General features: G+C 41.4%; 2 protein-coding genes across 2 annotated transcripts; both read right to left on the bottom strand.

Moving 5' to 3' along the window:
• Positions 1-46,021: 46,021 nt before the first annotated feature.
• LOC107790716 (uncharacterized) lies at positions 46,022-46,345 on the bottom strand. The gene has a single exon (XM_016612675.1). The coding sequence runs from the start codon at positions 46,343-46,345 to the stop codon at positions 46,022-46,024; it is 324 nt and encodes a 107-aa protein (XP_016468161.1).
• A 31-nt stretch (positions 46,346-46,376) lies between these two features.
• Positions 46,377-48,240, bottom strand: LOC107790717 (uncharacterized). Its single transcript, XM_016612676.2, has 6 exons — positions 48,053-48,240; positions 47,563-47,904; positions 47,355-47,437; positions 46,711-47,174; positions 46,564-46,668; positions 46,377-46,445 (listed from the first exon to the last, which is right to left on the bottom strand). Exons 1-6 carry the CDS (start codon positions 48,238-48,240, stop codon positions 46,377-46,379), a joined length of 1,251 nt encoding a protein of 416 aa, XP_016468162.2.
• Between the last annotated feature and the right edge of the window lie 23,849 nt (positions 48,241-72,089).

Consider the following 72,089-nt stretch of genomic DNA (forward strand, 5'->3'; position numbering starts at 1 on the left):
CGCGTGCTCCTCCTGACTACGTGAATACACCAGAATATCGTCAATGAAGACTATGACAAACGGATCGAGATAAGGTCAGAACACATTGTTCATCAAATGCATGAACGCTGCTGGGGCATTGGTCAGCCCAAAAAATATCACCAAGAACTCATAATGACCATATCGGGTCCTGAAAGCTGTTTTAAGAATATTCGAGTCCCTGATCTTTAACTGGTGATAACCCGAATGGAGATCAATCTTGTAGAACACTCTCGCTCCCTGAAGCTGGTCGAATAAATCATCAATGCGAGGCAAAGGATACTTGTTCTTAATTGTTACTTTGTGCAGTTGCCTATAATCAATGCACATCCTCATAGTGCCATCCTTCTTCTTCACAAATAGAACCGGCGCACCCTAAGGTGACACACTAGGCCAAATGAACCCCTTATCGAGGAGTTCCTGAAGCTGCTCTTTTAATTCCTTCAACTCCGCTGGTACCACACGATACGACAGAATAGAAATGGGCTGTATGCCTGGTACCAGGTCAATAACAAAATCAATATTCCTGTCTAGTGACATGCCTGGCAGGTCTGCAAGAAACACATCGGGAAAGTCCCTCACAAATGGAACAGAATCAATACTGGGAGTCTCAACACCGACATCCCTCACGAAGGCTAAATACAAAAGACATCCCTTCCCAACCATACGCTGGGCCTTCAAGAATGAGATCACTCTACTAGGAATATAATCAGTCAAACCTCGCCACTCAATTCGTGGCACACCCAGTATAGCCAATGTGACTGTCTTGGCATGACAATCCAGAATAGCACGACACAAAAATAGCCAGTCCATGCCCAAAATGATATCAAAATCCACCATACACAATAATAAAAGATCCACTCGGGTCTCTAGACCCCCAATAGTCACCACACACGATGCGTACACATGATTTACAACAATAGTATCGCCCACTGGAGTAGATACATGAACATGTAAAATAAGAGACTCACAGAGCGTATCCAGATAACGGGAAAAGTACGATGACACATAAGAAAAGGTGGAACCGAGATCAAATAATACAGAGGCATCTCTATGGCAGACTGAAACAATACTTAAAATCACGGCATCTGAAGCAGCAGTATCTGGTCTACCTAGAAGAGCATAGAAATGGACCTGACCACCACCTGATCGACCTCCCTATCTAGGGCGACCCCTGGCTGACTGACCTATACCCCTAACTGGGTGGGCGGGTGGAGCAGTAACTGGAGCAGAAGTCGAGGGCTAACCCCTCTGCTGAGACTGACCATCATGAAGACAAGGACACTGCCTCCTCATATGCCCAAACTCTCCACACTCATAACAACTCCCCGGTGCTGGAGATGGGGACTGAAGGGAACCCCTGGCACCGGAATGACCAGTAGAAGGACCTGGCATGGAAGAATCGTGCACTGATGGAGCACAGGATGAACTTTGAGCTGGAAGGGTACTGAGTGATGACTGGCCCTGATGAGAATTGTGAGAACCATGACCTGATGATGCCCTACGGTAACCTGGGCGAGCTGAATGAGCCTATTTAAATGGGTGACCGCTGCCTTGATGGAACTGGCCCCTCGAAGGAGCACCACTAAAGCTACCATATCCCCGAGGCCTCTTGGCCTCCCTCTCCTCTCGCTCCTGGCGGTGAACCAACTCAATCTCACCAGCGATGTCAACAACCTCCTCAAAGGTAGCACCTATTACCCTCTCCCTAGTCATGAGAATCCGAAGCTAATATGTGAGGCCATTAACAAACCTCCTGATCCTCTTTCGATCTATGGGAACCAACCAAACCGCATGACGGGCTAACTCGGAGAACCGCATCTCATACTGTGTCACAGTTATCTCTCACTGACGCAACTACTCAAACTGCCTGCGCAGCTCCTCTCGGCGGGACTGTGGCACATACTTCTCTAGAAAGAGAACAGAGAACTGCTGCCAAGTAAGGGGCGCTGCACCAACAGGCCTACACCTCCTACCAAGTGAAGGCAGCCCTAGAAAACTGAAAGGTGGTAAAAGTCACACCACTGGTCTCTAGAATACCTGCTGTACGAAGCATCCTCTGGCACTTATCCAAGAACCCCTGGGCATCCCCACCCTCTACACCGCTAAAAGTCGGAGGCTTGAGTCTACCGAACCTCTCTAGGCAACACTGCTCGTCGTCCGGCATAACTGGTACCACATACTCCTGAGCTGGTGCAACCGGCTGGGCTGGAGGTGCCTACGGTGTCTGGAGTCCCTGCACAACCTGCTTAGGTGTGCAAGCAACGGGAGTCTGGGTGCCTCCCCCGGCCTGAGAAGTAGTTGCAGCCGTAGTAACCAAGACCGCTTGAGCCAAACCGGTACACACTGATAAGATCTGACCTAGAGCCTCCTGAAGGCATGGAATCACAATAGGCACAGCCGGTGCCTGAGCTGGTGCTGCTGTAGCATCCACAACTGGGACCTAATCCTTAACTGGGGCATCTGGTGGATCTGCAGCTGCTGCCCCAGCTGCTCTGCCCCTACCATGACCTCAACCGTGTCCTTGTCCTCTGGTGGCCCCAGCTGGTGGTACTGGTGGTCGTCCATCTTGACCGGTAGCACGTGTCCTCACCATCTGTGAGAGAATGGAATAACAGAAGTTTAGTACTCGGATCAACAGATTCGCACGATAAGAATTTCAAGAATATGAAGTTTTTCCTAAAGGTTCCGCAATCTCTCAAGGATAAATACAGACATCTCCATACTGATCTGTAAGACTCTACTAAACCGACTCATGACTCGTGAGACCTATGTAACCTAGGCTCTGATACCAACTTGTCACGACCCCAAATACCTGGTCGTAATGGTACCTATAACATTACTAGGCAAGCCAACCCAAACCATTAACTACAACAAATTCCTTCTATAAAACCATTTTTCTAACACAGGTTTAAATACAAAATTTCCATAATAAGTGTTTAAAAACAACAAAATATAAGTGGAAGTCAAATAAACATGAACTACACAACCCCAAATATCTGGTGTCATGAGTCTAGAGCCTCTACTATATAACTGACTATCTGATACAACATAAGTCTAGAAAATGCGGAAAAGAACAAGATAAGAAGGAGAAAACAGTGCTACGGACGCCATGCAGCTACTTTGAAATCTCCGGCAACCTCTGGATCAGCTGAGGACCCTCACTCTACCACTCGGGCACCTGGATCTGCCACAAGGTGCAGGGAGCAATGTGAGTATGCCAACTCAGTAAGTAACTAAAGTAAATAAGGTCTGAAAGCAGTGACGAGTAGTTAAAAATCATATAACTGAATAAACAACAGAATAACAGGTCAACTTTACAGTTTAAAACCAGTTTCGTCGTAAAATCATCAATTTCAATTTAAACACTTGAAATCATATACTTAGCAATTTTTCCAACAAAGGCTTGTTTTTAAAAGAAGAGTGAAATTAGTAAAAATATCATAATTGGGCCCTTCGGGCAAGGTATCACTCAGAATATGGCCTCTCGGGCAGCCTCTCAGTCACTCGTGACTCACTCTCGTCACTCAGTACTCACTCTCAGCACTCAGGCTCATTAATATCTTATAATAATAGAAATAATAGTAACCGCTGCGGCGTACATCCCGATCCATAATTTATAGTCGACTACGCTCACTGGGGGTGTACAAACTTCGGAGGGGTTCTTACAGCCCAAGCGTCATATCATTGCGGCGCGCAGCCCGATCCAATATATATATCGCTGCAATGTGCAGCCCGATCCAATATATATATCGCTGCAGCATGCAGCCCTATCCATATAAGTATCGATGTGGAATGCAGCCCGATCCATAATATATACATATAATATCCTCACTATTAGGTTCTCAACCTCTCTCAGTCATTAACCTCACAGCCTCTCGGGCATAACAATAGAACTTAGGGAACTCTGCTCAAACAGTCCTTACAATTAGAATTGTAGTGATAAAACCACTTTTAAACATTTAAACATGTAAAACATGACTGGGGATATTCTTTCAACAAATAAAGTGAGGAAAAACAGTAACAATGCCCCCAAAGGTATCAACAGGTTGGCACAAGGCCCCAAACATGGCATACAACCCATAATATAGTATAAATGACTAAAGTATAGAATAATATGAGATTCCAAATCAAATACTCGACTTAATAGTTGCTACGGGATGGACCAAGTCACAGTCCCTATCGGTACACGCCCACATGCTCGTCACCCAGCATGTGCGTCACCGCATTTATCAAAACAAGTCAAATACCAGGGTTTGTACCCTTAGTTCCAAATTTACAATGGTTACTTACCTCAAATTGGTGAACGTACTACTCCGCGATGCCTTTGCCCCTCGAATTGGCTTCCACTCTATCGTATCTATTCAAAATTAGAATCACGGCGTCAAAATATGCTAAGGGAACGAAGCCCAAGTGAAAACAATCAAATAATACCAAAAATCTCGAAATTGGCCAAACCCGACCCCCGGGCCCACATCTCAAAACTAGATAAAAATCATATCAGCGGAATACGTATCTTCCCACGAGTCCATACATACCAAGAACACTAAAATCGGAGTCCAAATGACCCCTCAAATTCTCATTTTAAAGTATCTTAATCTCAAGCCCTAATTCCTCAATTTTAGGCTTAGATTCTATGATTTATTAGGTAGATTTTACAATAGAATCGAGTTTTAAGTTCAAAATTCTTACCTCCAAGTGATTCCCCTTGAATCCCTCATCAATCTCATTTAAATAGCCCCAAAAACGACCAATAATGGAAGAAATAAACCCCACATTCACGGACAATATGACCTTTTAAACCTTCTGCCCAGGCCTGAATTCCTTCTTCGCGAACGCGGTCAAAGCCTCGCATTCGCTAAGCACAAATTAACTTTGACTAATTTTCCTTTTTCGCGATAACGACATCCCTATTGTGAACATTCTGCTTTGCTCAGACCAATCTTCGCGATCGCGTTCCGCCTCTCACGAACGCAATGAATAAAATCCACAGAAGCTCAGCTGCCCTTTTTGCTCTATGCAAACGCGACACCTTCCCCCGCGAATGCGATGCACAAACCCTTAGCCCTTCGCGAACGCGTAGCCTTTCTCGCGAATGCGAAGGCTTAAATTCCACCTTCCTCAACTGACTCTTCGCGAACGCGAGGGTCCACTCGCGAACGTGAAGAGTAAAATACCTACAACAGCTGAAACTAAAATCTGCAATTTTCTTCAACTTAAAATGATCCGTTCAACCCTCCGAAACTCACCCGAGGCCCCCGGGACCTCAACCAAAGGCACCAATATATCCCAAAATGTTATTCAACTTGTACCAATCTTCAAAACACCTCAAACAACATCAAATCGACCAAAACACATTGGATTCAAGCTTAAGTTTCCAAAAACTTCTAAATTCCGCTTTTGATCAAAAACCCGACCAAACTACGTCCGAATGACCTGAAATTTTGCACACACGTCCCAAATGACATAATGGAACTACTTCAGCTCTCAGAATTCCATTCCGACCCCTATATCAAAATCTCACCTATCAACCGGAAATCGCCAAAAATTCGATTTCGCCAATTCAAGCCTAAATCTACTCCGAACTTCCAAAACTCATTCTGATCACACTCTTAAGTCCCAAATCACCTACCGAAGCTAACCGAACCATCAAAAATCACATCTGAGCCCTCTAACACACAAGTCAATATTCGGTTGACTTTTCCAACTTAAACTCACTCTAAAGAGACTAAGTGTCTCAAACCTTATCAAATCCTTTCCGAACTCGATCCGACCGATCCGATACCACATAACACGGATAAACAAAGTATAAAGAAGCAGAAATGGGGGAAACGAAGCGATAATTCATGAGACGACTGGTCGGATCGTCACAAAAACAGAGAAGCAGCGGCCAAAAAAATCCTAAGACGTAAGACCATTCCAGCTGCATAACCCCAAAATTTCCCCATTTTTATTTCACTTAAGACAAAAGAGAAATCAGCCGCACAAAGCAAAAGACGGATTCTCCTCTTCTTTAATTCCATTTTCTCTTCTCTACCATAATTTGAATATAGAAACACATGTAAACTTTGCCACAAACTCAGTAAAAATGCAGCCATGAAAGGCCAATATCAAACTCCTCCCTCATGCCATTTTCACTACCAAAACAGCCCCAAAATCACCTAAATTAGTAGCCAAAAAACTCTGCTCAACTCCAGCCTTAATTTATCTCAAAATCCAGCCCGAAAACACCCCTAAACACCCATATAAAACAACTAAAATCACTCCTTAAACCCAGCCCAAAAAGGCTACAAAACAACCCTCAAATAGAGCCAATAACAAGCCGAAAAACAGCCCAAAAGGAGCCTCAAAAATAGCCTCAAAAATATGCACAAAAACAGTCCATTAACGAGTCCTGAATCAATTCCAAAATGTAGCAGTGAGAGCTGCTCGAAGCCATCCCTAAACCTACTGAAATACCACCACTTTTTAGCCCAAAACCTACATTGAAGCAGTCCTAAAAATGCAGCAACTTACCTGTGACAAAACTATCGCTGTCACTCCCATTTTTGTGAACGAACAAAGCCTTGTTTCAATCGGGTGATACCACAGGAGTTTAGTCGAATTTTGAGTCGAGTTTGAGGTTTTCGGTGCAGGTTTCGGTATGTAGTCCATTTGGTGCGAGAGTTCAGGAATTTCTTTGCTCATGTATTAAAGAATTTCCCATCTATGCAAAGGTCCTTTTCTCTTTATGTTATAGTTTAAGTTGATACTCTACTTTTGATTTGGTCTTGTTAAAGGTTTTTAATTGTCTTTCTTGTTTACATCTCCTGGTATGTGTGTTCATATGTTCGCCAAAACTTGAGAGGAAGAGATATCATCTTCACCTTAATTAATCTTCAAGCTTGATATTCTATTTTTTGTGTGAATTTTAAATCTTAAGTGAATGAAGTTTTTGTGTTTTCTTATATTTTACTTAATCCTTAATTTGTATACTTATGTCATAATAGCCTGAGTTTAGTATGTTAAAGAAATGTCAAATATGATGTGAGTGGCTGTGAATGGGATTGGAACAAGGGTGCACTAGGTTAATTCAAATGGGCCATTTGTCCAATTGAAACTTGAATAAAGTTTTTTGGATGAGATTCTTCTAACAAATTAGTTTAATTTAGAAGACTTTAGGCCCAATAACTTTGGTATTTATTCAAAAGTAAGTCTTTTTAAATTAATAGTCACCCATAGTCCTTCTAGCTTAGTAAGATAATTAAAGTTGCTAAAATTCAGTAGCTAATCATTACATCCTTCTCCACAAATACATTCCATTATGCCTCACAATAATATCAAAGATTTAAAAACATAATTCAAATACGTTAGTTGCTTTAGGCACAATTAATAATAAATTATTGTAACTATGGGTACGGTTCCCGTGGCATGGTCACGATACGTAAATCCCAATTCGGGTGTGCATTTCATGTGACCCGACCACAACTTCGAACAATAATTAAAATAAACATGTTGTAAATCGCGGGTGCATTTTATGTGACACGATTCACAATATGTACAAAAACATTGAGTGCACGACATCGTGACTCGATCAAATAAATTCCATAAATCGAAAAAGCGGTTAAATAATTAAAAGTAGTTATAAAGTTAAAAAGCACAATAGGTTTAAAACATGTAATAAATCAGATAGTTTGACCAATTAATAATAATTGAGCGACCGTGCTAAAATTACGAAACTCGAAAATGCCTAATACTTTCTCCCGGGTTAACAGAATTCCTTACCCGATCTTCTGTGTTCGCGGACCAAAAATAAAGTCAATTTTCCTCAATTTGGGATTTAAAATAAACCGTTGACTTGGGACACCAATAATTATTTCAAGTGGCGACTTTGAAGAAATTAAATAAATAATCCCATTTTGATTATTGTCACTTTAATTGGAAAAACTCCCTTATACACTTTTTCGGGTAAAAAAGAGGTGTGACAGCTCTAGTGACTCTGCTGGGGATAAGAACACAGAATCTCTGGTTCAGAGTTCAGAATTCGAGCTTAGAATAACTGTGATACTTGGCTTTTATCTATTATCTGATTTCGCGTGTTTGAGCCTAATGTGCTAAATGCCGCTTTTTACCGCTTTGATATTGATTGAACTGTATATAAACTGCTACGAAACCCTTTTCTTTATAAGTCTTCTAAATCATCTGGGAAGCGTGCGCTTCGCGTGGCTTCTTTTCTGTTAGAGTCATATCTCAATTTTAGAACGAGGTTCAGACAAGTTGCAAAGCCGGTGAAGCTTCTATATTCCCGGTATGCTGCCCCTCGGCTCGAGCTGCCCGCTCGGGTAAGCAAGGTTTAGAACAATATACCCAGGTTTTTAAACCTAGAATAACATAGCCTCATGCCGGATCCCTAGTAGGAACGCTTGTTTTCATCATGTGCATTTGATTTTGGGGACTCAACGCAGGGGTTGGGTCCGTCTAGGACAGGTGTACCCACATTAAAAGACCATCCTGATGCATCTTACGTGCTACTTGTACATCTGTTTGTTTCGGCTTGCATGTTGACTGACTTCTAGAATAGGGAAAGAAAAAATCAAAAAACAAAACCAAGAGTGAGGTAGGTATTTGAAAATCCTGAAACTCTGCCGAAATTTTGGAAAAAAAAAAGAAACATCATTTCAAAATGAGCCCAAATCTCAAGTGCCATGTTTTCATGTTCCGTCAAAACTAACCGAACTACGCGGGTCTGATTCTCACCGGATGTGAGATACGTAAGCAAATCTCATCAGTTCCGGTCCCCAATTTTTAAAAATCGAAAAATATTTTCCTTTAATTCCTTCTTTAGAAGCATTTCCTTGGAAAATTCAAAAAAAAAAAGATTTTTGAACTCAAAAAATAGTTTCATTATTTCTGAAATCTTTCATATGGGAAAAAATAAAAAATAAAAATAAAAATCCAAAATACTGGTTTCCTTTACTTTGAAGTATTTTTCCCAAAAATTCCAAAAAAAAAAATCATCATAAAAAATATATTCGTTTCCTTCTTTAAAAGTCTTTCTTTCGTAAATGTAAAAAAAATTGAAAAATTGAAGTCCAAAAATATTTTCGTTTTTCTTTAGAAATACTTTTGTAAATTTAAAAACAAAAAAACTCAAAAATCCAAAATATTTTCTTAAAAGTCCGTCTTTCACAAATTAAGAGGCAACATCCAAAATCCAATAATATTTTCTTTCTTTTAGAAGTCTTTCATTCGAAAAGAAAATCAAATCAAAATCCAAAAAAATATTTTCTACCTTTTGTAGAAGTCTTTTTCCCAAAAAATGCAAAAAAATTAAAAAAAATTAACAATTCAAAAACTATTTGCTTTCTTCTTTAGAAGTCTTTCTTCCAAAAATTTCAAAAAAAATAATCAAATAACCAAAACCAAAAATCCAAAAATATTTTCTTTCCTCTTTAAAAGCCTTTCGTTCGAAATTTTAACAAAAGAAAAAAAATTGCAAAAAGTATATATTCTTTTTCTAAACGCTTTCTGTAATGACCTGGCCGGTCGTTTTAACAATTAACGCCCTGATCCCCTATTAACTTCTTTTCCGTGTTTGTTTTTGCTATTTTGATTTGCCGGGATGATTTGTTTTGAATTTCGGAGTGTTTTGGGACACTTAGTCCCTAAAAGAGAGCTTAAGCTTTAGAATTTAGACCATAGTCGGAGCAATGTGAAGACGACCTCGGAATAGAATTTCGCCAGTTTCGTTAGCTCTGTTGGTTGATTTCGGGCTTAGGGGCGTGTTCAGATTGTGTTTTGGAGGTCTGTAGCTTATGTAGGCTTGAAATGCTAAAAGTTGAATTTTTGAAGTTTCCGGTTCGATAGTGAGATTTTGATCTAGGGTTCTGAATGGAATTTCGAGAGTTGGAGTAGCTCTGTAGTGTTGAATATGACGTGTGTGCAAAATTTCAGGTCATTCGGATGAGGTTTGATAGACTCTTTGATCAAAAGCGGAATTTGGAAGTTTTGGAAATCCTTAGGCTTGGATTGGAGAGTGATTTGTGGTTTTAGCGTTGTTTGATGTGATTCGAGGATTGGAATAAGTTTGTATGATGCTTTAGGATTGGTTGGTATATTTGGTTGAGGTCCTAGGAGCCTCGGGTGAGTTTTGGGTGCTTAACGGAAGTTGAATTGGACTTAGAAGAAATATGAAGTTGGCTAAACCTGTCATAACCGCACATGCGTGTGTGGGACCGCAGGTGCGGTGCCGCTGAAGCAGCTTGGTGACCCGCAGAGGCGGAATTTGGCCCAGGCTCCAGAAGCCGCAAGTGCGAGAAGTCAGATGCACCTGTGAGACCACAGGTGCAGTAAGGGAGTTGTAGGTGTGGAATTTGTGGTTTAATGAAAAGTTGCAGGTGCGACATGGCCTCCGCAGAAGCAGGACCGCAGGTGCGATCCCAGAGCCGCAGATGCGATTCCACTTGTCAGAAAAAGGGCAGAAACGAGGGTTTAGTCTCAAAACCTTAGATAATGATTTGGGAGCTTGGGATTGGCAATTTTAGAAGAGATTATCACCTGGATGTTTTGGGCAAGTAATTCTTACTCGATTTTGATTAATTTCCACGAATCTATGCTTAAATTCATCCTTTAAATTCGAATTTGGGGTGAAAATTTGGAGACAAATTGGAAAAGTTCTTCGGCTTAACTTTGGAGTTTTGATCAAGATTTTGATGTCGGATTGGAGTAATTTCTGTATATATGAACTCGTGAGAGTGTGAGGATTTCGAGTTTATAAATTTTACCCGATTCCGAGACGTGAGCCCGGGGGGACTTTTTGGGATATTTTCTTCATTTCGCGTGTTAGCTTCGAATTAATTAGTGAAATTAGTTACATGAAGTTATATTTACATTATGCAATTGATTTGAATAGATTTGGGTCATTTGGAGTCGAGTACTCGCGGCAAGAGCGTGGTTTCCGGTTGATTTTTGAGCCGGTTCGAGGTAAGTGGCTTATCTAACCTTGTGTGGGGGAACTCCCCTTAGGATTTGGTATTGTTGATATATGAGATGCCTTGTGCGTGAGGTGACGAGCGCGTACATGTGATAATTGTTGAAAATCATGTATTCATTAAGTAACTATAACTGTGGTTTTCTTCCTTGTTGTACATTACTTGCAATTTAAACCTACTGTTAGTTTAGGGAAGCATGTCTAAGTGACTTAATTGCTTTATTTGTTCAAACTGCTTTATTTAAATTCTGTGCAGCACGCTAGGTTAGAAATACCTGTTTTACCTTGGTACAAAATTGGATTGAACTGAATATTCTTCGTGTTGCTGCTGCGTGTTTACTTTGGGACTACGGATCGGTATTCCGGAAGATCCCCCTACACATTTATATTCTGGACTACGGAACAACACCCGATAGATCCCCTGTACTGGATATTTACTTTAGGACTACGGATTGGTATTTCGGGAGATTCCCCTACATCTTTATGATTCGGACTATGGGACGGTATCCCGGGAGATCCTCCGGACATTTACGTTTGGGACTACGAGACGGTATCCCGGGAGATCCCCTGTTGCTATTTGTATGTACTGAGTTAGATTCCTTCCGTGTTTTTATTTGTTATAGACTGTTAGCACTTAAATTATATTGTTGTATTCATACTGTTTACTTTGTTTATTTTATCTATATTCAGTAGGCCCCTGACTTTCCTCGTCACTACCCGACCGAGGTTAGACTTGGCACTTACTGTGTACCGCTGTGGTGTACTCATGACCTTTCTGCTCATGTTTTTCATGTGCAAATCCAGGTTCTTCAGCTCAACCGTAGCATCCTTGAGACGAGGCGATCCTTCAGGGACTTCGAGGTATATCTGCCACGTCCGCAGATCAAGGAGTCTCTCTCCATTCTCTCTTGTAGTTACAGCCCTTCTGTACTTACTTTGATTTAGACATTTTGGAGTTAGAGCACTATGTAATATCCTTAGCTTGTGATTCCGTGAGAGCACTATGTAGTATCCTTAGCTTGTGATTCCGTGAGATTTTGGGTTTTGCCAGATCTTTTCAGTTGAGAGTGTGTATCTGTATATGCCGAGCGGCATCTTAAACGTTTTCATCACAAGTCGGTTTATTAGAGTCTCGTGGATCGGTACAGAGACGTTTGTACTTATCTATGAGAGGCTATGTAACTGTTAGGAAAACATCACTTCATTTGATATCCTTGTCGTGCGAGATTTTGATATCACAATTCTAAACTTTTGTCTTCTATTCTCTCATAGATGGTGAGAACACGTGCTACCGGAGATGAGCAGGCACCCGCGCCCCTACTAGAGCCGTCAGAGGTCGAGGCCAGGGTAGAGGTCGAGGACATGCTCGTGGTGCATCCAGAGCACCCGCGCGAGCTGCCACGGAGGAGCCACCAGCAGTTCCAGCCGGAGTCCAAGCACCTGATACGCCTACTGCTACTATAATTCTAGATCTTCAGGAGACTCTTGCATAGTTCGTGATCATGTACACCACTCTAGCTGAGGCAGGGTTGATTCCCCTTGTTGCAGCCACATCCCAGGCCGGGGGAGGAGCATAGACTCTCGCCGCCCGCACTCCTGAGCAGCGAGTCTAGGTTGATCAAATCCCAAAGGTTATACCGGTACTACCTGCAGTTCTAGATCAGCCCGAGGATAGGGCATCAGATTCAGAGGATGATCAGCGAAGGCTTGAGAGGTTCAAGAAGTATAAGCCTCATGTATTCAGTGGTTTAGCATCAGATGATGCCTTTGGATTTCTGGAGGAGTGTCACCATATCCTCCGCACTATGGGTATATCAGGATCGAGTGGGGTTTCTTTCACTGCCTTCCAGCTTCGAGGAGCCGCCTACCAGTGGTGGCATACTTTTGAGTTGGACATTCCAGCTAAGGCAACATCCCTTACTTGGACTCAGTTTTCAGATATGTTCCAGATAGAGATTGTTCTTCAGAGCCTCAGGGATGCATGGCGTGTAGAGTTTGAGCATTTGCTCCAAGGCACTATGACTGTTTCAGAGTATGCTGTCTGTTTCACTGACTTGGCTAGGCATGCACCAGCTTGGTGGCTACAGTTCATGAGAGGGTTCGACAGTTTATTGAGGGGCTTATTCCCAACATCGGGTCTAGCATGGATCATGAGATGGAGATAGATATTTTTTATCAGTAGGTGGTGAGCATTGCTAGGATTGTGGAGGGTATGCATTCTTGGGATAGAGAGGAGAGGGGGGCCAAGAGATCTCGAGAGTCGGGACATTATTCTGGTGCCCATGCTCCAACTGCAGTTCGTCATGGTAGGGATTATATAAGTCGCCCTGTTCATTCAGCTCTTCCAGCAGCCAGTGGTATTCCAGCTCCTCCCAGATCTCAAGAGCCTTATTATGCACCTCCGGTATCTAGTGCGCCTCCTGCGCGGGGTGTTTTTAGTGGTCAGTCCAGCAGACCTGGCACGAGCCAGTCACAGCCACCACGTCCTCCTAGAGCTTCTTTTAAGTGTGGTGACACATGCCATATGGTAAGGGATTTCCCCAGACTTAGGAGGGGTGCACTTCCACAGACTCCTCAGCCACAGCGTGCCCCGCAGAGTTCCTAGGCTATGGTTCAAGCACCAGTTGCTACCCCACCTACCCAGCCAGCTAGAGGTGGAGGTCGGGGAGGTAGAGGTCGCCCTGGGGGGATGACAAACTAGATATTATGCCCTTCCTGCCCGTACCAAGGCTGTCACCTCCGATTCTGTCATCACATGTATTATCCTGGTTTGTCATAGGGATGCATCGGTTTTATTCTATCCTGGCTCCACTTATTCTTATGTGTCTTCTTATTTTTCCCTGCATTTATGCGTATCTCAGGATTCTTTGAGTTCCCCTATTTATGTTTCTACTCTTGTGGGAGATTCTCTTGTTGCGGACCATGTTTATCGGTCGTGTTTGGTTGCTCTTAGTGGTTTTGATATCAGAGTCGATTTATTATTGCTTAGCATGGTAGATTTTGATGTTATCTTGGGCATGGACTGGTTGTCACCCCATTATGCTATTCTTGATTGTCACGCCAAAACCGTGACGCTGGCTATGCCAGGTGTGCCACGAGTAGAGTGGAGGGGTACTTTAGATCACATTCCCAGTAGAGTTATTTCTTTCCTTAAATCTCGACGAATGGTTGAGAAGGGGGATGACGCGTATCTAGCCTATGTGAGAGATGTTAATGTTACTACCCTTACAGTTGATTCAGTCCTAGTAGTACGGGACTTCTCTAATGTGTTCCCAGTTGATCTTCTGGGTATGCCACCCAACAGAGATATTGATTTTGGCATTGATCTGTTGCTGGACACCCAACCCATTTCTATTCCTTCGTAATGTATGGCCCCTCCTGAGTTGAAGGAGTTGAAGGACCAGTTACATGAATTGCTTGATAAGGGTTTTATTCGGCCCAATGTATCACCTTGGGGTGCTCCTGTCTTGTTTGTAAAGACAAAGGTTGGTTCTATGCTTATGTGCATTGATTATCGCTAGTTAAACAAAGTTACAATGAAGAACTGTTATCCTTTGCCTCATATTGATGATCTGTTTGACTAGTTATAGGGTGCACGGGTGTTTTCTAAGATTGACTTGTGTTCAGGTTACCATCAGTTGAAGATTCGGGAGCCAGATATCCAGAAGACTGCTTTCAAGACTCGGTATGGTCATTACGAGTTCCTTGTTATGTCATTTGGGCTGACCAATGCCCCAGCAACCTTCATGCATTTGATGCATAATGTGTTCCATCCATATCTTGACTCGTTCGTCATTGTCTTTATTGATGATATTCTGGTATGCTCCCAGAGTCGGGAAGATCATGAGCAGTACCTGAGGACAGTGCTTCAGACTTTGAGGGAAAAGAAGTTTTATGCAAAGTTCTCGAAATGTGAGTTTTGGTTGGATTCCATGGCTTTCTTGGGTTATGTTGTATCGAGTGAGGGTATACAGGTGGATTCGAAGAAAGTGGAAGCAGTGCAGAGTTGGCCCAGACCATCCTTAGCTACAGATATTCGTAGTTTTCTTGGCTTGGCGGGTTATTATCGTCGATTTGTTGAGGGATTTTCATCTATTGCAGCACCTATGACCAGGCTGACCCAGAAGGGTGCTCCGTTTCAGTGGATAGAAGAGTGTGAGATGTGCTTCCAGAAGCTCAAGGTAGCTTTGACTACAACCCCAATTTTGATATTGCCTATAGGTTCTGGGTCTTATACTGTCTATTGTGATGCCTCGAGGATTGGCCTTGGAGTGGTATTGATGTAGGACAGTAGAGTGATTGCCTATGCATCTAGACAGTTGAAGGTACATGAGAAGAATTATCATATTCATGATCTCGAGTTAGCTGCTATTGTTCACACCTTGAAAATCTTGCGTAATTATTTGTACGGTGTTCCTTGTGAGATCTATATTAATCACTGGAGTTTGCAGTATTTGTTCAAGTAGATGATATCACTATCTTGTATCACCTAGGCAAGGCCAATGTGGTGGCCAATGCTTTGAGTCGCAAGGCAGAGAGTTTAGGAGTTTGGCTTATTTACCAGCAGCGAAGAGCCCTATGGCAATGCATGTTTAGGCCTTAGCCAGCCAGTTTGTGAGATTGGATCTTTCAGAGCCTAGTCGGGTTCTAGCTTGCGTGGTCTCTCAGTCTTCCTTATTTGATCGTATCAGGGAGCGTCAGTATGATGACCCTCATTTGCTCATCCTCAAAGACAAGGTTTTGCACAGTGATGCCAGAGATATGACTATTGGTAATAACGGGATATTAAGGATGCAGGGTGGGTTTTGTGTACCCAATGTTGATGGGCTTCAGAAGTTGATTCTAGAGGAGGCCCATAGTTCGCGGTATTCCATCCATCTGGGTGCCGCGAAGATGTATCAGGATTTGAGGCAGCACTATTGGTGGAGGTGGATGAAGAAGGATATAGTTGGGTTTGTAGCTCGGTGCCTCAATTGTCTGCAGGTGAAGTATGAACACCAGAGATCGGGTGAATTGCTTCAGCAGATGGAGATTCCGGAGTGGAAGTGGGAGCGGATCACCATGGACTTTGTAGTTGGGCTCCCACGGACTTTGAGAAAGTTCAATTCCATTTGGGTGATCGTGGATCGGCTGACCAAGTCCGCGTACTTCATTCCTCTGTGTACTACCTATTTTTCGGAGTGGTTGGCGGAGATTTATATCTGAGAGGTTATTTTCCTGCATGGTATTCCAGTTTCCATCATTTCAGACAGAGCTACTCAGTTCACATCACGGTTCTGGAGGGCCGTACAACATGAGTTAGGTACTCGGGTGGAGTTGAGCACAACATTTCACCCCAGACGGACGGACAGTCCGAACACACTATTCAGATTCTTGAGGATATGGTCTGTGCATGTGTGATGGAGCTTGGAGGTTCTTGGGATCAGTTCTTACCACTAGCGGAGTATGACTACAACAACAACTATTAGTCCAACATTCAAATAGCACCGTATGAGGCCTTGTATGGTAGGCGGTGTAGATCCCCTGTAGGTTGGTTTGAGCTGGATGAGGCTAGATTATTGGGCATAGACTTGGTTCAGGATGCTTTGGAGAAGGTTAAGGTGATTTAGGATAGATTCTGTACCGCCTAATCCAGATAGAAGAGTTACGCGGACCGGAAGGTTCGTAATGTTTCCTATATGGTTGGGGAGCGAGTTCTGCTTTGGGTTTCACCTATGAAAAGCATTATGAGATTTGGGAAGAAAGGGAAGTTGAGTCCAAAGTTTATTGGCCCTTTTGAGATATTGAGGCATGTTGGGGAGGTTGCTTATGAGCTTGCCTTACCTCCTAGCTTGGCAGGAGTTCATTCGGTATATCATGTTTCGATGCTCTGGAAGTATCATGGTGACCCGTTGCACGTGTTGGATTTTAGTTCAGTCCAGTTGGACAAGGATCTATCTTATAGTGAGGAGCTGGTGGTAATATTGGTCAGGCAAGTTCGAAAGCTGAGGTCAAAGAACATTGCATTAGTGAAGGTTCAGTGGCGGGGTCAGCCAGTCGAGGAGACGACTTGGGAGATCGAACAGGATATGCGTATCCACTAACCTCATCTTTTCACCACTTCAGGTATGTCTCTATGCTCGTTCGAGGACGAATGAATATTTTAAGAGGGGGAGGATGTAACGACCCGCCCGGTCGTTTTACGAATTAACGCCTCGATCCCCTATTAACTACTTTCCCTATGTTTGTTTCTGCTATTTTGATTTGACGGAATGATTTGTTTTGAATTTCGCAGTGTTTTGGGACACTTAGTCCCTAAAAGAGAGTTTAAGCTTTAGAATTTGGACTGTAGTCAGAGTAGTGTGAAGACGACCTCGAAATAGAATTTTGTCGGTTCTGTTAGCTCCGTTGGGTGATTTCGGGCTTAGGGGCATGTTCGTATGTGTTTTGGAGATCCGTAGATTATGTAGGCTTGAAATGCCGAAAGTTGAATTTTTGAAGTTTCCGGTTTGATAGTGAGATTTTGATCTAGGGGTCGGAATGGAATTTCGAGAGTTGGAGTAGCTCTGTAGTGTTGAATGTGACGTGTGTGCAAAATTTCAGGTCATTCGGACGAGATTTGATAGACTTTTTGATCGAAAGCGGAATTTGAAAGTTTTGGAAATCCTTAGGCTTGGATTGGAGAGTGATTTGTGGTTTTATAATTTTTTGATGTGATTCGAGGGTTGGAATAAGTTCGTATGATGTTTTAGGATTGGTTGGTATATTTGGTTGAGGTCCCGGGGGCATCAGGTGAGTTTCAGGTGCTTAACGGAAGTTGAATTGGACTTAGGAGAAATCTGAAGTTGGCTGAACTTGTCATAACCGCACCTGTGAGTGTGGGACCACAGGTGTGCGCCGCAGAAGCGGCTTGATGACCACAGAAGCGGAATTTGGCACAGGCTCTAGAAGCCGCAGGTGCAAGAAGTTAGACACACCTGCAAGACCGTAGGTGCGGTAAGGGAGTCGTAGGTGCAAAATTTGTGGTTTAATGAAAAGTCGCAGGTGCGACATGGCCTCCGCAGAAGCGGGACCGCAGGTGCGATCCCAGAGCCGCAGATGCGGTTCCACTAGTCAGAAAAAGGGCAGAAATGAGGGTTTAGTCTCAAAACCTTAGAAATTGATTTGGGAGCTCGGGATTGGTGATTTTGAAAGAGATTATCACCTAGGTGTTTTGGGTATGTAATTCTTACTCGGTTTTGATTAATTTTCTCGAATCTATGCTTAAATTCTTTCTTTAAATTCGAATTTGGGGTGAAAATTTGGAGAAAAGTTGGAAAAGTTCTTAGGCCTAACTTTGGAGTTTTGATCAAGATTTTGATGTCGGATTGGAGTAATTTCTGTATATATGAACTCGTGAGATTGTGAGGATTCCAAATTTATAAATTCTATCCAATTCTAAGACGTGGGCCCAGGGGAGCTTTTTGGGAAATTTTCTTCGTTTCGCGTGTTAGCTTCGAATTAATTAGTGTAATTAGTTACTTGAAGTTATATTTATATTATGCAATTGATTTAAGTTGATTTGGGTCATTTGGAGTCGAGTACTCGTGGCAAGAGCGTGGTTTCGGGTTGATTTTTGAGTCGGTTCGAGATAAGTGGCTTGTCTAACCTTGTGGGGGGGAACTCCCCTTAGGATTTGGTATTGCTGATATATGAGATGCCTTGTGCGTAAGGTGACAGGTGTGTACATGTGCTAATTGGTGAAAATCTTATTTTCATTAAGTAACTATAACTATGGTTTTCTTCTTGTTGTACATTACTTGCAATTTAAACCTACTGTTAGTTTAGGGAAGCATGTCTAAGTGACTTAATTGCTTTATTTGTTCAAACTGCTTTATTTGAATTCTGTGTATCATGCTAGGTTAGAAATACCTCTTTTACCTTGGTACGAAATTGGATTGAACTGAATATTCTTCGTATTGTTGCTGCGTGTTTACTTTGGGACTACGGATCGGTATTCCAGAAGATCCCCCTGCACATTTATATTCTGGACTACGGGACAACACCTGGTAGATCCCCTGTACTGGATATTTACTTTAGGACTACGGATTGGTATTCCGGGAGTTTCCCCTGCATCTTTATGATTCGGACTACGAGACGGTATCCCGGGAGATCCTCTCGACATTTACGTTTGGGACTACGAGATGGTATCCCGGGAGATCCCCTGTTGCTATTTCTGTGTACTGAGTTAGATTCCTTCCTTGTTTTTATTTGTTATAGACCGTTAGCACTTAAATTATATTGTTGTATTCATACTGTTTACTTTGTTTATTTTATCTATATTTAGTAGGCCCCTAACTTTCCTCGTCACTACCCGATCGAGGTTAGGCTTGGCACTTACTGAGTACCGCTGTAGTGTACTCATGCCCATTCTGCGCATATTTTTCATGTGCAGATCCAGGTTCTTCAGCTCAGCCCTACCATCCTTGAGGCGAGGCGATCCTTCAGAGACTTCGAGGTATATCTGCTGCGTCCGTAGACCGATGAGTCCCTCTCCATTCTCTCTTGTAGTTACAGCCCTTCTGTACTTACTTTGATTTAGACATTCTGGAGTTAGAGCACTATGTAGTATCCTTAGCTTGTGATTTCATGAGATTCTGGGTTTTGGGAGATCTTTTCAGTTGAGAGTGTGTATTTGTATATGCCGAGCGACATCTTAAACGTTTTCATTATGTTTATCCGTAGTTTCTATTAGTTTTATCTGTTGTTTCCTTTTTTCCGCAAATTGTTAGGCTTATCTAGTCGTAGAGACTAGGTGCCGTCACGATAGTTCACGGAGGGCGAACTGGGGTCGTGACACTTTCATGGTCTGAGTGTTATTAAAATAAAATTTAAAAAAAAGAAAAAAAAGAGTTAAATTATTTACTCCATTCCCAATCTTTCCGAACTACGCAAGATCTGATCATGCGGCATCATGATACGTAGGCAATCCCTATCGGATTCGATCATAGCCATAAAATTAATTGAGTGGAAAATAAACTGAAAAAAAAGAGAAAGAAAAATTGAGTGTAAAAAAAGAAAAGAAAAGAAAAGAGTGACAAAAAAATAGAAAAAGAAAAAAAAGAGTGCCTAAAAATAAAAGAGTGACAAAAATAAAAAGGGAAAAAAAAAGTGCAAAAAAAAAAAAGAGCGGAAAAAACAAAATGAGAAAACCAAGAGTGATTAAAGAGAGGCAGAATTGAAAGAAAAGAGGTACATACTGTAAGGGTTAGTTAACGCCGGGATGAAACATGCAACCATTCTAACACATGGTAGAAGCGTTTAACTGTTAGGTACATTGCATCCCAACGTGCGATTTCCTATATGTTAAATGTCTCAAAACTTACAAGGTTGTGGTGTGAGCAAATTAGCCAGGTTCTGTTTAGGTGGTTGGTTTTGTTGGTATGCGGTGATGAACGCGCAACCTTACACGCGGCCACAACATTATACACAAAACCGAGCTCCACCTCCCAGAAATGCCCATCCTTACAAAGCTCTGTAAAATTCCCTAATCAAATGTTCCCCAGTACAATCCTCGCCCAAGAGAGCCTTTCAAAAGGAATCAGTTCACCCCTATTGGTGAATCATAGTCGAGCTTGTTCCAAAAGCTAGTCAGGCGAGGCCTGCTATAGCCAGTGGCCCCAAACTGGCCAAACCTCGAGTCCCCCTCGCACCAAGCTAATGCTAAATGTGAATACCACCCTGGAGTAGTGGGACATAATATAGAGTAATGTTGGACCCTCAAAAGGGCAATTGAAGATTTGATTGAAGCTGAAAGAATCGTTCTTCAGGACAAAGAGGAACCTGATGTGACGAACAATCCGTTGCCTACTTACAATGAGGAATTCGATCCGGCACTGAAGGCCATTGCAGCCATTACCGAGACAGAAGAAAAGCCAAAAAATCTCGCCAAGCTGAAAGTTCCCTATCAGAGGGGAGTCTCGGTAGCCAGTCTTGCTATCCTTTTTGCGTCCGGATTATCTCAGGGTGTGATCCGGATATTTTACTTTATTGTCTTACTTTTCGATGTTAATCCTTCTATCTTTTAAAATTCAAAAAAAATCATCAAAATAAAAAAAATCAAATGAAATTAACATTTCGCTGTCCAAGAATGTCTCTTTTCTTAATCTTGTCACTTTTCTTATTCTCTTTTCAGTTCTGTTAAATGCATATTTCAATAATATGACATGCTTGCGGACTTCATGCTCAGATCTTGAAATGTTGTCAGACCTCGAAATAATGAATCAAGAATTAGATCGCAATGAAGATAAGTTTAAGGAAATAAAACAAAGAGTTGGAACAGTTGAAGAAAAATTGGTTCCAGATTGAAAAGGTCCCTACATTGCAACAAGAGTACTGCCAAAAGAGTGCATTGTACTTGGGACACATCGAAGGAAATGTCCCAGAAACAACTGTCCATGCAAATACAGTCAAAAGGTACTATGTTGGATCCTCTATATAGCGTTAATGTTCTCCGGTTGGGATGAAGAAGGCTTTCTTTCTCACTATCCAAATATTCAATCCTTTGCAAACCCTTTGAGCCGGCTCCCATTCTATGATTACCCTCTTTGGAACTTGAAAGTTATTATTGATAAAAATAAAAAATAAAAAACCGAAAAAAGAGAAGAAAAAGAAAGATGCAAAAACAAAGGAAGAAACGACAAAGAAAATGAAATGAAAAATGAAAAAAAAAGAAAGAGGAAAAAGGAAAGGAAAAAGAAAGAGAAAGAGAAAACAAAACAAAACAAAACAAAACAGAAAAGCAGAAGAAAATCAAAAACAATGTTCCTTGAACTACATTCGACTTGATTCCGAAAGGATACGTAGGCAGCCTCTCTCTGGGGTTCAGTCACACCAAAATAAAAATCCAAATTCCCCTAAAAGTGAAACTGGGGCAGAAGTTACAATGATTCGACAATGGTTTTGCCTGAAAGGTTCCAAAAGTTGTAATTCAGTGCAAACTCTTTTTATTGAAATCCTTTTCAAGTCCTTCCGATCAGTCAGCAATAATGTTCAAAATTGGAGGATACAGTTACTTGGATCTGATACAACCAAATGAAAGATATGAAATGAGAGAGTCTTATCGATGAAAATCCCACGGGCATTGTAAGGCGATGGTAAGTAGAGAAATTAAAATAAGAGAGTCTTGTTAGTGAAAACTCGCAAAGTGCACTACAAGGATACAGTGAGAAGAGAAATGAGAGTGGTCAGCTAGTGAAAACCCGCAAAGGGCGCGACTGATCGAAAAGAGGATCTTCAACATTGACACGGTCCAAGGCAAGGTTTCTCGATTTCGAGGCAAACGTTGTGATGAATTTCTGAGAGTCGGACGGTTTGCACAGATCAGGAATCCACTCCAAAAGGCATGTCATGTTCATTGAAATCCGCATGTACTCCAGATAAGTCCTTCTGTCCTTTCCCCGAAAGGGATACCAGTTTGTTTAAATTCATTGTCCTTTCCATTGTTTGTTTTTCTTTGAATCTCTTTCGGTCTAACTCTGTTCCAAAACTAAGACAAAGAAATGATGGTAAGACTGATTTACAGGGCTCTCCTTTGATACAGGCTAATACACAAGAAGGCACCCAGCCTTGGCAAGGGCATCAAGTCGACTTCGACCGGCCATGGTGGCCGATGTTTTGAAATTAAAAACTCTTGAAAGGATAAAATCAAATTGAAGTGCCTATAAAGGGAAATGAAGTTGAAAGGTTGAGTCCCACGTGGCTAACCGTCTCGACAAAGGTTTGAAAAGCCAAGGTACCCAAATACTCTAAAATTGAAATTGGGAGAAAGAAGCTAGAAATAAAAGACCTATGAAGGCAAAATAAAGTTGGAAATGGTTAAGTCCCATGCGACTAGCTGTTGCGACAAAGTTTTAGGAGCCAGAAGTTCCCCAATGCTCCGAAGTTAAAAAAAACAAAAAGAAAAAAAACAAGTCAGCATGGAAGGGCCTATAGAGGCAAAATAAAGTCAAAAATGACGAGTCCCATTGACCAATCATCATGACAAAGTCTGGAAAAGCTAGAGTTTGTTCAGGGTCAGAAATACAATCGGTATTAAGGAAAAAACCTATTGCAGATGAAAGGGGCCGATATCAAGTGGTTGAAATAATCAAGGCCACAAAACCAACCGCCGTTTCAATAAACAAATTGTTCTTTCTTTGAAAAATAGGAAACAGGTGCAATGCACAACCAACCTTGCAAGAAGCCGGTGCTACCAAAAAAAACTGCGCAAGAGCTAAAAAAACCAGCTTTGCAGCAACAACTCCAAAAAGGGAAGTCTCCTTCAAAAGTCTTTCCCCCATTTACTCATTCTACAAAATTAAAAAAAAAAGAGAAAAAAATGATGATGAAAATGAAAGAAAAAAAAGAAAAAGAAAATTCAAAATCATGGTAGTATAGGGTCTCCAATCCTAGCTCCATCTTTTCCAACATAGGGTCCCACTCCCTAGTTGATGCCGGCATAACCCGATGACTTTTCCAACATAGGGTCCCACTCCCTAGTTAATTCCGGCATAACCCGATGACTTTTCCAACATAGGGTCTCACTCCCTAGTTGATGTCGGCATAACCCGATGACTTTTCCAACATAGGGTCCCACTCCCTAATTGATGTCGATATAATTCGATGACCTTTCCAACATAGGTTTCCACTCCCTAAATCCCTAGCTGCGTCTTTTCTAACATAGGGTCCCACTCCCTAGTTCATAACCCGATGACTTTTCCAACATAAGGTCCCACTCCCTAGTTGATGCCGGCATAACCCGATGACTTTTCCAACATAGGGTCCCACTCCCTAGTTGATGCCGGCATAACCCGATAACTTTTCCAACATAGGGTCCCATTCCCTAGTTGATGCCGGCATAACTCGATAACTTTTCCAACATAGGGTCCCACTCCCTAGTTGATGCCGGCAAAACCCGATGACTTTTCCAACATAGGGTCCCACTCCATAGTTGATGCCGTCATATCCTGATGACTTTTCCAACACAGGGTCCCACTCCCTAGTTGATGCCGGCATAAACCCGATGACTTTCCAACGTAAGGTCCCACTCCCTAGTTGATGCCGGTATAACCCGATGACTTTTTTAACATAAGGTCCCACTCCCTAGTTGATGCTAGCATAACCTGATGCCAACATAACCTAATGCCAACATAAGGTCACCACTCCCTAGTTGATGCCAACATAGGGTCTCTACTCTCTAGTTGATACCAGCATAACCTGATGCCAACATAGGGCCACCACTCCCTAGTTGATACTTTTCCAACATAGGGTCCCACTCCCTACTTGATGCCCGGCATAACCCAATGACTTTTCCAACATAGGGTTCCACTCCCAGTTGATGCCAGCATAACCCGCTGATTTTCCAACATAGGGTCCCACTCCCTAGTTGATGCCGACATAACCCGATGATTTTCCAACATAAGGTCTCATTCCCTAGTTGATGTTGCCATAACCCAATGACTTTTCCAACATAGGGTCCCACTCCCTAGTTGATGCCAGCATAACCCGATGACTTTTCCAACATAGGGTCCCACTCCCTAGTTGATGCCAGCATAACCCGATGACTTTTCCAACATAGGGTCCCACTCCTTAGTTGATGCGGTCTAACCCGATGACTTTCCACCATAGGGTCCCACTCCCTAGTTGATGCCAGCATAACCTGATGATTTTCGAACCTAGGGCACTCCCTAGTTGATGCCAGCATAACCTGATGCCAACATAGGGTCACCACTCTCTATTTGATGCCAATATAGGGTCTCAAACTCCCTAGTTGATGCCAGCATAACCTAATGCCAACATAGGGTCACCACTCCCTAGTTGATGATTTTCCAACAATAGGGTCTCCAATCCCTAGTTAATTTCATTTTAGATATAGGGTCTCAACTCCCAACGTAGGTTCTCCACTCCATAGTTGATGCCATCATAACTTGATGCCAACATAGGGTCACTACTCCCTAGTTGATACCAACATAGGGGCTCCACTCCCTAATTGATGCCAGCATAACATGATGCCAACATAGGGTCCCCACTCCCTAGTTATTGATTTTCCAACATAGGGTCTCCACTCCCTAGTTGATGCCAGCATAACCTGATGACTTTCCAACATAGGGTCCCACTCCCTAGTTGATGTCAGCATAACCTGATGACTTTCCAACATAGGGATCACTCCCTAGTTGATGCCAGCATAACCTGATGCTAATGTAGGGTCACCACTCCCTAGTTGATGACAATATAGGGTCTCAAACTCCCCAATTGATGCCAACATAACCTGATGCTAGCATAACATGATGCCAACATAGGGTCACCACTTCCTTGTTGATGTAAGCATAACCTGATGTCAACATAGGGTCCTACTCCCTAGTTGATGCCAACATAACCTGATGATTTTCTAACCTAAGGCACTCCCTAGTTGATACCAGCATAACCTGATGCCAACATAGGCTCACCCCCTATTTGATGCCAACATAACCTGATGTCAACATAGGGTCACTACTTCCTTGTTGATGCAAGCATAACCTGATGTCAATATAGGGTCACCACTCCCTAGTTGATGCCAACATAAGGTTTCCACGCCCTAGTTGATGCCAACATAACCTGATGCCAACATAGGGTCACCACTCCCTAGTTGATGATTTTCCAACAACAGGGTCTCCAATCCCTAGTTGATTTCATTTTAGATATAGAGTCTCCATTCCCTAATCTCTTTTTCCCAAGGATACACAATCTTGATTTTTATTTCTTTCAATAATGAAGTAGTATAGAGTTTTGGTTACGAATAACTCACGAAATTTTCTTAGTGAAAACTGGGGCAGAAAAATTTCGTTCGTTTTTTTGTTTTGGTGTTTGAGAAGGTTATACCTCGAGACACAGGGTTCGAGACGACCAAAATAAAAAGTCTCAATCCGGAATAGAAGAAAAAGAAGAAAAAGAAAAGAACTGAACTCAAAGTGCAGAAGTGGACCGCTCAAGACATGACTAAAGTCACAAGTTTTGCATGTCCAGCCTTGGTCCGAAAAGAATGAACCAGCACCTGCAGCTAACAAGAATCAAGATTCAGGTTAGAGTCCGCATGAAGAAAGAGCCAAGATTCAAGATCAAGCTTCAGAAGACTCATAGATAGGAATCTCGTAACTCGAGCGGATAGGCTTAGTTAGTCTTTTTCTTTTTGATTTTGATGTAATAACACGACCGCAGACTGGAGCCTCGACAGAACCTCGCTCTACTCTCAAACTCATCACTCCATCATTATTCTTGAACTACACTATCACGACCTTAAACCCAGACCAGGTCGTGATGGCGCCTCTCATGAAGACAAGGCCAGCCGACACACTCCCAATTCATTTTTAAGCAATTAAAATAATACAAATTAAGTCTTTAACATATTAATAATCCAAAAATGAGGTAAAACAGTACAATTGCGGAATAGACATAGCCCGACATCGGGGTGTTACCAGTCATGAGCATTCACTAACCGATTTAAAACAGGAAGAATCTATATAGTCTATTACAGAACTAAAACAAAAGAATATAAGATAGGGGGAGAAGCACTGGGCTGCGAACGCCGAGCAACTACCTAGTGAATCTCTGAATCCGCCTGAGTTGGAAGAATCAACACTCGCTAGTGGGATCTGAAGCGCCTGAATCTGCACACAGGGTGCAGCGAGTAAAGTGAGTACTCCAACTCAGTGAGTAATAATAACAAATAAAGACTGAGCGATAAGGAATCAAGTAAAAACACAGCAACATGCTAATAAGAGGCAAAGTAAAACCAGTAAAGTGCAATAAAGCTGTGAAATCTTATGAAACACCTTAGTTCAGTTTAAGCTTCTTTAAAAAAAATTTAACAGTAAAACAAGTAAATGACAGGCAGTTAGAAAAGATAAACACATAAAAATCCGCCCCTCGGGCACAATGTCAACAGAATCCGCCCCTCGGGCAATATCATGGAACAACGCCAGTCCCTTGGGCTATATCTCATATCACAATGGGTACCCACGCTCACTGGGGGTGTACAGACTCTAGGAGGGGCCCCTTACGGCCCAAGTGCAATATCAAGTCATCTCGTGGCATAATCAGTAGGCTCTCGGCCTCATGTCAACAAGCCACCTCATGACATACAATCTCAGGCCCTCGGCCTCATAATCATAAATCAGTGTATCCGTACAACACATAACCTCGGCCTTACTCAGTCAGAATCTCATAAACCACTCGGGCAACAGTAAAACATGATGCTCAGCCCCTTACGTCCTTAAGGGTTCAAATAGTTGGCACGAGGCCCAAATATGGCATTCAGCCCAAAACATGATGATAGCAAACAGTTTTCAGTCAAATACGCGGTAAAACAGTCATTCGGGATGGACTAAGTCGCAATCCCCAATGGTGCACGATCCCACGCTCGTCATCTAGCATGTGTGTCACCTCAATATAGCACAACGATGTGAAATCCGGGGTTTCATACCCTCAGGAAAACATTTACAATCATTACTCACCTCTATCCGGTCTAATCTCAAACCCGCGATGCCTTTGCCTCTCGAATCGACCTCCGGATGTTCCAAATCTAACCAAAATCTGTACAAAGTCATCAAAATATGCTAAGGGAACAAATTCCACTGGAAAGAAATCAAATTACAACACAAATCCCGATATTGGCCAAACCCGACCCCCGGGACCACGTCTTGAATTCTGATAAAACTTACATCAATAGACTCCTTATCACTCCCCGAGTTCATTCATATCAAAAGCATCAAAATCCAACTACAACGACCCCTCAAATCCCAAATTCTAGGTCTCCAATTACAAGCCCTAGTTCTTCAATATTAGGCTTAAATTCCATAATTAATTAGATAGAATTTACATTAGAATCGAGTATTAAATCCATAAATCTTACCTCCAAGTGTTTCCCCTTGAATCCCTCTTCAATCTTCTTCAAAAATCTTCAAAATCGCCCAAAAATGGTGAAAGTTAGCCCCAAAATCGCGGACAATGGCTATTTAAACATTCTGCCCAGGCATTCAAATCCTTCTTCGCGAACGCGGTCAAAGCCTCACGTTTGCAAAGCACAAACTGACGTTGACCAAAATTTCCTTCATCGCGATCGCGACTTCCAGCTTGCGAATGCAAAGACTTAGCTCTCTTACTCATCGCGAACGCGACTCCCTATCCACGAACGTGAAGAACAAGCCAACCTGAACCCAGCTGCTCAACTTTCCTCTATGCAAACGCGCCATAACCTCGCAAATACGATGACCTCGAGCCTCAACCCTACGCGATCGCGGGACCTTCTTCGTGAGCACGAAGGCCAACTTCACAGCCTCCCAGCCTAACCCTTCGCAAATGCGAGGGCCCACTGGCGAATGCGAAGGCTAAATGTCTGTAACACACACACACAAAAGTTTCTGCAACTTTCCAAAACATGAAATAGTCCGATTGACCACCCGAAACTCACCCGAGGCCCCCGGGACCAAACATGCCAACATATCCCATAACATCATTCAAACTTGTTCCAACCTTCGCAATGCTCAAAACAACACTAAAACACCAAATTCGCATCGCATTCAAGCCTAAGAATTCCAAAATCTTCTAAATTCCGCTTCCGATCAAAGTCTATCAAACCACGTCCGAATGACCTGAAATTTTGCACGCACATCCCAAATGACCCAACGGACCTACTGCAACTTCCGGAATTCCATTCCGACCCCTATATCAAAATCTCACCTACCAACCGGAAAACACCAAAATTCCAATTTTGCCAATTCAAGCCTAAATATACTCCGGACCTCCAAAACACATTCCAATCACGCTTCTAAGTCCCAAATCACCACCAAAGCAATCCGATCCATCAGAACTCACATCCGAGCCCTTTAACACATAAGTCAACATCCGGTTGACTTTTCTAACTTAAGCTTCCTCAAAGGAGACTAAGTGTCTCAAACCTTACCAAAACTTCTCTGAACCAGAACCAACCAACCCGGTAACACAAAATACAGCTGAACAAGGCAATAAGAAGCAGAAATGGGGGAAACAGAGTGGTAACTCATGAAACAACCGGCCTGGTCGTTACATCCTCCCCCTCTTAAACAAACGTTTGTCCTCGAACGAGTCAAGAAACATACCTGAAGCCTCAAACAAGTGAGGATATCTGCTCCGTATCTCCCGCTCGGTCTCCCAGGTAGCCTACTCCACGGGCCGACCTCTCCACTGCACTTTCACTGAGGCTATATCCTTTTATCTCAACTTTCGAACCTGACGCCCAAAAATAGCTACTGGCTCCACATCATAAGTCAAATCATCATCTAACTGGACCGTGCTGAAATCCAAAACATGAGACAGATCCCCAATATACTTTCGGAGCATAGAAACATGAAATACCGGATGCACACTCGACAAGCTGGGTAGCAAGGCAAGCTCATAAGCCACCTTCCTAATCCTCCGAAGCACCTCAAAAGGCCCAATGAACCGAGGACTCAACTTACCCTCCTTCCCAAATCTCATAACACCCTTCATGGGTGAAACCTTTAACCGAACCTTCTCACCAACCATGTAGGACACATCCCGAACCTTCCTGTCAACATAACTCTTTTGTCTCGACTGTTCTATATGAAGCCTCTCTTGAATCACTTTCACCTTTTCTAAAGCATCCTACACCAAGTCTGTCCCCAATAGCCTAGCCTCACTCAGCTCAAACCAACCAACTGGAGATCTACACCGCCTCTCATACGAAGCTTCATATGGAGCCATATAAATACTCGACTAGTAGTTGTTGTTATAAGCAAACTCTGCAAGCGGTAGAAACTGATCCCATGAACATCCGAAATCAATGACACAAGCACGCAACATGTCCTCCAATATCTGAATAGTGCGCTCGGACTGTCCGTCCGTCTAAGGGTGAAAAGCTATGCTCAACTCAACGTGAGTACCGAACTCTCGTTGCACAGACCTCCAATACTGCGAAGTAAATTGAGTGCCCCTATCTGAAATGATGGAAACTGGGACACCATGCAAACGAACAATCTCTTGGATATAGATCTCTGCCAACCGCTCTAAAGAATAGGTAGTACACACAGGAACGAAGTGCGTGGACTTGGTCAACCGATCCACAATCACCCAAATAGCATCGAATTTCTCCAAAGTCCATGGGAGCCCAACTACAAAGTCCATGGTGATCCGCTCCCATGTCCACTCTGGAATATCCATCTGCTGAAGCAAGCCACCCGGTCTCTGATGCTCATATTTCACCTGCTGACAATTGAGACATCGAGCTACAAATTCCACAATGTCCTTCTTCATCCTCCTCCACCAATAATGATGTCTCAGATCCTGATACATCTTTGCAGCACCTGGATGAATGGAATACCGCAAGCTATGGGCCTCCTCCAGAATCAACTCCTGAAGCCTATCTACATTGGGCACACATATCCGGCCCTGCATCCTCAACACCTCATCATCACCAATAGTCACATCTCTAGCATCATTGTGCTGAACTCTATCCTTAAGGACAAGTAAATGAGGATCATCATACTGGTGCTCTCTGATGCGATCATATAAGGAAGACCGAGAAAACACACAAGCCAATACCCGACCGGACTCTGAAATATCCAACCTCATGAACCGATTGGCCAAGGCCTGAACATCAAATGCAAGACGTCTCTCCCCAACTAGAATATAGGCCAAACTCCCCATACTCACCGCCTTTCGGCTCAAAGCATCGGTCACCACATTGTCCTTCCTCGGATGGTACAATATAGTGATATCATAATCCTTATGCAACTCCAACCATCTCCGCTGCCTCAAATTGAGATCCTTCTACTTGAATAAGTGATGGAGGCTACGATGATCCGTAAACACCTCACAAGACACACCATACAAGTAATGCCTCCAAATCTTCAATGCATGAACAATGGCAGCCAACTCCAAATCATGAACGGGGTAGTTCTTATCATAGGACTTCAACTGACAGGAAGCATAAGAAATAACTCTACCCTCTTGCATCAATACACACCCAATACCAACTCTTGATGCATCACAATACATGGTATATGAACTTGAAGCTAATGGCAAAACTAACACTGCAGTTGTGGTCAGGGCTGTCTTGAGCTTCTGAAAGCTCTCCTCATACCCATCCGACCATACAAATGAAGCACACTTCTGAGTCAACTTGGTCAAGGGCGATGCAATAAATGAGAATCCCTGAACAAACCGACGATAATAGCCCGCCAAACCAAGAAAGCTGTGAATCTCTGTGGCTTAGGACGGTCTGGGCCAATTCTGAACTGCCTCTATCTTCTTCGGATCGACCTGAATACCCTCACTGGACACTACGTGCCCCAAGAAAGCCACTGAACTGAGCCAAAACTCACACTTGGAGAACTTTGCATAAAGCTTCTCCTCCCTCAATCTCCGCAACACAACTCTCAAATGCTTTGCGAGCTCCTCTTTACTACACGAATACACTAGAATATCATCAATGAAAACTATGATAAACGAGTTGAGATAAGGCCGGAACATGCCGTTCATCAAATGCATGAACACTACTGGGGCATTGGTCAGCCCAAAAGACATCACCAAGAACTCATAATTACTATATCGGGTCTTGAAAGCCGTTTTAAGAATAATCAGGTCCCTGATCTTCAACTGGTGATAACCTGAATGGATATTAATCTTGGATAACACTCTCGCTCCTTAAAGCTAGTGGAATAAATCATCAATGCGAGGCAGAAGATACTTGTTCTTAACTTTTACTTTGTTCAACTACCTATAATCAATGCACATCCTCATTGTGCCATCCTTCTTCTTCACAAATAGAACCGGCGCACCCTAAGGCAATACACAAGGCCGAATGAACCCCTTATCAAGAAGTTCCTGAAGCTTCTCCTTTAACTCCTTCAACTCTGCTAGTGCCATACGATACGGCGGAATAGAAATGGGCTGAGTGCCCGGCACCGGGTCAATACCAAAATCAATATCCATGTCTGGTGGCATGCCCAGCAGGACTGTAGGAAAGACATCGGGAAAATCCCTCACAACTAGAACAAAATTAATACTGGGAGTCTCTGCACCGACATCCCTCACAAAGGCTAGATACGAAAGACAACCCTTCCTAACCATACGCTGGGCCTTTAAGAATGAGATTACCCTACTGGGAACATAATCAGTCAAACCTCGCCACTCAATCCGTGGCACACCCGGTATAGCCAATGTCACTATCTTAGCATGATAATCTAGAATAGCATGATACGGAGATAGCCAATCCATGCCCAAAATAACATCAAAGTCTACCATACATAATAATAACAGATCCACTTGGGTCTCCAAACCCCCAATAGTCACCACACATGACCGGTACACACGGTCTACAACAACTGTATCGCCCACCGGAGTAGATACATGAACAGGTAAAACAAGAGACTCACATGCCGTATCCAAATAACAAGCAAAGTATGATGACACATAAGAAAAAGGTAGGACCGGGGTCAAATAATACAGAAGCATCTCTGTGGAAGACTGAGAAAATATCTGTAATAATAGCATCAGAAGCAATAGCATCGGGTCTACCTGGAAGTGCATAGAAACGGGCCTGACCGCCACCTGATCGACCTCCCCTCTAGGGCGACCCCTAGATGACTGACTTCTACCCCTAGCTGGGTGGGTGGGTGGTGGTGAAGCAACTAGTGCTGAAGCCGATGGCTGACTCCTCTGCTGAGATGAACCCGCAAGATGACGAGGACACTGCCTCCATATATGACCCATATCTCTACACTCATACCAACTCCTGAGCACTAGAGACGGGGACTGAAGGGAACCTCTAGCACCGAAATGACTAGCAGATTCACCTGGCATAGAAGAGCCCTAAACTGAAGGAGCACGGGACAAACTCTGAGCTAGAAAGGCACTAAGTGATGACTGGCCCTAATGAGAACTGTGAGAACCATGACCCGATGACGCCCCACGATAATCTGGGCGAGCTGGCTGAGCATGCCTTAATGGACGACCTCTGTCGTGCTGAAACATACCTCTCGAAAGAGGACCACCATAACTACCAAATCCCCAAGACCTGTTGGCTTCCCTCTCATCTCGCTCCTGGCGATGAACTGACTCAATCTCACGAGCAATGTCTACAACCTCCTCAAAAGTAGCACCAGACACCCTCTCCCTGGTCATGAAAATATGAAGCTGCTAAGTGAGGCCATTAACGAACCTCCTAATACTCTCTCTATCTATCGGAACCAACCAAATAGCATGACGATCTAACTTTGAGAACCTCATCTCATACTACGTCATAGTAATCTCTCCCTGATGCAACCACTAAAACTACCTGCACAGCTTCTCTCTATGAGACTGTGGCACATACTTCTCCAGAAAGAGAACGAAGAACTGCTGCCAGGTAAGGGGTGCTGCATCAACAGGACTATGCCTCTCATAAGCCTCCCACCAAGTGAAGGCAGCTCCAAAAAACTGAAAAGTAGTGAAAGTGACCCCGCTGGTCTCTAGAATATCCGTTGTGCGAAGAATCCTCTAACACTTATCGGAGGCTGAAGTCTACCAAACCTCTCCAACCTGCGTTGCTCGTCCTATGGCATGGCAGGAGCTACATAGTCCTGAGCAGCTGCAACCAATTGGGCTGGATGTGCCCCTAGTATCTGAAGTCCCTGCACGACCTGCTCAGGTGCGTGAGCGGTAGGAGTCTGGGTGCCTCCCCCAAACTGAGAAGTAGCTGCAGCTGTAGTAACTGAGATTGCCTGAGCTAGGCCAATGCATACTGATAGAATCTGATCCAAGGCCTCCTGACGACCCGGAATCATAATGGGCATAGCTGGTACTTTAGCTGGTACTATTGGAGCATCCACAACTAGGACCTGATCCTGAACTGGGGCGGTTGGTTGATCTGCAGGTGCTACCCTAGCTGACGTGCGGGCCATACCCCTGCCCCTACCGCGACCACGACCGCGTCCTCGGCCTCTAGTGGCCATAGCTAGTGGTACTAGTGGTCGTCCATCCTAACCGGTAGTGTGTTTCCTCACCATCTATGAGAGAATAGAATAACAGAAGTTTAGTGCTCGGATCAACAGATTCGCACGACAAGAATTTCAAGAATATGAAGTTTTTCCTAAAGGTTCTGCAGCCTCTCGAGGATAAATATAGACGTCTCTGTACCGATCCGCGAGACTCTACTAAACTTGCTCATGACTCGTGAGACCTATGTAACCTAGGCTTTGATACCAACTTGTCACGACCCTAAACCCAAACCCGATCGTGATGGCGCCTCTCGTAAAGACAAGGCCAGCCGACACACTCACAATTCATTTTTAAGCAATTAAAATAATACAAATTAAGTCTTTAACATATTAATAATCCAAAAATAAGGTGAAACAGTACATTTGCCGAATAGATATAGCCCGACATCGGGGTGTCACCAGTCATGAGCATCTACTAACTGATCTAAAATAGGAAGAATATACATAGTCCATTACAAAACTAAAACAAGAGAATATAAGATAGTGGGAGAAGCACTGGGTTGTGAACGCCGAGCAGCTACCTAGTGAATCTCTGAATCCGCCTGAGCTGGAAGAATCAACACTCGCTAGCGGGACCTGAAGCGTCTGAATCTGCACACAGGGTATAGGGAGTAAAGTGAGTACTCCAACTCAGTGAGTAATAATAATAAATGAATACTGAGAGATAAGGAATCACATAAAAACACAACAACATGCTAATAAGAGGCAGAGTAAAACCAGTAAAGTGCAATAAAGCTGTGAAATCTCATGAAACACCTTAGTTCAAATTAAGCTTCTTTAAAATACCTTTTTAACAGTAAAACAAGTAAATGACAGGCAGTTAGAAAAGATAGTCACATAAAAATCCGCCCCCAGGCATAATGTCAATAGAATCCGCCCCTCGGGCAATATCATGGAACAATACTAGCCCCTCGGGCTATATCTCATATCACAATAGGTACCCACGCTCATTGGGGGTGTACAGACTCCGGGAGGGGCCCCTTACGACCCAAGCATAATATCAATCCATCTCGTGGCATAATTAGTAGGCTCTCGACCTCATATCAACAAGCCACCTCGTGGCGTACAATCTTAGGCCCTCGGCCTCATAATCATAAATCAGTGTATCCTCACAACAGAGGCCTTCAGTCTTACTCAGTCAGAATCTCATAAGCCACTCGGGCAACAGTAAAACATGATGCTCAGCCCAAATTATCATTTAAAATATCATTTAATGTATTAAAACAGAGTAAACATGGCTAAACTATGAAAACATTAGAATATAACATGACTGAGTAAAGGATAAAGTCAAAACAGTGAGGAAATATCAGTAAAAATCCCCTAAGGGTTCAAATAGTTGGCATGATGCCCAAATATGGCATTCAGCCCAAAACATGATGATAGCAAATAGTTTTCAGTCAAATATGCGGTAAAATGGTCATTTAGGATGGACTAAGTCACAATCCCCAATGGTGCACGACCCCACACTCGTCATCTATCGTGTGTGTCACCTCAATATAGCATAACGATTTGAAATCCAGGGCTTCATACCCTCAGGACAACATTTACAATCATTACTCGCCTCTATCCGGCCCAATCTCTAACCCGCGATGCCTTTGCCTCTCGAATCGACCTCCAGATGTTCCAAATCTAACCAAAATCAGTACAAAATCATCAAAATATGCTAAGGGAACAAATTCCACCCGAAAGAAATCAAATTACAACACAAATCCCGATATTGGCCAAACCCGACCCCCGGGACCACGTCTCGAATTCTGATAAAAATTATATCAATAGACTCCTTATCACTCCCCGAGTTCATTCATATCGAAAGCATAAAAATCCAACCACAGCGACCCCTCAAATCCAAAATTCTAGGTCTCCAATTACAAGCCCTATTTCTTCAATATTAGGCTTAAATTTCATGATTAATTAGGTAGCATTCACATTAGAATCGAGTATATTAAGTCCATAAATCTTACCTCCAAGTGTTCCCCCTTGAATCCCTCTTTAATCTTCTTCAAAAAGCTTCATAATCGCCCAAAAATGGTGAAAGTTAGCCCAAAATCGCGGACAATGGCTATTTAAACATTCTGCCCAGGCATTCAAATCCTTCTTTGCAAACGCAGTCAAAGCCTCACATTCGCGAAGCACAAACTGACGTTGACCAAAATGTCCTTCATCGCGATCGCGACTCCCAACTCGTGAACACGAAGACTTAGCTCCCTTACTCACCGCGAACGCGAAGAACAAGCTAACCTGAACCCAGCTGCTCAACTTTCATCTACGCGAACGCGGTATAACCTCGCGAATGCGATGACCTCGAGCCTCAGCCCTTCGCGATCGCGGGACCTACTTCGCAAACACGAAGGACAACTTCACAGTCTCCTAGTCTAACCCTTCGCGAACGCAAGGGCCCACTCACGAACGCGAAGGCTAAATGTCTGCAACACACACAGCAGTTTCTGCAATTTTCCAAAACATGAAATAGTCCGATTGACTACCTGAAACTCACCCGAGGCCCTCGGTACTTCAACTAAACATGCCAACATATCCCATAACATCATTTAAACTTGTTCCAACCTTCGCAATGCTCAAAACAACATTAAACACCAAATTCGCATCGGATTCAAGCATAAGAATTCCAAAATCTTCTAAATTCTGCTTCCGATCAAAAAGTTTATCAAATCACGTCCGAATGACCTGAAATTTTATACACACATCCCAAATGACCCAACGGACCTACTGCAAGTTCCGAAATTCCATTCCGACCCCTATATCAAAATCTCACCTACCAACCGGAAAATGCCAAAATTCCAATTTCGCCAATTCAAGCCTAAATCTACTCTGGACCTCCAAAACACATTCCGATCACGCTCCTAAGTCCCAAATCACCTCCCGAAGATATCCGAACCATCAGAACTCACATCCGAGCCCTTTAACACATAAATCAACATCCGGTTGACTTTTCCAACTTATGCTTCCTCAAAGGAGACTAAGTGTCTCAAACCTTACCAAAACTTCTCTGTACCCGAACCAACCAACCCTGTAACACAAAATACAACTGAACAAGGCAATAAGAAGCAAAAATGGGTGAAACGGACCGGTAACTCATGAAACGACTGGCCGGGTCGTTACATACACGCGACCTGATTCCCTTATAACCCGGGATATGTAGGATGTCCAAAACCAGGACTCGATTGCACATTTTTCTTTTACTTTCTTCCTCTTCTAAATAACAATATGGTCAAAAATTAGTCACACAACTCACTTTGTCTTTGCCTGAAAACTCTTCATGTTTCCAAGCAAAGTGGGGCAGCTGTGAGCACCTAATTTTTTACCATATTTGATTTTTTCACTCACTTTTAGTATTTAAATAGATTTTAAGTATAATTTTAATATTGTAGTTTTATTTCACCTTTTTATAGGCTTATTTTATATAATTTAAAAATTACAAAAAAGAGTTACATATTTTTAAAGTGTTAGTTTTATTTTTTATTTTACAAACAAAGAAAAGTTTCAACAAAAAAAGGAATATAATTTTATTTAGCTTAGTTTAATTTTAAGTGAGAGGTTTTGAGAAATAAATATTGAGTGTAGTAATTTTACCTTGCTTTTTATTTGCTTATTTAGTAGGAGTAGATTCTTTTTAGTAATTATCAAGAAAGGAAAAAAAGAACCAATGGAAAATTGTCACATGGCAAAAGATTCTCTCTTATCATCTAATTCACATGCACTTTCCTAACAATTTCCTACAAATAATACCTACCCTAGATAACCACACTCCCAATCCTTATCTCTTCCACCAATTAATCCCTATACCTACACCTATATATCTACACACAAAAAGACTAAACAATCAGACCTAATCCAAGAAAAACAAAGAAATTACATCATATATCACTTGGGCCATACAACCCATTCGAAAATAGCCCACATTTGAAACCCTTACCTGGTTTAGACCAGGTTGTATATATTTTGAAATTTAGTTTTCACCCGTACCCTATAAATATTAAAACAATGGTTTTCGTTTTTAAATTTCAATTTCTCCGTTTCTTTCTCTCTCTCTTCCTCACGCTTTTCTCAGAGACGAAGGAAACCGACCTCCATTGTTGGGTCTTAAGTACTTTTTCGAGTTTTCACTCTTATTTTCAGGTAATTTTCATTTTATTTTATGCTTTTACCACAGTTTTGGTTTTGAATTTTGTTTTATTTTTAATTTTTTTGATTTTCTGATTATGACTATTTTCTTTACAATGTTGTTGTGTTTGTCGTTTGATTTTGTGTTCCTTCTATCTTCGTTCTGGGACTAAACTTGATGTTTCAGTTTGCATGCTTTGTTATTTCGACTTTTAGGGTAGAATTTTTTATTTTTTGAGTTTTGTTACAATTTGGAAAAATTGGCCTCTGCTTTGTGTTCATGGCCTTTATTTTTGGTTTGATTTTTGTGTTTTCCTTCACTTGTCTTCACTTTTGTTAAAGCTTTGTTTGTTTGTTTTATTGTAGAAAATGCATTCAAAAATACCTGCTTCTAAAAGCAAAATGAAGGTTGCTGGAAAAGGCGTTAAGTTCGATTTTGCGAAAAGTTTGAGGGACTTGACCTTAAACCCTGATTCTGAAGCTAATGTGCATGTCCAGGCCCCAGATGATGATGATTTTGAGTCTCCTGCTCCTCCTAAAAACTCGCAATAAGAGAGCAGTCAAATGACTCGTTTGCAAACGAAGAATACTCCTACTCCAGTTAAATCATCGAGGGACTTGCCCTAAACCCCTGCTTCTGAAGCGAATCCGCATGTCCAGGCTCCCGATGATGATGATTTTGAGTCTCCTGCTCCTACAAAAAAGTTGCAACAAGAGAGCATTCGAATGAATCGTTTGAAAACGAGTAATACTCCTACTCCAGTTAACATCGTTAGAATAAGGAGTAAAAAATGTGGGAGACCTGAAAAATCAAAAGAAAAGCTGAAAGTTGATTTGGTTATTGAAGATGATGTAGGCCCCAGTGTTAAATCAAAAAAGAGAAAGATCAAGGACGATGGTGAGAGTGGTCTTGATTGCATATCCAGAGAACAAAGGTTTGCTATTCACTGTAAATTGAATGAGAGAAAAGCTAAGCTGAAGGTATTCCCTGTGTTGCTATTAATTTTATACATGCTTATATAATTTCATACAAAGTTATACAGTTGTTTATACATCTTTATACAAGTACTGCTACACTGATTTATACAATGTTTTAGTATAGTTTTTGTTCCTGCTCTATTTCTTGTTATTTTTCCATATGCAAGGTTGGAGACTTCTATATACAACCAGTTGATCATTTCCACAACAGGATTAGTTCCCATACCGAGACTGATATTGTGAGCATTTTGAAGCAATCTTTGACTGACACGCAACTTCAAATGTTCCGTGCTAGTTATTTTGGGTACTTCTTGGACCTCCCTCAATTTAAAATTTAAAATCAACTTATTCATTGTATACTATTGAGGGAAGTCATCCCAAGACGTGAAAATTAATGGTTGTTTGCTGCGTTTTGGCATTGGAGAGTTTGTTGTTATCACTGGTTTGAAGTGTGTAGAAGAAGACGCCACTTTCCATGACAACCCAGATGTCAATAGGTTGCTTAAAGAGTATTTTCTAGGAGATGAAAAAAAGGCTATAACGAGGGGGCAGCTTCTTGATCGCTTCAAGAAAAAGGACCGGAGTCGGATGAAGATGCGTTCAAGATGGCCTTGATGGTGTTTGTCCATCATTTCAGATTCTCAGATGCCAATAATCACGGTATCAACAAAGATAATTTTGATATCATTGAAAGTGGTCAATATTAGACGTATGCTTGGGGAAAAATTCATTTGAAGATATTTTAAATACAATGAGGGACAAACAGTGTGACTATTTGACAATGTATAGGCTTGGAGGTTTGCCACTTGCATTACAAATATGGTTTTTTGAGTATTGATCTATGGTTGACAAGTATCTAGCTGTTCGTGTTGGCACAAGTGTGCCACGCATTCTTAATTTAAAAGTCATTGAAACTCCAATATATGCGGATTTGACTGGCAATGTGATCATGTCTAGTATCGACAAGGTAAACATTTTGTACCATAATACTTCTTCATATATGATTTCAGTTTTTCTGTAAGTATGTATATTTATGAATATGTCATAATTTCCTTTTTCTACTATTGTAATCCAGTTTTTCTTCTTGTAGTTGAACTATAGGAACATTTCCCCTACTCGTGAAGAGATGTCAACTCTGAACATCGACACGCTTTTTGAAGTTAATGTCGATGATGTTGCATCAAGGGAGGTGCCTGCCTTTCACACTGATGATTATGTCGCTGCATCTCCACCTTGTCCTTAGAATATGGAGCAACATTCTAAACGACCTTATCCTTAGAATATGGAGCAACAGTCTAAATGACCTTTTCCTCAGAAGATGGATCGACAACCTAACCCGAGTTATGATCCTTCAGTGCGCATTGATCTGTTGAATGCTGAAGTTGAGAAGTTGAGGACTACTGATGGAAAGGTACTGGAGCTTTAGCTTTTCTGTAGTTTATCGGTACTTTTTGTATATACATAATTTTTTGGTTATAAATATGGTTGTTGATTTACTTTTGTTTTTTTTGTTTTTTTTTGTTGTAGTTGACTGATACAGTTAAGACACTCAACAATTATGTAGTTTCTTCCTTTGAAAAGTGTTCAATTTTTTTAATATGAAGGAAACCAAGCAAACGAGGGAGGATGTTACTGATTCTAAGGTAATTTTTTACTGATAAACCAAATCACTCAACAGTTATGCCTTCTCTGAATCATCACTCAACAGTTATGCCTTCTCTTTCTATTATTTTAATTAGATCGTCAGCGAGTGTCTGATGACAATATATCTGGTCTCGGTGAATTTGATGGCTATCAATATGATGTTGTTCATGACTTTGTCGATCAAGTGAATCAAGATAACGCTGTGACGACCCGGCCGGTCGTCTTAAGAATTAATGCCCCGATCCCCTATTAACTGCTTTCCTCGTATTTATTTCTGCTATTTTTATTTGCCGGGATGTTCGGTTTTGAGTTTCGGGGAGTTTTGGGACATTTAGTCCCTAAATGAGAGCTAAGTGTTGGAAATTTGACCGTAGTCGGAACAGTGTTAAGACGGCCTCGAAATGGAATTCCGATAGTTTCGTTAGCTTTGTTGGGTGATTTCGGGCTTAGGGGCGTGTTCAGATTGTGTTTTGGAGGTCCGTAGCTAATTTAGGCTTGAAATGCCGAAAGGTCGAATTTTGAAGTTTCTGGTTCGATAGTGAGATTTTGATCCGAGTGTCGGAATAGAATTCCGAAAGTTGGAGTAGCTCCGTAGTGTTAAATGTGACAAGTGTGCAAAATTTCAGGTCATTCGGACGAGATTGGATCGACTTTTTGACGAAAGCGTATTTTTAGAGTGTTGGAGTTCTTAGGCTTGAATTCGTGGTTGATTCGTCGTTTCGATGTTGTTTTGGTGTTTTAAGGATTGGTATAAGTTTGGATAGGGGTATTGGACTTGTTCGTGCTTTTGGTTGAGGTCCCGGAGGCCTCGAGATGATTTCAGGTGGTTAACGGGAAGTTGGTAAGTTGGAAATTGCAGCTGAAGTCTTTGGGCTACTGTCATAACCGCATCTGTGGTTGGTAGGCCGCAGATGTGACTACTGCAGATGCGGTGTTGAGCCGCAGAAGCGGCTAAGAGGAATTTGAGCAGGGACTGCAGAAGCGATAGGATTACCGCACATGCAGGACTGTAGATGCGGCATCTGGGTTGCAGGTGCGGAGATGGAACTTTAAGTGAGAACCATAGAAGCGGTTCCCCAACCGCAGATGCGATGGGTGGATTGCAGATGTGGGATTGCTAGGCAGAACATATAAATAGTTGTCTTCGCGAATTTGAGCTATTCTTTCACCATTTTCATCTGGGAAATGAGCTTTTGGGGAGGTTTTACGAGGGAAATCAAGGGAACTTCGAGGAGGTAAGATTCTTGGAACCTAAACTCGTTATTGAGGTGATTTTTATCATTATAAACATGAAAATTTAAGGAAAATCAGTGGTAAATTTGGGGGTTAGGCTTGACTAATTAGAGACCTTTGAGCGATGATTTGAGGGACCATTTGAGGTCCGATTTCGGTACTTTTGGTATGAATGAACTCGTGAGAGTGTGACGATTCTAGAAATGTAAATTTTACCTGATTCCGAGATGTGGGCCCGATGAGCATTTGGTTATTTTACCTAATTTTGCGTATTAGCTTAGAATTTCTTTGTAGAATCAGTTACTTGAAGTGTTATTTGCATTATGAAATTGAATTGAATAGATTTGGGCCCTTTGGAGTCGAGTAATCATGGTAAGAACGTATTTTTGAGTTGATTTTGAGCCAGTTCGAGGTAAGTGGCTTGCCTAACCTTATGTGGGGGACCTTCCCCTTAGGATTTGGTATTATTGCTAACTGAAATGCCTTGTATGTGAGGTGACGAGTGCGTAGTTGTGTTAATTATTGAAAATCAAGTTTTCATTAAGTAATTACTAGTATGTTTCCTTCCCTGCTTATATTACTTGCACTTTAAGCCTGTTGTTAGCGTAGGAAATCATGTCTAAGTGATTTAATTGCTTTATTTGCTCAAACTGTTTTACCTGAATTCTGTGCAGCATGCTAGACTAGAATTACTCATTTGCCTTACTATGAAATTGACACTTGCTGAACACTATGTTGTTGTTGTGTATTTATATTGGGACTACGGATATGGGATTCAGGTAGATCCCCCTTGTCTGTTTATTTAGGACTACGGATGTGGGATTCTAGTAGAACCCCCTTGTCTGGTTAATTGGGACTATGGATCGGGATTTCGGTAGATCCCCGTGCACTGATAGTTGGACTACGGGATGGGATCCCGGGAGATCCTTCGGATATATATGATGGACTACGGGATGGTATCCCGGGAGATCCACTAGATAGATGTAATTGAGACTACAGGACGGTATCCTGGAAGGTACCCTGGTTGTTATCTCTGTGTTGAGTTGTATTTCCTTTCCATGATTATTTTGTCTCTGTTCTAGTTGTTGTTGTTCTTTCTATTCTATGTTATTTCTTACTGTTGCACTTAATTATACTGCCTTATTCTATACTGTTATACCTTATATTTTATTTAACCTCAGTAGGGCCATGTCCTTCCTCGTCACTACCCGACCGAGGTTAGGCTTGGCACTTACTGAGTACCGCTGTGGTATACTCATGTCCTTTCTGCGCATGTTTTGCATGTGCAGATCTAGGTACTTTGACTCAGTCCTATCACCCTTGAGGCGAACCTGTTCCAGAGACTTTGAGGTATATCTTCCGCATCTGCAGACCGAGGAGTCCCTTTCCATTCTATCTTGTAGTGATAGCCCTTCTATTTTCTTCTGTTGATGTAGACATTCCAGAATTAGAGCATTTTTATTATATTTATAGCTTGTGATTCCTGGGTTTCCGGGTTTTGGGAAAGTGTATTGGTTTTAAGAGTTAATATTGTGTATGCCGAGCGGTACTTTTAAACGTTATTTTATTACTCTATTTCTATTTTAAATTATTTTCTTCCGCAAATTTAGTTTATCTTCCGCATCTTAGGCTTACCTAGTCGTAGAGACTAGGTGTCATCACGATGGTTCACGGATGGCGAACCGGGGTCGTGACAAACGCGCTAGCTAACGGGGGAGTTATTGATGGTGTTGATCATGGTATTCGTTCTGCATTTTATCATTTTTGTCTGATTTTTCTTTTCTTTATTTTGAAAGTTTTTTATTATTGATTTTCTCTGTCTAAGGGGCAGCTGGTGATGTCAAGGGTGACATATTTTGGGATGACATTGGCGATGAAGATTTAGCTGCGGTATAGATGTCCCAAATTGTGCTTCACAGACCATCCATCATAGACGTAGAAGATGATTACATTTGTCCTGAACAGTCAGTTCGACAGAAAATACCAGGAAAATATGCCAAATCTCCATATTTGCCAGTTTTGATTCGGGGACATGAGGATCGGTGCACAAGCTCATTTTTTATATCAAGCATCCTTTCACAATTGAAATTGATGATTTCGATCCATTGTCGGCATTGGCTAAAGAGTTTGACGCATTTGTTTATAATGTGATGGATACGAGGTGAAGATATCTTCACTTTCTTTAATCTTTCATGTTCTGATTTTATACTTGTCAATGAAGGTAGTTCTTATTACTTTTTATTTTTTGTGAATTGAAGTGCCAAAAATATATATACCGATGAAGTAAATAAGCTTGTGGAAGCTTTTACTTTTGGCTCGTGTCATGTGACCACGAAGGATTGGTTCCACTCACTTGTGTATTGTGGTCGATCTTTGATTGGCACGGTATTTAATAACTTTATGTTCTAATGCCTTTTTTGTTGCATATCTTTATTGTTTGAGACCCCCATAGTGTATACATAGCTTTGTATAATTACAGTATAAGATTGTATAACCTTGTATAAATATGTATACCTCCATATAATAGTGTATAAATTTCTATATTTAAAAAATCTAGTAGTGATGGTTGTTCTGTTTTATTTCGTGTCTGAGCACTTGGATGTCCTCTTTTATTATTTGAGGAAGAGGGGAAAATATGGGCTGAATGTTGCCATGCGGTTTACTACAACCGACTTTGCCTTTGGTAACAAAATCAACTCTCTGTATAAAGATTTCAAAGTGAATGAAGATCCTTCAGTGGTTCCTGAAGGGCATGAGATAGAAGAGTGCATTAGAGGATATTATATTGTGATGCAAATGTACCGTAACACACTATTGGCCACGTCTTATTCCCTATCTATGTGAAGCGCGGAAGAGCAAAATTGGGCCATTGGGTTTTGGGTTTGTTTACGTTCATAGATAGGTACATCCACATTTATGACTCTAACCGTAGAGCTATTAATGATAGACTTGCTTTGGATGCTGCATTACCTTATGCAATTCTAATACCTTACTTCTTGAAGAGTTCTGATTTTTATGTCGAGAAGAAGGGCATTGATTGGAACAATGGTGCATATACCGATAAATCCCATTTTGATGCTTTGCAAATTAATCTGGTTAATAATGTGCCCCAACAGATCAAATAGTAGGTTAATCTCAATTGTTTTACTATTTTACTATTAGTGTACCTATTTACAGTAACGTACAGAGAATCTAATTTGTTTTTTTTAATTATAGTGATTGTGGTGCTTTTGTTGTTGGCTTTGCTAAGTATTTCATCCTTGGTAAGGAAATTCGAAAAAATAATTTTGACATTGAGACATTTCGCACCAGGTGTGGATCTCTGTTGTGGGATTATGGAAGAAAAAAACAACAGTCCGGTGCAATTAGTGGTGATGAAATCACAGAGAGACTTTTCAGGAAGAGGAAGAGGGGACGACCGAGAAAGTAGTTCTGTTTTTTCCATTTTACTGTAGTTTTGCTATGTATCAGAAATTGTTGCCTAGTTTTGTCTAAGTACTATTTTGCTACTTGTGAGATAACCTTAAAGGATATTGTAGATGTTTTTATTTTTGTATAATTTGTGGTAGTCATTACACAGTGTGGCTGTGAATGAATTATATTTTAATGAATATTTTAGTTGCTTTTGTCCTTTAACAAAGTATGTATTTTCATTATGGTTGCAGTTTTGTTAATATTGCAGGGTTTATACACATGTATACAATAATATACATAGTTATACAAACTTATACTCTCATTTATACATCTGTATACATATAATACCATTGATTGTTCGCAGTTCTGTTTTGTATTTGTACAATCTATCAATATATTTAGCACCATTAAAAACAACAAGACACTATTATTGGATAATCAAAATATGTATAATGAAACATATTTAACATAATTGCAATATATAGTGTAAATTGTAATTCTTTATTGACATTTCTAACTCAATTGCTTGTGAAACTTAACTACTCAACATTTGTAACTCTATTGTATGTAAAACTTAACTACTCAACATGACAACAAATGTAATAGGAAGTGTTATGTTTCCAACTATTTATTTTGGTCAATTCCTACATGTTTTTCTATTGTGACCACCTTGTCCACACACAGAACATGAAAACGCCCTCTTAGACTCTTTCTCTAAAGGAGGTTTGAGTCTTTTCTTTCTTGGCCTTCCTGCATTCCTTCTCCCTTTAGGTGGTAGGACCACATCTTCCAGCACCTCTGTTGGGATTACCCATAAACTCTCATCTGGCATCGGATTCACTGGAAATTCATAAGTTCTAAGGAGGTTATCCTTCTTGTAGTAAAAAGAGCAATACTGGCCAGGTTTCAGCTGCTGGTTCTTCAAAACCGCCCAAGCATGCGGACATGGAAGTTCATCCATTTGAAATTTTCCGCAACTGCGTGTTCCCTCTTCAAGGCACACTATATTTCGCCTTTACCCCTTTAAACACGGTATATAACTGCTCCGTAGCAGGCCTCACCTGCAAAAGTTTTTTTTTTAAAAAAAGTTAAAGAACATTATACATTATTATACAAAGTTATACAGCAGTAAAATGCAAGTTAGCAGTGCCAAGCATCATTATATTTGATTTATTTTACCGTCATTTGCTCCGATGCAATCAGATTCTCCCGAAGGAGTTTGTCGTACTTTTCGCCAAGCTCTATAGATGTCTCCGTTGCACTTTTTCTGTTTATGTTGTTCCACTATTGTAGCAAATTTGTCATGTACTCCAGCAATCGCATTACTGGTAATTCTCTAGCATCTTTGTTTGCTGCATTAATTGACTCTGCAATATTGGAAGTCATTACCATCGACCTTTTCACTTTGGAGTATACCCTAGACCACCTTTCGTAGACAATTTCGAACAAGTAAGGCTGCACCCTCAGATCAATTTTACACATCTCTATCATATGGTACTCAAACTTCTCTATCGTGTAAGCTCTAGCCAAAACAAAGAAGATATCCTTCAATTGTTTGTGATAGTTCTTGAATGTGCGCTTTACATTCTGCCACAAGTGAAACTTGCAAATACAATGTGCTATTTCTGGGTACACAGCTTTTGTGGCATTGAAGATTCTTTCGTTTCTATCTGAAACTATACACATCCCTTCCCTAACACCAAAAGTACCTTTTATCTGGATAAAGAACCACTCCCAAGATTTGTTATTCTCTGAATCTGCAATTGCATATGCAAGTGGAATGATTTTTCCTGTTTATACAAAATAGATATTAGGATTCAGACAATTATACAAATCTTATACACAATTATACAACTTTATACCAACTACAAATTTTATAAAAATAGCAGTTGTGAAATCCTATATACTTTTATACATGAAACTACAACATTATACAAACTGCAGAAACAAGGTAGATGCAGTCAACTCACCAGCTCCATCGTGTGTGCAAGCAGTCAATATGGTACCCTTATATGTTGCTTTAAGGAAACTTTCGTCGACAACCATTATCGGTCTGCAATGCTCCCAACCCTTGGTAGATGCATATAGCGAAACATATGCATAAAGAAACATCCATCTTCTGATTTGTGTAATTTTGTAACCGTTCCTGGATTTGTATGCTCCAACATATAAAAATACTTCGGCAACTCCTTATATGAATCACTCGGACTCCCTCTTATCATTGCCATTGCTATCTCTTTAGCTCTCCATACTTTCATATAGCTCACTTCAATCCTGTGTTGCTTTTGTATGTCCTCTATTATATCATTTGCGGTGTAAACTTTTTTTGGATTAACATACGTATCCTTGACTATACTAGCAATTACACCCGAAGTAGCTTGACGTTGTGTTAAGTATCTTTCACCATAGCCGCATGTGTGATTATTATTGTAACTTCTCACCTTGAATATGTTTGCCTTGAAAACAGTAGAAGATTTGAAACTCCAAGCACAATTGTCATCCACACACATAAGGTGATACCTAGGATTAAAGATCATTAAACTTCTAAATACACTTGTATACAAAACCATAACTAGATATATACTAATTTTAATATCTATATACAAATCTATACTACTTTATACATATTTATACATGTCTATAATAGAATATACAACTATTGACATACCTTGTTGCACTTGATCTCTTCACCTTGAATTGGAACCTCTCGTGTACAACCAAGTTCTTCATCACATTCATAACTGTCTCTTTATCTTTATAATCTTGATCCTCCTCAACAAATTCATTCAACATATTATCTATTATACCCGTGTTTTCACTAAATTTCGTGTTTTCAATGAATTCGATATCAGGCATTGTAAGCACGTGATTTTTGCCCTATATGAGAAATACTCCCAAAAAATGCAAAATAAAATGATTTTCCTTGGTGTGCAATTTTGAGTATTTTTGTGACATTTTTGGATTATTATTTGTATTTGTCTGTGTTTGTTTATTTGCTAAATTAATAAAAAATACAAAAATATGTCGCATTTGCATGTAGGATTTAATCCTATAATTGTTAGTAATTAAATTAGTTTTACAAAAATTAAAAAGTTACAAAAAATATGCATCTTTTGCATTTTTAGCATTTAATGTCCAAATGAACAATTTTATGCTTAATTATTACTTAATTGTGCGTTAATTGTTATTGGTAGTTAATTTGCGCTTTTATAACTTAATTTAGTTCTTAATAATAATTTAAGTATTTTTATAATTTAGTTTTAGAAAATAAAAGAAGAAAAGATAACAAAAATACAAATAAAAATCGGATTGGGCCACTTCTTCAATTTTCAACCCCAGGCCCAAACAATTGTCCACGACCCAGTCCACTTCACACGGGTCGACCTGGTCCGCCCCATTAACCCATTAACCCAACACCCCTCTTCATTCAAAAAACAAAACAAAAGAAAAAACAAAAAGAACAAAAAACCCTAAAAACCTAAAACTAACTACCCGCCCCCCTCCATCTTCTTTCTCTCCCAAAACCTTCATCCCAAGCCATCCATGGCTGCTTTCCATGGCTGCCCTCGACCCCACTCCCTCACGTCCAAACTCCACTAACAAACAGTTTGTCTGCGTCGTCACTTCGTCTTCTTCGTCCTTCGTCAAGCTCGAGTTCGAGCTCGACGTCCATGGCTGCCCTCACCCTCGTCGTCACCACCAAGCTCACATCAAACCCCCAGCTCCCCGCCACCACCTAACAACCAGTCAAGACCACCCCCCGCACTCCCCAGCAGCGAACCAAACACCACCACCATCCACCACGAACAAAGCTCCAGCCATCGCCACCACCAAGCGACCCTTCCGGCGATCCACCATAACCCGTCACCGCCCGACGTCCAGTCCCCCCCAGCTGCTGCTTCTTCACCTCCAAACAGACCTCGACGACCATTGTTGCTGCGTCGATTGCCTCCCCATCGTCACCACCGTTACGCCCAGTCGTTTCCATGGCCAAGCTCATCAACCAGTCGTTTTGGCTGTGTTGTTGCTGCCTCAACGAACAGCTGCTTCTCTCTCTAAGTTGCTGCCTCACTTTCATCTTCTTCGTCGTCCGCTTCAAGCTCGCGCTGCTGCTTCATCGTCCACCATTTCGTTCAGTTGAGTTGCTGCCACCATTTCGTTCAGTTGAGTTTTAGTCGAGGTCGTCGAGCGTAGTTTTGAGTTCGCCAAGTTTACAAGGAAGTCGAGTTCGTCGTTGAGTCCAGGCAGATTTATTCCCATCTAAGGTTCGTCGAAACAGTCCATACAATCGAATCCATCGTTTTTCATCTCCGGTTAGTAGTTTTTTGAGTTTTATTTTGTCCGTATTTTGTTTTGATATTTTCGAATCTAAAATCAACAAATGTTTGTGTTGTTTATCGTTTGAATTAATTTTTAGTTCATGTTCATGTGTTGTTTGTTGAATTAATTTTCAGATTCCAAATGAAAGATTAATTAATTGTTTTTCATGTTTATTTCATGTTTGTATTGTTGTTTAAGTGAATATTTGTTAGTTTAATGTTGTTAGATTCAAATTGAAATTTAATTAATTATTTCTTCAATTTGTTTCATGTTGTTATGAATTTTCCAGAAAATATTAATGTTGTTTGAATCGTTAGAGTCCGTCATGTTTGTTGCTTAAAAATAGATTTAATCCATGTTCATCTTTGTTTGAAGTTCATGTGTAAATTCAGTGATTTAATGTGAGTTTATGTTTGTTTGTGATTTGTTAATTTAATTTAAATCATGCATATTGTTGTTTGTATTGTTGTCTCTTTGTTCATCCATTGATGGTCTAAATTAACCAGGATTGGTTCCCAATATGGTTGATTTATTTCCATTAATTTGGAGTTTGTGTTGTTCATCATGTTCATATGATTTGTTGTTGAATATTGTTGAGAAATTGGTCATCTTGACTATATTTTGGTTGATTTATGATTAATTTTTTGTTTAGAGCTGAGGGGTAGTTTTGGTAAATTGCACTGCATTCGGGGGTAGAATGGTAATTGCAATAGGGTCGGAGGGGTAGTTTAGGAATTGTACATTTTGTAGTTATTTATTTGAAGCATGGGGGACAAAATGAAATGGGGTGGGTTGTGATATGGTTATTTAATATAAAGGGGGGACAAGACAAAATTTAGTGGGGGGAATCTTGCATTATTTTATGTTAGGCATGGGGGACAAAATATAATGGGGTGGTGTGATATGTTTATTTAATGTAATGGGGATGAGTGAGAAGATAATGGGTTTGGTAGAGAAAATGGGTTGATTTTAATTGATTAAAAGATTTATGGGATGAGATATAAGTAGAAGTCTTGAAATCAGATATAGATATACACAGACAGAAAAAAAAAGAGAGATTAGAGAAAAAAAGGAGCTGAACATTTATTCCGAAAAAACATTGAAACTCTCAAGAAAAGAAAAAAACCTACAAAGAAAATAAAATAAAAAAAGTTGAAAATTAGAAGAGAAAGTAGTACACACCTGATAAATATTCTGGTATACAGGTGTAGAAATTAAGGGTTGAAGATTAACTAGCCTTTCAAAAATCTGAAAATTTCCCTTGGTTTCTGTCCGTTATTTTCGGCATTCCTGGATTTTATTTCGAATTTTTCAAATCTGTCACTGGGATTTTCGTTGACTGGTTATTGCTGGTTATTGTTGTTGTTGCTGTGTTACGTATTACGTTGCTGACTTTCTTCTTCTTATATTGACAATATCAGGTACACAACTGTAATTTTGGCATTTTGTAAGCTGAAATGAAGAATGGAGTGTTAAATTTTTAATTTAGTTTAATTTAATTTTTTGTATTGTATTTAGGTTATTCATGTATTATTATTCTGTAAATCACTGTCATTTGGCATAACTAGGCATATTATAGCGACATATTAAATAACGCCTTAACCAGATTATTAGGAAATATATTTAAGCCTGATTACTAATTAAAATTGTTTAATAATAAAAAATAGAAGAAATAACGTAAAAAATGGCGTTATTGAATCAGTTAGGCAAAAATTGACTAAGTTCCTTATTCATAAGGTTTTTCGTCAACGATAAGTTAGTCGGAATCATGTAGTTAATTTCAGTTAAAACATAAATTAGTTTGCGAACAAGTATTAGGACATGATGTGAATTAAAACAAAGTTAGTTAAGGTTAAATTGTTTAAATTTTTTAGAAATATGGTTTAGTAATCAAGTTTTTTTTTTCTTTCTTTAAATTTTCAGTATTTGTAAATAATTAGTTTCAATAAGCTTAAGTCTTACTAACAATTTGAATTTTAATCCAACTATGGGATAATTAGTTTTTTTTTTTTTTTGACAATTCCATGTTGTATTTATGATTATAATTTTTATTACTTTCTGTTAATATTTGTTTTTCTCTTCTATTTAATATGTTATTTTCAAGAATGTAGATATTGATTTTATATTTATAGACAAACTTAGTAATAATAAAAAGGTAGTCATTAAAGGATATTCTTAAAATAAGGAAGGATTTCGCTAAAAATAAATAGATGTAAATAATACAAAAATTTACAGGATTCTCCAATCTCATTTATTTATTTAATTATTTTAAAAAAAATTACTTAGAATTTGGGATGGATTGTTTAGTGAATTTCACTTCCTTCCCCAAAGATAATGACGCGCTAGACTCTTTAGGCGCGATTTAATTAATTTTACCTTCTTAAACTCGGATGTGAATTTCATGCGACCCAAATCTAAATCCTAAAACATTGAATAAAAATGTGTTCCGGATTGCGGGTGCATTTCATGTGATGTAATCCAAAGACATGTTTTAAATGATGTTCACAATGTTTTTTAAAAAAAAATAATAATAAAGTGGTAAAAAGTTAAAATTGGCACATCGGTTCATAATTGTATTAAAATCAGATAAATAAGCCAAATATGACAATTGAGCGACCGTGCTAGAACCACAGAACTCGGGAATGTCTAACACCTTCTCCCGGGTTAACAGAATTCCTTATCCGGATTTCTGGTACGCAGACTGTAATATGGAGTCATTCTTTTCCTCGATTCGGGATTAAAATTGGTGACTTGGGACACCCTAAATCTCCCAAGTGGCGACTCTAAATAAATAAATCCCGTTTCGATTGTCCTTTAATTGGAAAAAACTCCTACGCCCTTCGCGGGATCGGAAAAAAGAGGTGTGACAGCTCTGGCGACTCTGCTGGGGACGGACCCAGAATCTCTGGTTCAGGGTTCAGAATTCGAGCTTGGAATAATTGTTGTATTTGGCTTCGTTTGATTTTGTTACATGATCTGTGCTTAATGTGCTAATTAACTGCTTTTACCGCTTTGATCTTATGTGAACTGTATATAAGCTGTGCTGAAACCCATCTCCTCTCTGAGTCTTCTAAATCATGAAGAAGGGTGCACTTCGTGTGACTTCTTTTTTGTATAGTGTCTAAATTCCCAATTTAGAACGAGGTTGGATAAGTTGCAAAGCTGGTGAAACTTCTGTATTCCCGGTACGCTGCCTCCCCCTCGACTCGAGCTGTCCGCTCGGGTAAGCCAGGTCTAGAACAAACACCCAAGTTCTGAACCTAGAATAACTCAGCTTCATGCCGAATCCCTAATAGGAACGCTTATTTGTATCATGCACATTTTGACTTAGGGGACTCAACACAGGGGTTGAGTCCGTCTAGGGCTAGCAACCTGAAATAAAGACCATCCTGATGAATCTTATTTGTTTTATGTGCATTTATTTGCCCGGTCTTGCATGTTGACCGGCTTCTGAGTCTCGGGAGTGTAAAATAATAATAATAATAATAATTTAAAATAAAATAAAATAAAAATAGCAAGTGGAGAGTTAGATGATTAATTTAGAAAAATCAGTGTCCAAGTACAGTCGAAATGGTGCCGAAATTTTGAAAAAAAAACATATATATTTTTACTTTTAGAATTGTTTGTTTGCCTAGAAAGCAGAAAGTGTGTAGGAATAAGTCTTTTATTTTAATTTGCTTTATTTTCAAAAAAAAATGAAAAAGGAAAATAGTTTTTTTGCTATAAAAGAAAAAGGGAAAAATTTGTTTGTTTTCAAAAATTAGTTAGTTTATAGCCTGAACTACGCGGGTCTGATTCTCACCGGATGTGAGATCAGAGGCAAACCTCTTTGGTTTCGGCTCACCGTATTAAAAAAAAATTCCAAAAATATTTAACATTACTCACTTCTTTAGAAAGTTTTTCTTTTAGACCTCAATTTTTTTTTAAATAATAATAATAATATTTCCTTTTAATCTCAAAATCCCAATTATTTGTTTAAAAGATATTCAAAAGAAAATTCAAAAATATTTTTTTTTCTGTAGTATTTCTTTCATAAATTCAGAATAATAGTTCAAAAATATTTCCTTTCTCCTTAAAAGTTTTTTTCAAAAAAAAAAAATTAAAATCCAAAAAATATTTCTTTAGAATATAGATAGTTTTTAAGTCAAATAAAAGTTTTTCCTTCTTTAATCACTATAATAAATGTGCAGGATGAGCACAAGTCAAAATGAACCATTCTCAGTCTATAGCGAGATCCCTTTGCAACTCCACATGTGGTGGAATGATATTGAAAAAGATAGTATAAAGATAGTGGAAACAGTTTTGGGAGGTTTTGTCGATCTGTTGAATATCAAGCTAAGGACAGATATCATCGAGGCTCTAATACCGTTCTGGGACCCAACCCGCAACGTGTTCCGATTTGCTGACTTTGAACTTTCACCTACACTAGAGGAAGTCGCCGGATATGCGGGGTTGAATGGGAAACTAAGAGGGCAGTATTTACTTTCACCAAGACCAGTATCTCCGCACGCGTTCTTGGATTTGCTAAGCATTAGTCGGAAGGTGCAGAATGATGATTTGTCGAAGGGATGTTGTACACTCCAATTCTTGTATCAACGGTACAGAATTCCTCAGGGTTTGGAAGAACCAAACCTCGGATTAATTCACACTGGGAACAGAATCAAGTGGGAAGCAAGACGTACTTTGGCATTTATCACAGCATTTCTGGGAGTTGTGGTCTGTCCCCGCAAAGATAAAAAAATAGAGATAGGCCTTGTAGGGATGGCCGATGTTGCAATCAAAAGAACCGACAGTACTGTGGTTCCTTTGATTTTGTCCGAAATCTACCGAGCTTTAACTATATGCCGAGAAGGAGGCAAGTTCTTTCAGGGATGCAATCTGTTACTCCAGCTGTGGATGCAAGAACACCTCCATCACCGAGTGGGATACATGAACCACGGGTTGACTGAGAGAAACTGCATTAGCGGCTTTGAGAAACGAATGACAGGCGTCATATTTCCCAAAGGCGTCGAAGCATGGCTTGCACAATTGAGGTCAACAACAGCCGACCAAGTTGAATGGGCATTTGGGTGGTTGAATGATACTGAGGTAATATACATGGCGGCCGAGGAATGTCATGATCTTTTGATGGGACTTCGTAGCATCCAGCCATATGCTCCTCATCGGGTACTGCGCCAACTAGGAAGATTTCAGGTAATTCCCACTGATGAGGATCTAAGCAAGCACGCCATTGAGTTGAGTCCAGGAGTCGTGTTCCCCGAAGGAAAAATTAGAAAGATGTGGCACGAATGTAGATTCCTTGAACCCAAGACTATGGTTCGAGAGATGGCTAAGGGTGAGGTAGACCCAAAATACGATGTTTGGTTCGGGAAAAGGTTCCAGATTCGTCAGAGGCCTGCTAAAAGAGCTCACGTCCAACAATTTACGGATGATTCGCAGGAACAGTAGGGCTGGTTAGTGAGAGAGGAAGGCTACCGGGTTGAAATCGGGAAGCTGAAGCGACAAATTGAAAGGCTTATGTTTGAAAACAATGTTCAAGCAGCCTCAGAGCAGGGTGAAAAGAACAAATTAGCCAAAGAAAACCAGGCACTGAAAGCCCGAATTTGCCAAGTCGGTAAGAGTGATAGCGACCGACAGAAACATCGTTCTAATGAAAGGTTGATAGCGGAATTGAGAAATCAAGTCAGCAAAAGCTGAGAAGACTTGGAGAGATCCAAGGCTTGTATAACAAGAATGCGGGTCAGGTGGGCCACAGTTACAACATCACGGAGAGAGCACCTATGGCAAGTAAAAAGGGACTACGAAATGAGTGTTGCGACATTGAGAGAGATAAACTCCATTCTCAATAATCGGGTCCTCAAACAAGCCCGGGATGCTAGAACAGATAGAGAACGCTGCTATGAGTCGATAGCCCGGATGGAAGAACAAATGGAGAGGTTCCAAGAGCAGCTCATTGACAATACTCGAATATTGGGACTAAAGAATCAACGGATAGAACAGCTGTGCATAGAGAGGGATATAATCAGGGGTAGGATCAATGAGATAGGGCGCTATATCACCACGAAGTGCCTAACATGTGAAGAGATGCCTCATGATATCCTTTTTGCCTCAGTCATGGGTTATGTCCATCAGATCATGGAGGAACTAAAAAGCTTGCAAAGAAGCCTGGCCCCCAAGCCCGCGGAAAGGCCGAATGATGCCTCGCGGGCACCAAAATTCAAAGCTTTAATGTATCCCTAGTTCAATCTTGCACTTGTTTGTTTTTCGAGTCTGTTGTCTACCCATATGTTTTTTTTTTCAAACATTCTCAAAATATATATATATATATATATATATATATATATATATATATATATATATATATATGAAGTCTGTATTTTTTTTGTGATGGCTTGTAATAGCATTATTTTGAGTAATAAAAAAAAATTTGGTCTTATGGCACGAACTACGCTTGGTCTGATTCGTGCGGGGTCACGATACGTAGGCAATCTCTATAGGATTCGACCGTAATTATAAAAAAAAAAGAAAAAAAAAAGGTATAATAAAAAAAAAAGAATATATGTTTGTTAGAGCAAAAATAAGCCGGGATGATGCATGCGGTCAGAGCAAAAGCATGTTAGAAATGATTAACTGCCTAGGAGCATTGCATCCCCCTAACGTGCAATTACAATATCTGTTAAGACTCTAACACTGACAAGTTTGTTGTTTTTCCAATCAATATCAGTTAGTTGTTAGAGCGTACTGGCACCGTACCATTATCAAACAAGATCAAAAGGTCCTATACCAAAAAGCATGACTGGGTCAGACAACAGCGTTGAGTCAGAAAAAACGGCCAATCAGATGCTGAAGGAAGCCCTGGAGAAAATGGAAAAAATGAGGCTAGAAATGAATGAAATGCAGATAGCCTTAGCTAGAGCCCAGAAGGGGCAAGAACTACCCGTTACTCCTACCCTCCAACCAGTACACACGCCGGAATACCCCTCTCCCGGTCCTTCAACAAGTTTCCCAAGCCATCACTATTATCAGGGAAGAGAGGCTTATGATTCCCAAGCTCCACCACCCACTCAAAACCCTCCTCCACCAAATGTTCCCGTCTTTGTGGCACCTCCCCCAGCCCCATTGCACAGATCATCTAGTGAGCCACTGTTTCAGGCTCACGATACACAATATTACCCCCTGAACTCACATTCAAAGCACCCGAGCCACATACCTATAATCCCCACTTTGAGGTCCCGGCGGAGATTGAAAAGCCGGCTAAGAGCCCAGAGCAGGACGAGGTGATGCGGAAATTTAAAAGCCTGGAGCAATCCTTCAGGAACATACACGGGTTAGGTAACCAGGTCAGCGTGGCTTACAAGGATCTATGCCCTTTCCCTGACGTTCAATTACCAGCAGGGTTCAAGATGCCCAAGTTCGATTTATACGAAGGGCATGGCGATCCTATGGCACATCTACGGGGTTTTTGTAGCAAAATGAGGGGAGCAGGGGGCAAAGATGAGCTATTGATAGCTTACTTTGGCCAGAGTTTGAGCGGGTCGGCATTAGAGTGGTATACAAGACAAGATTCGAGCAGGTGGTACACCTGGGATGACTTGGCACAGGCTTTCGCAGGACATTTCCAATACAACCTTGAGATAGTCCCAGACCGTCTCACATTGCTAAAGCTCGAGAAGAAACCCTGAGAGAGCTTCAGAGAGTTTGGTTTCCGCTGGAGGGAACAAGCTGCAAGGGTTGATCCTCCCATGCGGGAGAGTGAGATGGTAGATTACTTCTTGCAAACATTGGAACCTACCTATTTTGGTCATCTAGTGACATCTGTCGGGAAGTCGTTTAATGAAGTGGTAAAGATGGGAGCCATGATTGAAGAAGGATTGAAATCTAACAAGATCTTGAGCTACTCGGCGTTGAAAGCAACCACCCAGGCCATCCAAAGCGGTACTGGTGGTGTGCTGGGGAAGAAGAAGAAAGAAGAAGTTGCGGCAGTTGAAGCTAATGTTTGGTCCAAGCACAATAACCGTCCACTCTACTACAACCAACCCAGACCCCATCACCCAAACTATCAATATACCCCATATGGTCCACCGCAACACTACTACCAACCACAAGAACCACACTTTTCTATTCACCACACCCAGACCTACACTCAACCCCTAGTGCATTCGCAATGGCGTACACCAAGTCCCCAAAATACACAGCCACACCCATAAAACACCTATCCACCTCCCAGAGTTAACAGACCAGGAACCAGCTTCCGCCCAAACCAAGTTTTTAGAAATGAGAAGGCCCCAAACAAAAAAATATTTACTCCGCTGGGAGAATCTTACACTTCTCTTTTCCACAGATTGAAACAGTTGGGGATGCTGACCCCAGTTGAATCCAAAGCACCAAATCCTCTTCCCAGAAACCTGGACCACTCTGTTAGCTGCGAGTATTGCTCAGGGATGCCGGGGCACGATACTGAAAAATGTTGGAAGTTGAAAAACGCAATCCAAGAGCTCATTGATAATCACCGTATTGAGGTACAGGCTCCAGAGGCCCCGAACATCAATCAAAATCCGTTACCAGCGCATTATGAGGCCAACATGATCGAACTGATACATAAGGGGGCAGAGCCTAAGAAACCTTCGCAGGTGGTTATGGTGATTCGTTCTACGGAAACCAAAGAAAAGACAGTGAGTGCAAGGCCAGTGGTTCAGTTAAAAGCAGTAGAAGACAAGCCAGTGCTAGTAATGGGAAAGGGACCGTTTGTGGCCGAGAAAACGCAGGAGCCAGTCAAGATAGTGGTACCAAGGTCAGTATCCACGCCCGTGGTGGTTGTGAAGGGAGTCTATGTAGAACCGGTTGTCATAAAACCGGTAGTCCAGTTACCCATGGTTGATAGCAAAGCCGTACCCTGGAAATATGACAAAGTAGTGGTGACATACAAAGGAAAGGAAATTGAGGAAGAAAGTTGTGAAGCACAGGGACTGACCCGGTCAGGACGTTGTTTCGCCCTCGAAGAGTTGAGATTAGCTAAGGGCGCAAAAGACAATCCAGTGCCAGTTAAAAAAGTTGTAACGGAAGAGGAAGCAGAAGAGTTTCTGAAAAAGATGAAATGACAAGATTATTCCATTGTTGAGCAACTGAGAAAACCACCGGCCCAAATCTCGTTGTTGTCATTATTAATTCACTCTGATGAGCATTGCCGAGCTTTAATGAAGATATTGAATGAGGCTCATGTGCCTGACAAAATCTCAGTAAACCATTTAGAGACAATTGCCAACAAGATCTTTGAAGTGAACAGGATAACATTTTCTGATGATGAATTGCCTATGGAAGGCACAGAACACAACAAGGCTCTCTATTTGACGGTCAAATGTGAAGGTTCAATGGTTACTCGGACACTAATCGATAATGGGTCGGGCGCTAATATTTGCACGTTATCCACATTGAACAAGTTAAAGATTGATGAGGATAGAATCCGCAAAAATAACATTTGTGTTCGAGGGTTCGATGGAGGGGGAACAAACACAGTAGGGGATATTGTACTCGAATTGACTATTGGCCCAGTCGAGTTCACGATGGAATTTCAGGTGTTGGATGCTGCAGTATCCTATAATCTTTTGTTGGGTCGACCGTGGATTCATGCGGCAAAAGCCGTGCCCTCCACACTGCACCAAATGATCAAATTCGAGTGGGACAGACAAGAAATTGTGTTACATGGGGAAGATCCCACATGCGCCGTGAATGATGCCATTGTACCCTTTATAGAGACCGAAGATGATAAGGGGCCATGGGTGTATCAGATCCTCGACACGGTTCCGGTGAGCAGGTTGCCGGAGGGTAAAAGCATGCCATGTCCCAGGGTGTCAGCTACGACCGTCATGGTAGTGTCAGAAATGTTGAATAACGGGTTCATGCCTGGGAAGTGTTTGGGGGTTGAACTGCAGGGCATTACTCAACCTGTGTCTTTGCCCAAAAATCTGGACACCTTCGGGTTAGGGTTCAAACCAACAACAGCAGATGTCAGAAAGGCCCGTAAATTGAAGAAGAAAGCTTGGGTGCTCCCTAAACCAATTCCTCGATTGTCCAGGTCCTTCGTCAGACCGAGTATTAAGAAACAATCATTGGCAAAGATGTCAGGTTCATTAATTGAGGCGGATGGGAATTTGGATAAGGTGTTTGAGAAAGTATTTGCTGAAGTAAACATGGTTGAGGCCGGGGAAGGGTCAAGCAGAGCAGACATACAGTACATCGGACCACATGCTAATATCAACAATTGGGAAGCTACTCCTCTTCCAGTTTGGAGGGAGTCGTGGTAGTGGGTTTTGTTTTCCTTTTTGTCACCTAGATTATTCCAGGGTTTGTAATCCAGTTGTTATGTTTCGTCCGTTTGGATGAGTTAAAACCTTGTTGTCTTTACGTTTAATGAAATGCAATTTTCTTCGTCCCTAATTCTCTTTCCATTTTATTTTTTTTCTTTGTACAGTTCTTTTTATGTTAATATCAATGATATGACATGCATGAGGAATCTTCGGCCCAGTTTTAAAAGCCAATCTAGTTCAGAAGTAATAATACAAGAGATCGAGTGTGATGATGGGATGGATTGTAATAATGATGAAGCTTATGAGGAAATTAGTAAAGAATTAAGTCACTTTGAAGAAAAACCCAAACCTAACCTAAATGACACAGAAGCAGTTAATCTAGGGGACCAAGACAATGTATGGGAAACTAAAATAAGTGTTCATTTGGAGCCACAACTCAAGGAGGAGATAATTAAAGTATTGCATGAGTACAAAGACGTTTTTGCATGGTCATATGATGATATGCCGAGTCTAAGCACCGATTTGGTGGTTCATAAATTGCCCACTGATCCAGCACTCCTCCCTGTCAAGCAGAAGTTGAGAAAGTTCAAAACAGACATAAGTGTGAAGATCAAAGAAGAGATCACCAAGCAGTTTGAGGCAAGGGTCATTCAGGTTACACGGTACCCCACTTGGTTAGCCAATGTCGTTACTGTGCCAAAGAAAGATGGCAAGACCAGGGTATGCGTCGATTATGGAGACCTTAACAAGGCAAGCCCAAAAGATAATTTCCCACTGCCCAATATCCATATACTGATCGACAATTGTGCCAAACATGATATTGGCTCTTTTGTGGATTGTTATGCGGGTTATCATCATATTCTAATGGATAAGGAAGATGTAGAAAAGACGACATTCATCATGCCGTGTGGAACGTATTGTTATCGGGTCATGCCGTTTGGTTTGAAAAATGCTGGGGCAACTTATATGAGGGCCATGACAACTATCTTCTATGATATGATACATAAAGAAATTGAGGTATACGTGGATGATGTGATCGTTAAGTCTAGACAGCAATCTGACCATGTCAGAGATTTGAGAAAATTCTTTCAAAGGCTTCTCAGGTACAATCTTAAGCTCAATCCTGCGAAATGTGCTTTCGGGGTGCCATCTGGGAAGTTGTTGGGATTTATAGTTAGCCGGAGAGGTATTGAATTAGACCCGTCAAAGATCAAAGCTATTCAGGAGTTGCCACCTCCGAGAAACAAAACCGAGGTGATGAGTTTGTTGGGAAGACTGAACTATATCAGCAGGTTCATTGCTCAGCTCACGGCAACGTGTGAACCAATTTTCAAATTGTTAAAGAAAGATGTCGCGGTCAAATGGACTGATGAATGCCAGGAGTCTTTTGATAAGATAAAGGGGTATTTGTCAAACCCACCCGTGTTGGTCCCACCAGAACCAGAGAGGCCTTTGATTCTGTATCTGACAGTTATGGACAGTTCATTCGGCTGTGTACTGGGGCAGCATGATGTTACGGGCAGAAAGGAGCAGGCTATCTACTATCTCAGTAAGAAGTTCACATCTTACGAGGTCAAGTATACTCATCTAGAAAGGACATGTTGTGCCCTAACTTGGGTGGCACATAAATTGAAACATTACTTGTCATCTTACACCACTTACCTTATATCTCGCTTGGACCCGTTGAAGTATATTTTCCAGAAACCCATGCCAACATGAAGGCTTGCAAAGTGGCAGATCTTACTTACAGAGTTCGACATTGTCTATGTGACATGGACTGCCATGAAAGCACAGGCATTAGCCGATCACTTGGCTGAGAACCCCGTTGATGAAGATTATGAGCCTTTGAAAACTTATTTCCCTGATGAAGAGGTAATGCACATTGAAGAATTAGAACAAGCTGAGAAGTCGGGATGGAAACTTTTCTTTGATGGGGCTACAAATATGAAGGGTGTGGGAATAGGAGCAGTACTTATTTCGGAAACAGGTCAGCATTACCCCGTTACAGCTCGGCTTCGTTTCTACTGTACAAACAACATGGCAGAATATGAGGCGTGTATATTGGGATTGAGATTAGCTGTAGATATGGGTGTACGGGAAGTCTTGGTCATGGGTGACTCGGACTTACTGGTGTAAGCACGTGATTTTTGCTTCACGGACAAGCACTCCAAAAGAAAACAAAAATAGTGACCAGTGACCTCGCTGTACAAATTTTCCAATTTTTCATGACATGTACTGCTAGTCATTTGTGGTTCATCCCATTTTTTTGCATTTTTTGATCTTATCAGTCAAAACACAAGGTATGTCTGTCATAGTAATCAAACCGTAATTCAGTAGTTAAAAGAAAATTCAAAATATATGTGCATTGTTCGTTCTAGGTTGTGATTTAACTTACTTGAACATTTTAATTTGGTGTGATAATGGTGTTGAAGTGTTACATTGTTGTTTGTTTTAATTTCATTTGTTTTACTATTTATTTGTTATTTTTCATTTTTTGTTTTAAAATTAGAAAAAAACAAAAAGAAAAGAGTTGAAAATCGGTTTGGGCCCAAAAATGAAACGAAATAGGCCCAAAATCGGCACTCAAGTCCAGTCCAAATTCGGCCTGCCCAAGCACCAATTCAAACGACGCCATTTCAGGCAAGTCGATCTGAGCCGTCTAAGCCTCTTGATCCAACGGTCCACATCCGCACCCGTGACCCGACCTGTTTAGCCGGTCCAACCCAATCCATCACTTAAACCCAAACGACCCCGTTTTAATACCAAACGACCTCGTCTCACCCCTCACCATCAGATCCAAGCCGTTGAGATCATCTGATCCAACGGCTCAGATCTAAACCCTTAGACCATATATAAGCTTTCTATCACACCCCACGCCCCCTAGTCGAACCCCCCTTCACCCCTTCACTCATCTCCTTCCTCACCAAGCCCTGAAACCCCCCGAAACCCTAGCAGCCGCCCTAGTTTCCCCTTCACCAGAACCCGGCGGCATGAACGCTGGTGACCACCTCCTGAACACCCCAGGACCCCCTCACTCTCCTGAACATGGATCTATTACCCCCTAGCCTCGAATCCCCTTCCTTCATCTCGAATCTTCATTTGAAGATTCGAGTCGAACCCGGACCTATACCAAACCTCACCATCTTCATACCAGACACTCCCCTGACCCCCCTCGTGACCAAACCAGGCTTGGTTTGGTCCGAATCTACCTACAACTTCTAAAAAACCAGATCTAAAAATCCAGACCTTAGAACACATGAACCTGGGGAATCCGGCTAGCCTTAACGGGGGTTTGATGTCTAATAGACCTTAATCAAGGTGTTCTCATGTGAGAACACCCTGATTAAAGTTTGTTCGGCCTCAAAGGGTCAGAGTTGAGTCAGATTTGGATCAATTTTGTTTGGACATTTCTCGGTAAGTTTTTCTTTTCCTTTTTGTTTTATTCAACTGCTAATTAAGTTGTCAGCATGTTTCGTTGTGTTTGTTTGTTATTTTTGTTATTTTTCATTCGGATTTCTTCCATCTCTGTCAAAGACCTTTTATTTGGTCGATTGTTTTCTGTGTGTGATTTGAACGTATCCTATGACAAACATGTCTGATTAGGATAGTCGTCGCATAAATAACTTATATAGGTTCCCAGTGATTGACCAAAGTTGTCCGAAGCCCTTCAGGTCCCTGTATGTATTGGTTTATATGAACGACTGATTGTTACCTGTTATAATTAGTATAGTCGACTTGATAAATGTCGTCGATTAACTTCCTACGACTGAATGTTCAAATATTCTAATTCGTACAACTTCACGTAAGTGAATGAACCTGTTGATTGTTAATTGGATGCTTGACATTAGCTGTGACTACTAGCTTGTAACTGCATTGTAAACAAATTAAAAGAATCAGGCTAGGGCAGTCTTGAATTGAACTTTCAGAAGTTCAAAATGCCCTGATGCTGCAAGGGGTTTAGGGCAGTAATAATCAAGGTTAACAAGGGTAGTCTGGGGTTCGAGAAAAACAGGAAAAAGCTTAGTTTAAGTGAGCTGACAAGTAGGGTACTAATTTAGGATTAAACTAATGCAAATGGGGAACAAGACACAAGAGTATGGGGGTTTAAAATGAATACTTAAATGAACCCATAACTCTTGATTAAAGAATAAGGCCAAGCATGGGGAACAAATAACTGGCATCAAAAAGATGCTTAGGCGTGGGATTTAATAGGTATGAGCAGTCTGCAAATTGGCAGGATCCAGGAAGCTTGACTGCACTGGTTGTTTGGCTTATAAATAGGCTATTTCAGAACTTAGAAGGGGCTGGAAATTTGAGTCTTGAGGAGAGGTCTTGTGAGTTGAAGAAAACTGAAAAAAAACAGAAGGAAATTTCCAGAAATACTGTAATTGAACACTGTCCAAAAACTGCACAAAGAAACCAAGTTGGTTATCCTAACTGGGATTGTTATTTGTTCCATTAAGAGAAGTCTGTGTTCTTCTGCTGTGATTGTTACTACACTGAGCTTTCTGTGTACTGTTGGTTTGAGTTTTGACTATCGGAACTGTAGTGGTTATTTGTTGAGCTTTTGGGGTTATTGGGATCACTGGATTGCTGTTACATTCAACATTCTGGGCTGTTGTTTCCTGCTCTGTTTTTCTGGGATTGTCTGTCTATTGCTCGATCACTTGTTGAGCTTCTCCATTGTGGCTGTTTTGTTTGTTGCTGTGTTGTGTTGTTTACCTGCTGCTGTGCTTGCTGTGTACCACTCAGCTGATCATCTTTCTTCTTCTTTTGCTCCTCTATACCAGGTACACAAATATACTACCACTGTAACTTGAAAGGTTTGAGCATGAATGTAAAAGAGAAGATCTGCAGATGCTTATATATGCATAGACTATTATGTTAGGCCTCATATAATGTATAATAGTTTACATTCTTGTTTTGGATACTGGAGATAGTCCTCATGCCTAATAAATGTCAATGTATGGTAGTTGAATGTTAGACTGTGTATATAGGTTGGTGATAAAAGTATGCCCAATGCATTAGGTTGTATCTTAGATTTAGCTTACTGGTGTAGTATAATTCTGTAATGTATGCCAAGCATTAAAATCGTACACTACTAGTTAAGTTCTTTCCCTTCTGATAAACTGCTTCATATAACTGGTAAACCATGTTTTAAGATAAAGAACACAGAGCTTGCAATCTCAACCTCACGAAGGTCGAACCCAGGTCGAAACAGACCAAGCAGGCCCGCATCGAACAAACAATGGCCCAGGTCTGGTCCATCACACATGGGCTGGATTTGGGCCCTTAATTTTTGCTCGGCTGACTGTGTACGTGGCCGTGGTTCTGATTTTGCACAAGCACTCGGAATTCTGTTATAGATAACTTGCAAGCATGTAATTAACTAGGGCTATCTACTGTTTTCAATTAGTAGAGACAAGCGTGACAAGAAACGTAGTTGCTATAGGATATCCCTTTAAAAACAAGGATGAGACGAGCCTCGACGAACAAAATGAACAAAAGTTGCGGGGCCCTCTATTGTATGTATATATCAAAGTATTTAGAATTTGGGACGTGCCGTTTAGCGAATTTCACGGCCCTCCCAAAATAATAACACGATAGTTTCTTTAGGTGCGTATTTAATAATCTATTTTCTTAAACTTGGGTGTGCATTTCATGCGGCCCAAATCCAAATCCCTAAACGTCAAATAAAATATGTTCCGGATTGTGGGTGCATTTCATGTGACGCAGTCCAAAGACATATTTTTTTAGCGATGTTCACATTCCTAAAAAATAAGGATAATAAAGCGGTAAAAGATAAAATTTGCACATGGTTCATAATTGTATTTAAAATCAGATAAATAAGCCGAGTATAACAGTTGAGCGACCGTGCTAGAACCACGGAACTTGGGAATGCCTAACACCTTCTCCCGGGTTAACAGAATTCCTTGTCCGGATTTCTGGTACGCAGACTGTAATATGGAGTCATTCTTTTCCTCGGTTCGGGATTAAAATTGGTGACTTGGGACACCCTAAAACTCCCAAGTGGCGACTCTGAAATAAATAAACTAATCCCGTTTCGATTGTCCTTTAATTGGAAAAAACTCCCTTGTGCCCGCGCGGGTATGAAAAAGGTGGTGTGACAGCTCTGGCGACTCCGCTGGGGAGAAAAACTAGAACTACTGTTCTGGGATAGAAATTCGAGCTTAGAATAAATTGTTATGTTCAGCTTTATCTGATTTTGTTACATGATCTGTGCTTAATGTGCTAATTGGTTGCCTTTTACTGCTTTGATATTACGTGAACTGTATATAAATTGTGCCGAAACCCATCTTCTCTCTAAGTCTTCTAAATCATGAAGAAGGGCGTACTTCGTACGGCTTCTTTTCTGTATAGTGTCAAATCCCAATTTAGAACGAGGTTCGGACAAGTTGCTAAGCCGGTGATGCTTCTGTATTCCCGGTACACTGCCCCCCCCCTCGGCTCGAGCTATCCGCTCGGGTAAGCCAGGTCTAGAACAAACACCCAGGTTCTGAACCTAGAATAACTCAACTTCATGCCGGATCCCTAGTAGGAACGCTTATTTGCATCATGTGCATTTTTGACTTAGGGGACTCAACACAGGGGTTGGGTCCGTCTAGGAATAGCAACCTGAAATAGAAAAGGCCATCCTGATGCATCCTACTCACTGCTTGTGCATTTATTTGCTTCAAACATGCATGATGACCGGTTTTGAATGTTGGGAAATTTTTACAAAAAAATAATAAATAAAAAAAATGACAAAATGCAGATAGAAGAGAAAATGGGTATATTTATGCGTTTGTTTTACTAAAAACAAAGGAAAAGAGAAAAGAGAAAAATAGCAAGCTGAGAATGAGGAATGAGTTTTTATTTTATTTTACTCTATTTTCAAAAAAAAAGAAATAAAAAAAATAATGATAAATAAATAAACTAGTTAGTTTATTACCCGAACTACATCGGTTTGATTCTCACCGGATGTGGGATACGTAGGCAACCCTCATCGGGTCCAACTAGTTAGTTTATATACCATAAAGCATATATGTACATATATATACACATGTATATAAATACATATATTGTTTGTTTTTGTTTTCAAAGATTTTTTGTTTAGAGTCAAAATAAAGGTTTTTGTTTTTGCCTAAAAGGTCACCTTAATAAATGTGCAGGATGAGCACAGAGCAAAATGAACCATTCTCGGCCCTCAGCGAGGTCCCTCTACAACTCCACATGTGGTGGAATGACTTGGAAGCCGATAGCAAAGGGGTAGTAGGAAGAATATTGGGAGGTTTTGTAAATTTGTTGGGTGTTAGGCCGAGGACAGATATTCTTGAAGCTCTAATACCATTTTGGGACCCAACCCGCAATGTATTCCGTTTTGTTGACTTTGAACTTTCACCGACACTTGAGGAAGTCGCCGGATATGCGGGATTGAATGAGAGGTTAAGAGGGCAATATTTGCTTTCGCCAAGGCCAGTGTCTCCGCATGCGTTTCTGGATCTACTAAGCATCAGTCGGAAGATACAACATGACGATTTATCGAGAGGATGTTGTGATCTCCATTTCTTGTATCAGCGGTACGGAGCCCCGCAGGGTTTCGAGGAACCGAACCTTGGGCTAACTCACGGCGGGAACAGAAACAAATGGGAAGCAAGACGTATTTTGGCTTTTATCACAGCGTTCTTGGGAGTCATGGTCTGTCCAAGGAAGGATAAAAAGATAGAGATAGGTCTGGTAGGGATGGCTGACGTGGCAATCAAAAGAACCAATAGTACTGTGGTTCCTTTGATTTTGTCCGAAATCTACCGGGCTCTGACTATATGCCGAGAAGGAGGCAAGTTCTTCCAAGGTTGCAACCTGTTACTTCAGCTATGGATGCAGGAACATCTCCATCACCGAGTAGGATACATGAACCACGGGTTGACCGAGAGGAATTGTATCAGCGGATTCAAGAAGCGCATGACAGGCGCCAGATTTCCTGAAGGTGTCGAAGCATGGTTTACACGGTTAAGGTCAACAACAGCTGACCAAATTGAATGGGCATTCGGTTGGTTGACTAATACTGAGGTGATCTACATGTCGGCTGAAGAATGTCATGTTCTCTTAATGGGGCTTCGCAGCATCCAGCCATATGCCCCTCATCGGGTATTACGACAACTGGGAAGGTTTCAAGTAGTCCCTACTGATGAAGATCTGAGCAAGCATGCCTTGGAATTAAGCCCGGGAGTCATATTCCCCGAGGGGAAGATTAGAAAACTGTGGCATGAATGTAGGTTCTTGGAGCCCAAGACCATGGTGCGAGAACTAGATAAAGGTGAGGTAGACCCAAAGTACGATGCTTGGTTCGAAAGAAGGTTTCAGATTCGGCAAAGACCTGCTAAAAGGGACCACGTCCAACACTTCACAGATGATTCACAAGAGCAATGGGGATGGTTAAAAAGGGAGGAAGGTTACCGGGTTGAAATCGGGAAGCTAAAGCAACAAGTCGAAAGGCTTGTATTTGAGAACAATGTGCAAGTCGCCTCGGAGCAGGCTGAAAGAAACAAGCTAGCCCAAGAAAACCAAACCTTGAAGGCCCGCCTTCACCAAGCCAGTAAGAGTAACGTTGACCGACAGAAGCGTCGCTCTAACGAAAGATTGATAGCAAGTTTGAGAAATCAGGTCATCCAAAGCCAAGAAGAATTAGAACAATCAAAAGCTTGCATAGCAAGGATGAAGGTCAGATGGGCAAAGTACACAATGGCCCGGAAGCAGCGTTTGCAACAGGTCATAAGGGATTATGAAATGAGCGTCGGGATATTAAGGGAGACGAACTCCACTCTACATGATCGGATCATCAAACAAGCACGAGACACCCAGGCCGACAGAATACAGTGCTACGATGCAATGGCCTGCATGGAAAGACAAATGGAGTTGTTCCAGGATCGACTTGCCGACAATGCTCAGGCACTGGGGTTAAAGAACCGACAAATCAGGCAGTTGTTCAGTGAAAGGGATAACATTCGAGCAAGGATTGACGAAATCGGGCATTACATCTACATGAAATGCCTGGCATGTGAGCGAACACCTCGGAAGACCCTCCTTGTTTCCATCATGGGCTGCGTCCACCGGATTATGAACGAGTTGAAGAGCCTGCAAAGAGACCTTACACCTAGAGCCGCGGAAAGGCCGAATGATGCCTCGCGGGCCCTTAAGTTGGAGAATTAGTTTTTGGTCAAGTCCTGTTTATTTGGCTTTTGTTGTTTTCCCATATGTTGTTTTCTTTTCTTCAAACCATGTTTAAAACCGTGGAGTCTGTACTATTGCTGTTCCTTATTTGAAGTAATTTGTAATAGCAAAATTTTGAGAACGAATTTAATGATTCCAAAAGAATTTTGTGTTTCTTATTTTATGGTAGAACTATCAGTGAGCCATTGTTTCAGGCTCACGATACACAGTACTATCCCTCTGAGCCTATGTTTCATGCCCCCGAACCACAGGCTTACAATCCACATTTGGAAGTGCCGGCAGAGATTGAAAATCCGGCTAAGGCCCCTGAACAGGATGAAGTATTGAGAAAGTTCAAAAGCCTGGAGCAGTCCTTCAGGAACTTGCACGGGCTGGGCAACCAAGTCAGCGTAGCATACAAAGATCTATGCCCTTTCCCAGACGTCCAACTCCTGGTTGGGTTCAAGATGCCTAAATTTGATCTATATGAAGGGCACGGTGATCCCATGACACATTTGCGGGGATTCTGTAGCAAAATGAGAGGGGCAAGCGGCAAGGATGAGCTGCTGATAGCTTATTTCGGCCAAAGTCTGAGCGGATCTGCACTAGAATGGTATACCAGGCAGGATTCCAGTAGGTGGTATACTTGGGATGATCTGGCGCAGGCTTTTGCAGGTCATTTCCAGTACAATCTCGAGATAGTCCCTGACCATCTCACATTATTAAGAACTGGGAAGAAACCCGGGGAAAGTTTTCGCGAGTTCGGGTTCCGCTGGAGAGAACAAGCAGCTAGAGTCGATCCTCCCATAAGAGAGGGAGAGATGGTGGACTATTTCTTGCAAACATTGGATCCAACCTACTTTGGTCACTTGGTGAAAACAGTTGGAAAATCTTTCAACGAGATGGTCAAGATAGGGGTCATGATAGAAGAGGGTCTGAGGTCTGACAAAATCTTGAACTATTCGACACTCAAAGCCACAACCCAGGCTATTCAAAGCGGCACGGGAGGTGCGCTGAGAAGAAAGAAAGAAGAGGTTGCCACGATCGAGGCAGGCAGTTGGTCCAGGGCTGGCAGGCCGCACTACAACCAACCCAGACCTCACAGGTCAAACTACCCATACAACCCACCACAAAATTTCTATCCACCTCGAGAACCACATTGTTCCGTACACCAGGCCCAAGCATACACCCAGCCTCCGGTTCGCCCGCAATGGCGCGCGCCGGCTCCCCAGAACATATATGCACCACCACAAAACACCTATCCTCCACCAAGGGCGTATAGAAACCCTCCAGGGGCAGGTTTTCGGGGAAATCCAGATGCTAGGAATGACAGGTTGCGGAAACAGAGAACTTTCACGGAGTTGGGAGAAACCTACACCGCTTTGTTCCACAAGCTGAGGCAATTGGGTTTGGTTAGTCCTGTCCAGACTCGAGAACCAAATCCCCCACCTCAGAATTTGGATCGATCAATAAGTTGTGAATACTGCTCAGGGATGCTCGGGCATGACACCGAGAAGTGTTGGAAGTTAAGGCATACCATACAGGATCTTATCGACACCAATAAGATCGAGGTCCAGACACCGGAAGCTCCTAACATCAACCAAAACCCACTGCCAGCACACCACGAGACTCACATGATTGAGTTGGTGTATGAGGGAGGAGAATTGGGAAAACCCTCACAAAAGTGATGATGATCCAAGCCGCCCCGAAGGAAGTCTCAACCAGTGGGGGAACGAAGGTACAGTCACAGGGAGAAAGCGTCAAGCCAGTAGTGATATTGGGAAAGAGCCCGTCCGCCATAACAAGCAAACCCGAGCCAAACAAGTTGGTAATATCAAGGGTTCCGCCCGCACCTGCTGTTGTGTTAAAGGGGGCATATAGAGAACTGGTCACCGTAAAGCCTGTAGTCCAGCTGTCAATGATTGATAGCAAGGCTGTGCCTTGGAAATATGAAAAGGCGGTGGTGATGTACAAAGGAAAACAGGTAGAAGAAGTTAGTTGTGAAGCACAAGGACTGACTCGATCAGGTCGATGTTTTGCTCCGGTGGAGTTAAGAAGAACCAACCCAACTGCAACCAAGAAACCTGTATCCGAAGAAGAGGCTGAGGAGTTCCTGAGAAAGATGAAGGTACATGACTACTCCGTGGTCGAACAGCTGAGGAAAACACCGGCCCAGATCTCGCTGCTGTCATTACTGATCCATTCTGAGGAGCATCGTCGGGCCCTGATGAAGAAATTGAACGAAGCTCATGTGCCCAACGAGATTTCTGTAAACCACCTGGAAACCATTGCCAACAAGATTTTCGAGGTGAACAGGGTAACATTCTCAGATGATGATCTGCCGATGGAAGGTACAGAGCATAATAAAGCTCTCTACCTAACTGTCAAATGTGAAAACTCGGTAGTTACTCGGGTATTGGTGGATAACGGTTCAAGTGCCAATATCTGCCCGTTATCCACTCTGAACCAGTTAAAGATCGACCACGGAAGGATCCGCAAGAATAGTATCTGCGTCCGAGGATTTGACAGAAATGGAACAGCCACTGTAGGGGATGTTGTACTTGAATTGACCATCGGTCCAGTCCTGTTCACCATGGAGTTCCAGGTGTTAGATGCCACAGTATCTTATAACCTTCTGTTAGGACGACCATGGATTCATGCAGCCAAAGCAGTGCCCTCCACCCTACATCAGATGGTGAAGTTCGAGTGGGAAAGACAAGAGGCCGTGCTACACGGCGAGGACACGGCATGCACCATGGGTGGCGCCATTGTACCTTTCATAGAGACCGCTGATGACAAAGGTCCTTGGGTCTACCAGATTTTCGATACAGGGTCGGCAAACAAAGTTGATGAGGGAGAAAACATCCCGCA

The sequence above is a fragment of the Nicotiana tabacum genome, chromosome 7, assembly GCF_000715075.1.
Source record: "Nicotiana tabacum cultivar K326 chromosome 7, ASM71507v2, whole genome shotgun sequence".
In the NCBI taxonomy this organism is placed as follows: Eukaryota; Viridiplantae; Streptophyta; class Magnoliopsida; order Solanales; family Solanaceae; genus Nicotiana; species Nicotiana tabacum.

Coding starts and splice junctions, on each gene's coding strand:
- LOC107790716 (XM_016612675.1), bottom strand. CDS start 46,345: ATGGATGAACTTCCATGTCCGCATGCTTGGGCGGTTTTGAAGAACCAG.
- LOC107790717 (XM_016612676.2), bottom strand. CDS start 48,240: ATGCCTGATATCGAATTCATTGAAAACACGAAATTTAGTGAAAACACG. Junction 47,905..48,052: donor AAGAGATCAAGTGCAACAAG/GTATGTCAATAG, acceptor CTTTAATCCTAG/GTATCACCTTATGTGTGTGG. Junction 47,175..47,354: donor TTGCACACACGATGGAGCTG/GTGAGTTGACTG, acceptor TTGTATAAACAG/GAAAAATCATTCCACTTGCA.